The 70,217-nt window shown below is 47.2% G+C and overlaps 3 protein-coding genes and 2 long non-coding RNA genes across 7 annotated transcripts; 2 read left to right on the plus strand and 3 right to left on the minus strand.

Moving 5' to 3' along the window:
• Positions 1-7,898: 7,898 nt before the first annotated feature.
• Positions 7,899-9,498, plus strand: AICDA (activation induced cytidine deaminase; the record flags this gene model as incomplete). The annotated part of the gene is made up of 4 exons (XM_052789879.1): positions 7,899-8,063; positions 8,569-8,839; positions 9,033-9,148; positions 9,445-9,498. Coding segments are annotated over 4 exons (606 nt in total), but the record flags the coding sequence as incomplete, so codon positions are not given.
• Positions 9,499-17,929: 8,431 nt separating this feature from the next.
• On the minus strand, positions 17,930-35,071 carry APOBEC1 (apolipoprotein B mRNA editing enzyme catalytic subunit 1). Of its 3 annotated transcripts, none has more exons than XM_052790235.1 (5): positions 33,624-35,071; positions 24,315-24,423; positions 22,961-22,988; positions 22,145-22,533; positions 17,930-20,908 (listed from the first exon to the last, which is right to left on the minus strand). In XM_052790235.1, the coding sequence occupies exons 2-5, from the start codon at positions 24,334-24,336 to the stop codon at positions 20,736-20,738; spliced, it is 612 nt and encodes a 203-aa protein (XP_052646195.1). In that variant the 5' UTR covers positions 24,337-24,423; positions 33,624-35,071; the 3' UTR covers positions 17,930-20,735. The 3 variants fall into 3 exon arrangements, with proteins under 3 accessions (XP_052646195.1, XP_052646196.1, XP_052646194.1); XM_052790236.1 differs by lacking the exon at positions 33,624-35,071 and having other exon boundaries at positions 17,930-18,408; positions 20,790-20,908; positions 24,315-26,087; XM_052790234.1 differs by lacking the exon at positions 33,624-35,071 and having other exon boundaries at positions 24,315-26,087.
• Positions 35,072-35,707: 636 nt separating this feature from the next.
• Positions 35,708-37,806, minus strand: LOC128143228 (uncharacterized). Its single transcript, XR_008235684.1, has 2 exons — positions 37,403-37,806; positions 35,708-36,410 (listed from the first exon to the last, which is right to left on the minus strand). It is a non-coding gene; the product is annotated as an uncharacterized LOC128143228 (long non-coding RNA).
• A 12,338-nt stretch (positions 37,807-50,144) lies between these two features.
• LOC128143246 (uncharacterized) lies at positions 50,145-52,959 on the minus strand. Its single transcript, XR_008235689.1, has 3 exons — positions 52,874-52,959; positions 51,534-51,615; positions 50,145-50,302 (listed from the first exon to the last, which is right to left on the minus strand). It is a non-coding gene; the product is annotated as an uncharacterized LOC128143246 (long non-coding RNA).
• A 9,717-nt stretch (positions 52,960-62,676) lies between these two features.
• Positions 62,677-65,343, plus strand: LOC128143641 (homeobox protein NANOG-like). Its single transcript, XM_052791027.1, has 4 exons — positions 62,677-62,845; positions 63,311-63,579; positions 64,331-64,420; positions 64,927-65,343. Exons 1-4 carry the CDS (start codon positions 62,677-62,679, stop codon positions 65,341-65,343), a joined length of 945 nt encoding a protein of 314 aa, XP_052646987.1.
• Positions 65,344-70,217: the final 4,874 nt, after the last annotated feature.

A 70,217-nucleotide genomic window follows, 5' to 3' on the forward strand; every position in this document is an offset into this window, starting at 1 on the left:
CAAGGGATGGAACTGCTGCTGCCTGGAGACATAGTGGGGGGAATTAACACAGGCAGGGAGAGAAAAAATTGTGGGGTCACAGCGGCAGGATTAAGGGTCGTTAGTTTCTATGAGGAGCCCCGGGCTGGGCTAGCAGAGAGCTGCAGGGCAGGAATGAGAGGCACTCACAGGACTGCGGTTGAAACGTGTACTCAATTCAATAGTTTCACCCTCATTTGCCTCATCCTCCAGCACCAAAACAAGCTCAACAGTGGAATAAAATAAACCATGAGTCAAGTCTCCAGGTAAAGGTTTTGCATTGCAAGACTGGAAAGCCAAATTACTAGTAAAATGCATAATAACGTATAATCTTAGTGCACACCCAGCACCCAGATGCCCTCAGTTATGCGTCAGTGGCATCATCCACAATTCTGCAGCATGCAGCAGTCCAGGCAGCACAGCGCAGGCATCCAGGATTCATAAACCCACCCTCCCAGCGGCACTCCCACACATCCTGAACTCCTGCCTTCTCTCCTTCCCACTTCCCTCTCATGACCTGGGATCCCTGTTCTCGTCCATCGTTAGATGCAGCCTCAGTGACACCCACCCCACAGTGTTTTAGATTTGCGTTAGCAACCCCCCCCCGCCACACACCTCCCTCCTGGTGATGTCCACCCCAGGCAGACCTCATAGACCTCCTCACAGCCTTCGCACATCTCTGCGGTGCTCCGTATTCCGCACCACGGAAGGCAGTGCTTTGTCATGCAACTGCTGAAACCTTCTCCCCCGGCATGGCATCCACAGCTGCGTCACAAGATGAGTTGACAGCTCTAGGGACAAGGTCCTTTGCCCCATGTCCTAGACAGCAAGCTGCCTCTACATCTAGTGTGGATTTTTTTTACTCCCAGGACTGGAGTAATGAGAGTGGTCTGCCTGGCAGAGGTGCCTGAGCGAGTGCGTTACCTATGTGTTGGGTCTGTCATTCAAAATAGGGTGATGAATCTTTGCGGAATGAACACAGAATATAATGTAATGTGCTTATAATAAATAAATAAATGCTTTAATATATGCTTATGCTTAATATATGTTTATATTAAATAAGCATATCACATTATATGTGCTTATAATAAATAAGCGCATTGGCTTATTTATTTGTCTGTGTCTAACTGCAAGGAGCTCTACCGTTCCCCTGCTCGAGGTCTCTGTGCAAGTCAGTGTCCGTGGCACATCAGCACTTGTTGAGCAGAGAAAGTTTTTCTGCTTGAGGTTTTTGCTTGAGGCGAGGGGAAGCAGGTGTCGGCGTTTCTTGTGCTCAGCACAAGAACCAACCAACTGGTGATGTCGGCGCTTGTTTCAAAATGCGATTTCTGAGCAAAGGGTGAATGGAAAAAATAAATATGTATTTATATCAGTACACACCAACACATGACTTCCTGTTGACTAAACAAGCAACCTCTCCTCTGCTTTGGGGCTAGGTAATTACTTTTAATTATTCACCACATTTTTTCTCTCTGATTTCTTATCAGCTTGCTTTCTGAATCTTTAGTAACAGTAATGGTGATATTCCTCTTCCTCCCCTACGCAGCTCTTCAGCCTGCTGTTATTTGTTGTTCTCACTTCAAGACATGGAATAGAGCCCCGAGCACAAGAAACCTGAAGGGATGCTAGAACATCCTTCTGTGATCCTGATAAGCTGGAGCAGTGTCTCTTGCTAGGTAACACTCCAAAACCACCAGCACAGGGACCCTTCCTAGCCTTCCCCACTAGCCTGTAACTTTGACCTGGGCTTTGATCAGAAACAGATGGAGTCATCTTCAGTAAAATTGTTTTTCTCTCCCATCCCCAGTCCCTTCTCCAAGTAAGTTTGCATTGAGAAGAAAGGAAGGAAAGCCAGAGTGTTCAGCATCTCTCCTCAGGTGTATTAGCTCCCAGCCAAAAGGGTCCCCAACATACATTAAAGATTTGGCAATTTACAGCCAGGGAGGAAGCTGGACTAGCAGCTAGATCAGGCATCAACCACCTTTCCGTGGTTTTCCAAACTATTTTCTTTTTAACCAGAGCAGAGGTGACATCTGCTAATGAGCAAGATCTTGCCTTGGCAAGAGACTGCAGCTCCTGCTTTAGGCAGAACTGCATAGGAGCTGAGGGTCCCTCTCAAGATGTCACCCTAGACTTGCTATCAGACACTAAACGCACATCCACACCAATACGTTTCTGCTCTGGGGATTAGAGCTAGAGGCAGAGAATCACTGCCACTGACTTTGTGCAGTCGCACCTGCGGTGTGAGGGAAGTTACCGGTCTAAATGAAGGGTGTTAGAAAGCCTACATCAGTATTTAGACCTGAGAGCCTTGCCAAAGAGTCACATAAATATAGTTCATCTGTTCATTCATTCATTCTTTCTTTTTTATCTCTGTGGAGAGCAAAGAGGCTTTCAACATTTAAGGAAAAGAGCTGACGTTTTAAACATGGAGGAATGAATTCCACTTACAGGCAGGACCAGAGAAAGGATTTAGTTAAACATTTTATGAGACTTGACATGTTAAACTGTTGTGAAAATCATTACACACAAATTTCATTTATGGGGAAGAACAGGCTGGCCATGAAGATATTTCTTGACTCCTTTCAGAGCAGAAAATGTTATGTAAAATTTTCTGCAAGCTTTTGGCTATGGAAATTAGGAGCCAGAACAAGAATAAAGCTGAAACTACCTTAATTTATCTGATGAAACACAAACAGTTGTGATCTCTAAGAAGCAGATTTCCCGGGGCGTGTTGCTATTTTCTTCTTTTTTTTATGTCCTGTGTAACAAACATCCTCCTTGCATTATTAAAAGAAAAAACTAGTATGAAAGGGGGACAAAATGACTCTTGGTCTGACCTAGGAGATTTGTCACAAGGTGCTGCTAGGGCAAAGGCTGAAAGGGGACAGCTGTGTCATCAGCAGGAGTCTCCTCTTTGACTCTGTTAGGTAGGATGGGGATTGGCAAGGATTGCAGCCTCTTCTAGCTTTGGTCAAAAGCTAGGAGCCAGATCCTCAAAGAGGGTAATTGCCACAACCCTTGAGACCAATGCAGCTGCCCAAATGTGGATTGGTTGAGTGTGTGCCCTACCCAGACATTTCCCCAGGGAGCAGGACAGCCCAGCCCTGGACGTCCCAGGAGTGCTTCTCCTTTTCCTGAAGTGTGCCACGCCAGCCGCTCTCAAAGACAATCGCTCTCAAAACGCTGGGCTAGAGAGTCGTCTGCTCTGTTCTGGCAACTCATCTCTCCTTTTCATGTTTTTGCATATACTGGTTTCACACAGTCCTAGCGTGCTGAAAGCCAGTAAAATTAATAAGGAAAGTAAATCAAGCGGAGAAAAAACGAAGAACTACCCTAGCGTGAGGTAAACAAAAGCCCTTTTTCTCAGCCGTAGCACTGACCGTGCCCCGCTTGAGGAAGAAACGGAGCAGAATATCCCCCGGCTGCCTCCTCAGCACCCTGCCCGGCCGAAGCGGCTGCCCCGTGCCGTGCCCTTCAGCCCTGCAGAGGGGACGGGCGCCTGGGCAGGTGCTGTGGGGCCGTGGTGGAGCAGAGCCCGGGAGGCAGGGAGCCGTGCTGGCGGAGCGAAGACTGTGCATCCTGAGCGTGAACCCGGGCATGACGGCGTGCAACTGCACGCCTGCTGGGTGCAGCCGTCGGGCAGAGGCGTCCCGGCAGCCACCCTGCCGCCGGCGGATCGCAGCGCCGGTGCCACCTGGAACGGCAGGATCTGGCCCTGAGTCATTCCCCACCCGTGCTTTGTGTACAGCTTTGCAAATGCAGGTCTGCCACCGCTCCCGGCGTGTTGACGCGGCTCAGGCGCCCACGGCCGTGTTCAGGTGCCAAAGCGGGGCCAGGTGCTCCCCGTCAAACCCCGGGCTCTCTCCGGAGCTGGGTGCCTCTCACTCTCCTCTTCGGCCTCGGTGTTGCCCCGTGCTGCCAAGAAGGGGGACGCGGGGGAGCGGGGGGAAGCCTGCCAACAATTTGGTGTTTCCTGAGCTCCTTCCAGCCGCGTGGCTGCAGGGTACTGCGCAGAGCTCCCTCCGCGCCGGGGCAAGGCACGGTCACCATCTTCACGGCACAGCTGCGTGACCCGAGGCCCGGAGGGATAGTGTGGTTTTGCCCACATTCACGTTAGTGGTACACAAGCTCCCAGGCCCCCCTCTAACCACTAGACAATGCTTCCTGCCTCATTAGGTTATTGATATTAATTCAGAATAATTTTGCAGGCGGGGAGGGCCCAATGGGGAGTGCAGCGGGGGGAGGCGACCAATGGGTGCTGAGCATCTTTCAGAACTGATGCCCCTTCGCATCTCAACCCTTTGCTCTTCAGCTCCTGAGACCTTTCTAACTCCTCCCTCAACCACACCCCGATGAAAGCCAGCCGGGGTAGATAGGGGTGAATGGGGAGGGGACACACCGGGCAGTCCACCTTTCTGTACATCAAGTCAGAGGGCTGCGCAGACGGAGCCTGCAAGACAACCTCCCTGCAATCCCATCACCTGAGAGACACCCTGGCAGTCATGGACAGGTAAAATGAGTGCCTCCAGTTTCTTGCTCATCTAAGAAACAAGGGTCTTTCTCTTAGAATTAACCTGCTCTCTGTTTGGTGCTCACCGTCCCTTTCCCTTTCTCCATCTGACTCAGTCATCTAACTCCCCACCCCGTCCTGCTCTTGCACCTTGCATCTCTGTGTCTCCGTCATTCTTTCTCTTTGACTATCTGCCACCCTGTACTCTTTTCCTTTTCTGTCATTTCTCTTTCTCGTGACTATTCTCTGTTCCTTTTCATAGTTTTTCTTTTCTAGAAACAAAAAAACATAACAGAAAGATGAACATTCAGATGCTATCCGCCGCTTAAGCACCTCAATCCCTGCCCACTCTTCGCTCCTTATCCACTTACTCTTTCTGTTGCACCAGATTTCTGTCTTACTGTGTTTCTGCTGCTCACACCCTTGTGCTCATAAGCGCAGACTGTTCCAGCATTGGATTCCTCTACTTGCTCTGCAATTACTCCGTGAGCTAATTATCACTAATCACTCTCCACAACTGCATATCATTCACACACTCAGGGGCCTTCACTTTGACTTGAGGATTGGCTTCATGAATCTTTATTTGAGCAGAAGGTCTCTGTTCAATCTACTTCTTCAGTGCCCGAGTATAATCACAGCTCCTGTGTCCTTGCTGCTTTCCCTTGAGTTATGCTATAGCTATAGGAGTTGCACATGTATCCAGCAGTTTGTACCTAACTGCACATCTGCTCAGTTGCTCCCCGCAACATCTGTTTATTCATTATTCTTCTTCTTATACCAGCCATGTTCTGAAATCCTCCCTCGCAAAAAAACCCTGGGACGGTGAACTCCAGAGAGAAGGGAAAACAGGAACTGTGATTCAAAATTGTCTTCACTTTGTTCTGAAAAATAACCCCAGTGATCATAATTTTATTTTTCTGGGTTTTGGGGTCATTCCTTGTTCTTCACCCTTATTTGCATCCACATGCTGCTCCATGGGGGCAAAACCATTTAATAGAGAAAAATGGGAAGAAGTGAGAAAAGGGACATTTAGAAGAAGAATCAGAAACATTTTGAAAGCAAGTGGTTTTGCCCCAAAATTCACAAAAAAGAGAAAAGGGAAAGTCTGTTGTCCCTAAAGTTTCTGATGTGTTGAAAAGCATTTTTCCATGTGGGCTTTGATAAAACATCAAAATAATTGTCACTGTTTTTCACCTGGCTTATATGGTTCTTCAACAAGCGACCGCATTTTTCACAGTTCCTCTGCTCTGTTTTCTGCTGTTGTGGCACAGCCCAGGTAAGAGCTTTCCAAGCCTCTGGCCTATCATACCTGCTCATTTCCCGCGCGATCGTCTGGGCTATCCTCTCTGGACAATCTGAGGATCTGTCACACATAGAAGAGGTGTCCACTCTCCAGCACCTCTGTTAGGGGGGAGAGTCTTCCCTGCATCCCGGCAATAACACACATCTAACAGGGGGAAGCCTGAGGCGAACCCCTGGATGACAGTTTTGTGAAGGGACCAACATATGTGTGTGTGTGTGTTAGGGAATATACATGTTCGGAAGTGTTTGTACAAAGGCAGGGAAATAGGGTGAATCTAAGGTGGTAGGAAGTGGGGCGGCTCCAAGTGTGAGAAATAAATCAAAACTGATATTGAAGAACCTACAATGGGTATGGGAAACACGCACCCAGCAGGAACTGCCAGAGAAAGGGGTGATGAAATGCAGTGGGATCAGTTTGTGCTCTTCTGACACAACCTGCAAGCCCAGCAGAGTAGGACTGTGGCAGCGCTTCCAGGACAGGCCTCCAAGAACTGCCTGAGGCTGTTGCTGGGCTGAATAAAATGCTCAGTAGGAATGCTTTGCTCTCTGAGTGTGTGCAGGACTCTGCAGAGCCTTGTCTTCTCTATGGACTTTCTCCTAGCAGAAGACGTGCCATAAGTCCCATGGGATCTACTTCCCTAGGAGCATGTCTGTATAAAGCATGGCATAACTGAGTATGTGTGTGCTCACTCTTTCTGTGTGAGCGGGACAGGTATTTTTTTGCACCGCAGGCTGAGGGTGACACAGCAGGAAAGAGGATGTGTGCGGGTGGCTTTCCTATCTGTAGGACAATCAGAGTAGCATGGGTGCTTGAGGGAAGAGCGTGCCTCTCTGGCAATGATGCAGCGTGAGGTGCAATAGGGAGTGCTACAGGAGAGCAAAGCACGTGCACTAGGTGGCAAAAGGCAAGAGGATGTGCATGACTGTATGAATGAGTCCTGAGTACCTGTGGTGCAGCAGCCATGTGTGAGGGTGCACGATGGACAGAAGCTCCTGGAGGAGCAGAGAGGATGCCACTGTCAGCTGGAGATTAAGTGCTCTGCAGTGCTCAGGCTTTATGGTGACATTAGCAAACAGTTGAAGGGTGTTTGTATAAAAAAACTTTTCCTTGCTCAGACTCTCAGATTTAAAACGGATTTAAATTCCTAACAAACCCAATTCCCCTTTCCTACACCTCACTGGAGACCCCCCAAAAAACCCAGCTCAGTATCACTTAAAACTGTCCCCATCTCCCTGCTGAACATCAGCCTATCAGAGGGAAAAGATGACAAAGGATGTGATTATTTTTAACCCATTCGCTTCTGTTTTGCATTGCTGTGGGGGAGGTGAGTATCTCACCTCAATGAACACAGCTGTTCTCAGCTGCCTGTACCTCCACTTGGCAGTGAGGCTGTTAGATACGACTCATGACTACCTTACCCTCCCCATGCTCCTGCTGCCTCTCCCCAGCAGGATCTCTGGGCGTGGGAGCAGGCCTGTCTAATGTGGGAATGGTACTTGCAGAGCTGTCGGCATGTCTACCCCATTACGGATTAGGTCAGCTAGTGTATGGCACCTTACCCGAGCCCCTAGCCCTGCACACTTTCAACCGTGCTCTTCTTTTGGGCAATGCTGGGAAGAAACTCTGTCCAGTCTTCTCTAAAGAGGCTCTAATTTGATCCATCCCTTGCCCCAGTGGCTTTTCAGGGTTTCATACAGCAAAAATAATATTTCTTGATGACTGAACTCCAGACCCTCTCATCTTCCCAGTTCTTCTCAGATGCCTTCATCCTTCTCCCTCACTGGTGTCCATCTTTTGGATATCTGCAGATATTTTCGCACTCTACCCAGCCATAGTTGCTGTTTGACTAATCACTACTAATTCATTTACTGTTTCCACTCACAAGGTCACTTGCTTCATCCCCACAGTCAAGTCTGCACCCTTTCCCTAACACATTACATGCAAATTACCGATGCTTGTCTCGTACTGAGAGGCCTGGACACGAGGAGGATATTTTTGGTGCTAAGTCCTCAACAAAGACATGGCCAACTGCTGGCTCCAGGGTGGAGCTAATGTAAACTCTCTCTTGTCTTCTCCTGCAGCCTCCTGATGAAGAGGAAACTCTTCCTCTACAACTTCAAGAACCTGCGCTGGGCCAAGGGCCGGCGTGAAACCTACCTCTGCTATGTTGTAAAGCGCCGTGACAGCGCTACATCGTGCTCCCTGGACTTCGGATACCTGCGCAATAAGGTACGGGAACACCTTGGCATCCTGTTCTTACACCCATGCTGAGGTGCATGCAGCTCCCGATCGCCTTGGGCAGCAGGGAAAGGAGGGCCGCGACAGCAACACAGGCACTGGCACACGTGTCCACGAGCACGGACGCTGCACTGGTGCATACTGGTTGGGGGGTGCAGCCTCCAGGTAAACCTGTACTTTATGCTACCTGCAAGTGCGTTACCAGCAAGACGCCCATACTCTCTGCTGCTTTACCAGTCTACCTACTTTTCCGCTTAGCTCCCACCCGTTCCTCTTGTACGTCCCCACACATCGGTGTGCTCCTGTGCTTTCCTAGCCAGTCTTCTGCTTCCACACTGCTGTGCCTTCTCCCTCGGCGCGCTGACCCTGGGACCTACCCCCACCTTGTTTCTCCTCCCCTCACACCCCATCCAGCCCACACCTCCCTCCTCGCCCCTCTTACGCCCCGCTCCCCCCGCCCCACCTCACGCCTTGCCCCTCTCCCTCTTTCACGAAGATGGGCTGTCACGTGGAGGTGCTCTTCCTGCGCTACATCTCAGCCTGGGACCTGGACCCGGGCCGCTGCTACCGTATCACCTGGTTCACCTCCTGGAGCCCCTGCTACGACTGCGCCCGGCACGTGGCCGACTTTCTGCGCGCCTACCCCAACCTGACCCTCCGCATCTTCACCGCCCGCCTCTACTTCTGTGAGGACCGCAAGGCAGAGCCGGAGGGGCTGAGGCGCCTGCACAGGGCCGGGGCCCAAATTGCCATCATGACCTTCAAAGGTGAGATGTGCAGGTGGGAGAGAGGTGATGGAAAGCTGTGGGGGGTTAGGGAGACCCAGGAGGGCGGGAGGAGCTAGGACAAGGAGCCAGAGCAGACGGTGGTGGGATGCGATGACGTGGTGATCCTAGGAGAGGTCAGCGTCCTCTCTGGGGCAGTCCTGAGCACTCTGTAACTCCCCTGTGCCTCGCACAGATTACTTCTACTGCTGGAACACGTTTGTGGAGAACAGGGAAAAGACATTCAAAGCCTGGGAAGGGCTGCATGAAAACGCTGTCCATCTGTCCAGGAAACTTCGACGGATCCTCCTGGTGAGGACCAATTCTCCTTCACTTCCAGTGCCTCCTACCCTCAGCTTCTTCCTCACTATAGTTCCTTTCTGCTCTTGCTGCCCATCTCTGCCATCTGCCATTTCATTCATTCCTGTGTCTTCACCTTCCATGCCCCTCATGCCTCTGTCCCCCAACTTCCTTCATGTCTCCTCTCCTCATTCGCTTCCCCTTCTTCCACCTCTCATCCCATCTCCTGCCATTCCTTCCTCCTTCCCCACCTTCACAGGTTCCTGGTCACTTGACAACTGACCTACCATTTGTATTTTGTCCTGCAGCCGCTGTACGAAGTAGATGATTTACGAGATGCCTTTAAAACTCTGGGACTTTGAAGTGAAAGTCATCAGCAATCAGAAGACTTCACCAACACTTGTTGATTTCCAACTCTCTCCCTTACAACAGATCTCTCTCTTCTTCCCTCTTTACACCTCTCTTCCTTCCAGCCCTGTGTCTAGAGATAAGACTATCCTTACTTTTTCATTTCCAAGGAGAATCAGGCTGATCTTCTGAAGACACATTCCCCAGACTCACACCTCATCCATCGCTAGCTGGGAAGAGCCAGGACTGCAGTGACATTGCCGAAGAGCGATTTGCCCTCCCTCAGTCCCTGCAGAGCTAATTTAGGTGGTCCACTAAATGGAGACCTGCGTTTAGCCTTGCTCAGGTGGGAGCAGACAGCCTGCAAAGCTGTTCATGCAACTGTGTTCTCACTGGCACCGCAATGATCTGCACATTTCATAAGGGCTTCAGCGAGCAAGTCTCTTGGCTCTTAGAGCTGCACTACACTGAGCTGCTCTGTGTCCTCCCCTGTGAAATGGTTTATTTGTCCTTCCAGATGTGGGTAGGAACTTGAAAACCATCACCATTTAAGTGGTAAAGCCTGTGTCCTAACAGCAGAATTGGCCAGTTATTGGAAAGCTTGACTGAGAGTATTGAAGTGAGTTGTGGACAGCCCAGGTAGCTTAGCTTGAAAACCTCACTTGAAGCCAGCAGGTCTTCTAAGTAAGTGGATTGTGTGCAGGCCCAGGCCCTGTAGTGCCTCCTGCCCAGAAAGGAGGGAACTTCAGTAGCTGTAGGGCCAGGTTTTGTGCCCTAGGGGAGGCTGAAACTAGACAATAAAAGCCTAAAATGAAACCAGAAGACTCGCTGGCCAACCTTTTCAAGTGCGAGCTGCAATTCTGGGTGTGCAGCAAGACATCTCCCATGCAGAAATAGGAAGTCCACTCAACTCCTATTAACTATTTTGAGAGCCGTGGCAGCTCGGAGTCAGTACTGATCAGTGTGTGGACCTCCCACCAGCCAGGAAAGGAGCCACCAAGGCACTTCACCTCTGCAATGTTTTTCCATCACACTTCATTTCCACACCGTATTGTCCCTCAGACATAATTTCTCATTCATGTAGGTTGAGGCTGTGGCATTTTAGATGGCGTATTGGCACCCACATCGGTCACCATCTGTTTCTTCACACACCTCAGGGAGGAGCACCACAGCTCTCACTACTGGAATACTTTTTGTCCACCGAGCATTTCCCCCGGATCACACCCGCAATATGCTCCCTCCCTAGCCAGCCGCCCTCTGCTGGAGGCACCTTAACAGTCCCACAGTCTTCTGTTTTTTCAGGCCTTTTACTGCCCATAATATGGCCAGATATGGCTAGTTGGTGACCGGACTGAGAGCTGACCAGAAAAAAAACATCAAGCATGAGCAAAGTTATACAGCCCGTAGATAGATATCTTCTGTAGGGGCAAATTAGCACCTGATCTTGTGGACACAGTCTTTACCAAGTTGAAGACATGTGTTCATAGTACACACCTATTCACCACCACCTTCCCACTATCTAAATTACAAATGGATTGTCCTCTGCAGTCTAACCTCTTGAGGCTTTGCCAAGGCTAAGTGTGTCCCACATTCTGGGGGTGCTCTGTCATTTTCTTCATGATGGCCGGGAGTTCTCTGCTCCATCCCGTTCCTCTTTCCGGGTAAGGCTGGAGGCTCCTGCGTCGCTCCTCAAAACACCTCCTCTGGTGATAGGCCAAATGCAGGAGGACAGCAGAGAGCCCTGCTCCCACAGTGCCTCCTCCTGCTAGGAGCGGTCACAACTGGGTGCATCACAAGCTTCCTACAACGTCAGGCTTCTGAGATACTCTCAGCTTGAGGAATTTCGACCAGGAATAGCAATGAGAGCTCTTTGCAAAGCATTAATTTGCAAGCACGGTGTTGTATATTTGTTTGATATGGTGGATATTATTTATATAAATAAAGGTCTTTAAAATGAGCATCTGGTTTTGTCATTATTTTGGTACCACGTGGGTGAGGGAATTAAAAGTTGACAAAAAGGGTTGACGTGACATCTATCCTTTCTGATTTCTGGAGAGACAACCTGGCACTATCCTATTAAACTGTCTTTATCCTTTTCACTTTTAACTTTGAAGTTGTTGACAGTGTCACCCAGCAGATCAAGGCAGATAAAGTGTTCAGGCAACAGGTACTTTGGAAATACTACCAAATATCTGTGATGTAAATGCTGAAGTTGTTCAAGATGATTGATTGCAACATTCATTGACTGCAAGCCTATCATCGTCCCCATTCATGACTTGTAACTGACCAAAGTGGACACAGAAGTGCTGACTCAACATACTTCACAAAACAAGAAGAAAAGCAGAGGTGGAAAAAGGATCTCTGTCTTCCAACTTTTGGGATTGGCCTGTACAACACTGTTGTCCTTCTCAGTGAAATTGTTGGAGAGCTACTAGAAAAAGTAGCATTTTTTTAAAAAGCAGTTGAGATACTGGCATTTGCTTACATGCTGACAAACATTGAATTGAAGATACCTATTGAAACATGACAATTAGTCACATTATACGATATAGGAGAATAAATGCAATGAGTAAACGCAAAGAAACATGCACTGCATTCAGAAAACATCCCAGGTTGCTTCTTCTGAATCTAAAGCAGATTAAATTCAGTGGACTGTTCAGCTAATCCATGCAATTTAGCTATAGGAATTTAGCTCTTCTGCTATAGAGATTCTTTTCAACTGCACTTTTTCTGTTCTCAGATACCAATTCATATTATTTGTTACAAGGTATTCTTTGAATTGGCATTATTATTAATTCAACCTCAGATGCATTAGGTGTCTCTGTAAAGAATAACTCCCTGGAGGATGACTGTTATGTAGTAACATTACTTTTTCAGCCTACAATTTTTTTTACTTGCTTTGTAGACTGTGTATATAGGGAACATTTCACTGCTGCTTATATACTCTTGAGTACCACTTATGTTTACAGCCTATCCCTTATGGAGATAGTGACTGTGCTATTCTAGGTGTCGCCTTCCTTTATATGCACCTGGGAAAAACCTAACCCCTCAAGGAGACTGTGGCAAATATACCTCAGGCCCCATTGCCTGAGCTGTGGGAAATGGGGGCTTATGATAGCTGGGCGGGTGTTTCCTCCCGAGACTGTGGGGAACAGCCAGAGCAGGGGCCTATGGTGCTAGCTGAAAACCCCAGTCTCACTTGGTCCAACATCCCACGGTTTGCAGCGATGAGCAAGGCACAGGCGCATCCGAATAGCTGTACAGCTGCCGCCCCTGAGCCTTCCTTTCCACAAGTGTGCCCACCTCCCCGTTCTCGCACCTAAGGACTACAGCCGCAATTAATGACAGGATACAAAAGATTTCCCAGCAAATCTGGCACAAACATGAGCTTTTGCCAGGCCTGCCCCCATGACTGGGTGTGTAATGTTTTGGGTGCTTTTTGCACGCTAGAGCTGTATGCCCCGTTACTGTAAGCACACCTTCACCAGGCCCAGGGGGCTGCTGAGAACCATCCTGCCCACGGGCTGGGGGTAGTTCCTTCGTCATCCTGCGTGTATCTGCATGCAGCCACCTGCATGACCTTTTGGCAATCGGACCCTCGGGACGCATCCAGTCTTATGACAACAGACATGTGCTTTATCACCCCGGGGGCTGGGATACAGAGACAACCCGCGCTGTGGAAGCTCCAGCTCTGCAGCAGAGCGAGGTACAGGATCGGTCTTGGATAACGGAGGATGGGATGGTTATTGGTACAGTGTGGAAAACCAGGCATGGCTGTCATTTCCTGGCGCACAGGGGTGTCTGGCACCCTTTACGAGGGTGCTGGCTGGAGGGATGCTGTTCCTCGCTGCAAATGGCTCCCACGGTCCGGCTCTCAACAACCCCCAGAACATGCCCACTGAAGAGCAGGACACTGACATCATTCCCACAGCTGCACACAGCATTACTCCAGGTCAGTACACAGCGTCCTTGGACATCACATTGCAATAATAAGAAACAGATTACCATTAAACAATGCAAAGACACGCTCCAGGCCCTTGCAAATACAAGGGGGATTTTCAAGGCACGTCTCCCCCCTGCTGCTTGCTCTCCTGCCTGCTGGTACTTGGAAACCAAGACAGAAAGGGGCTTCAGGGTCATGGAGTCCAGTCCCCTGCTACTTGCCCCTTTAGGAGTTTTTAGCCTAGATGTATTTGTGCCCAACATTGTCCTCTAGCTCGAGTAGTTTTTTTTTTTCTCCCCTCCCTGGTGCTGACTCTTTGGTGTTTCTATGAGCAGAAATTTCATTATTTAATCACATATGTATTAAATACTCGCGGCGTTGGAAATCGGATTTGGTTCGCAGAAGAAACGTGGAGGGGTTTGGCACAGAAGAGACCATTTGTTCTGACAACACCAGCAGTGATGAGCAGAGCCTCTGCAGGGGAAGGAGAAAGTGGGTTGCTGCAAGAGCAGAGGTCAGAGCAGAAGAGTAGGCACCAAAGCATGGCAAGTATTCTGAAGGCTGCCTTTGGCTTTTAAATCTCTCATATGCTTTTGTGATAGGCATGTTTCCCTTCAGGCTTCCAAAGCCACATCAGATATAGCTAAAACACCATTGTTAATGCTGCTGTTGTCATTATTATTATTAAGCATGCCAGCTGAAGGACTGATGTGACTTTCGGAGGTGCGGGGCTAATATTGAGGGAGGTAATCTTCCTGCCTACAAGGGGCCTGTCTCCTCATGTGGGTGAGTGCACCCGAGTTCCAGGGCAGGGAGGATGTCGATGTGTCCGTGCTATAATCTTGTTATTAAATCACAGTTAAGAACTATCCTACTCTACAAGCTGGAAAAATGTTTTTACCAGTCCAGAGGGACAGATGAAGATGAGAGTAAACCAGCTCTCTTCTGTGGTTACCTCTATAGGCTACCTCTATAGACCCACCTCTAGGCCCTTACATGCCAGGAGGAGCACAGCAGGGATACAAGAGATTGCAAGTTCACTCTGGCAGCTAAAACTGGTGTAAAAAGCTTCACTAAGCTGACTTGGAACTGGCAAGCTTCCAAATGGACCAGAGAAAGTTTGTCCTCCTGCCTTCACAGGGAAAGGGCTGAGCCTTCCATGAAGAATCATGAACTCTGGCTAATTCATAAAAATGAGTGTGTGCACTTCAGTCAATCCAGGCACTTCTGTGCAGCTGAATGACTTGGTAATGCCAAGCACTATCCCCAGCGCTCACTTCACAGTCCAGGCTCTACTAGGAGTGTGGCACCATCCCTCATGCTGCCTTGTTCATCATTTCTGCTTTATCAGGTGTCCTCTTGCTCCCTTAGAGATAGTCCTACACATTACAGGATCATCACCACTGCAAAGTTCTTGCCTAACAGACTAGGATTGCTGCTGAGCAAATGGGCACATCTCTGGTTCCCCCCCCGACCCTTACTTGTACTGGGGCAGGGCCATGGGACCCTGATCACACTCCGGCTGGAGTTGTTACAGCCTCCATAAAATGCTGTCTCTGCTTTCAGCTGTCTCCAAGATCCTGCTTCATTTCCGCTCCCAGAACAGCATCATAGCTGCTTATGCTTCAGAAAGGGCTACTGAATACTCAGAAACCACATTTGGCCTAGGAAGAGCTGAAGAGAGCTGGACCCTGGGAGTATGTCAGGTGAGAAGTATTCTATCTTCTCACTTTGTTCTTCTCTTCCCTAGTATTTCACCTTCAGGAACCCATTGTTGCTGTGTTTCTCTTTTGGGACTTCTAGGAAGACTGATTACCCTTCTGAGAAGGAGGAACAAACAAACAAGGAGTTGGACAGAAAACCAGATAATTACAGGGGACAACAAATGAAAACACATGTTTTGGGAGTAAGAGTCAGAGAGTCAATACTGTACGATATTATAGAATACTATAGGGAGCTGAAAAGGGACATAAACCAGCACATCCCTGTGCAGGCACCCACTGCTCCCTGATGAGCCAGTGGACACTTGCCAATAGTGTTTTGAGATAGGATGATGGAACAGGAGTAAGCCCAACAGCTTCCAGGATGTGTGTCCAAAACTCATCAGGTTGCATTTCAGTACATGGTTTAGGGGGCATGGTTAATGGTTGGACTCAATGATCTTGAAGGTCTTTTCCAACCGAAATGATTCTATGATTCTATGATTCTATGATCTCATATGCTTGCTAGTGCTGACCTACTGTTATTAATCCCCAAGGCATTCCTCACAACCTGGAGAGAATCATACCTACCGCACTACCAGTCTGAGAGAAGCTGCACCGGGTAATGCTGCAGAGACCCATGTTAAATGAAACTGAGGAGCCTGGTGGGATCTCATTTTCTTCCTCCTTCATCAATCATTTTGTCTTCTGTTGTTCTGCTGTGTATTCTGACTTCTCCCTTGCTTTTCTCCCTTGGCCACCACCCCACCCTCATCCAGGGCTCTCTGGCCTGGGGCTAAACAGATGAGTATTAGCTGAAGTTCAAAGCAAGAATAGGGTACCTCTTGGTGTGCCAGGAATAACCCCTCTGTCCTACAGTAAAGGCACTGTCCTCTACCTTGCCTGGAGAAAAACTATTTCATGGTAATAGCTCACTGAGACGGGCCTTGGACTGCCAGGAACAAAGTTGGAGGTTGCACAGCAGGGTCTGTACTCACCCTCAGATGATAATGCAGGAAAAAGCAATTAATTTGGAGCAGGTCACCATATTGCTGTTATAGGATTAAGATCAACTTTGGCCTGGTACATTCCTTACTGGACTACTGGTCCTTTCTCATGTAGAACAATGTGGTTGACACAGCCCTAGCTTCTGGACCATGTAATCCCCTTCATCTAGTGCTACTTACAGAAGGCTCCTCTTCTCTTTCTTGGGTCTTCTCAGATGAATTCTCTCCCATCAACCCACCTTTCCCTCCTCATTCAAATTCACATCTTTTTTAATCTCCAGGCAATGTCATCATCCTACTCCAAAGACCTGGGCCATCCAACCTGCTGTCTTCCTCCAGAGAGCTGGAGTTTTAGGTACACTGAGCTGCAACCTTTCCAAGGTCAAAGTCTGACTGCGTGTTTACTCTAAGGTACAGAAACATAGTGACACCTGCCAGCATTTTTAGATTATATCATGTGAACTAGCAATGTGTCCGTAATTTCCACACTGCTATGGGTAAAGCCTTCTCTGTGCTATGCTAAACTGTGAGCAAGATTCTACGATGCTTAAGTATTTCTGACAAGAGACATGGATGGGCCTTCAGGTCTTGCAGACTTTCTTAAAACTTGGGGTTTCCATTTTGTGCTGGCCACAGACACTACACATTGTTGCAGAGCTTTGTGCTGTTGTCCTTTTATATTCTCAGATGGGACTTAGCTGACTTCTGTGGCATAATGAAGTTTCAAAGCAAGACACAAATGAAGGCGTTTGAAGATATATATGTTGATTAGGCTCAAATCAATTTGCCACATTCTACAGCAGACCAGTAACTTAGAAAGTATGTTGCTGAATGGTTATGGACCCTGGTGTACTCCACTACATGTTGATCAAGTGATTTGATTTCTCCCTAAGGAAACAAAGACCTAACACTAGAATGGCCAGAAAGCAAGCATGCGACATCCAGCCTGAGGTCCTGGACAGGGGAAAGAAAACTTTAGCCATGCTATACATTGCTTGGAGTAATTTTACTTGGTTAATGTAGGAGACACTCCCCAGCCAGCTGCGCTCAGCTTTAGATGCTCTCTCAGACAGCAGGGGCTGGAGCTGCTTCCTCAGCCTGCAACTTTTCTGGCTGTCTTGATTGTCTGCTGAACATCTGGAGGCTTTGGCATGGCCAAAGGATGCTATAAGCATTAATCAACTAGAAGAGATAGACATGGTTCCCACCAGCCCCTGCCTTATTCCTCAAAGAATCATTTGTGCCTGCATGTTGCAAATCCCAGCAGCAGCACATTCCCCAGTGGGATCACACAATGGGCCTCCTGCTTGGAGGGGTGGGGAATCCTGAAACATGGAGCTCCCAACATGATTCATTCAGATGTTTTGCGTTATTTGCAGTGCAAACTGAGAACTGCTCCAAGGCCCAACACACCTGTATCTTCTTTTCGCCTTCTGCCTGTAGAGATAGCACAGAGCTCTCACTATCTCCTACCTCACCACTCAGTGTTTCCAGCTGGAAAAGCAGAGACTTTTTACTGTGTTCCCCCAGTTTACAATGAACAGCTAGGACTCCAGAGTCTGGAATTACAAGAGAAGGATGTGCCCAGGAACTGAGCAAGAAAGCAAAGTTTCCACAGAGTGGACATTTTCCCTTTTATTCTGTTGTTTTCATAAAAGTAGGGAGAATAAAACCTTAAAATGAAGCAACATAATCCTTAGTAATATAATTGTATTATATTTTAATAAAAGCAGTAATATAATAATAATATTACAGAAATACTGCAATAGCATGAAGTATTTTCTGAAGCATAAAAGTGATCTTCATGAAATTCTCAAAACCAGAATGCATTGCTCTGATTATTTCTTTGGAACAGATCAGAGCACAAAAAATGTTACTCACGGGCCTCTCAAGAGGGTACTCACAGAATCTGATTGCAGAATCAGCAGACATGAAAGGCCTGATCCTGGGGCATGGTCACCATCCCCATTGGACTCTCAGGAAGCCTTGTAAAGACCAAGAGCACTGCGTCCTGGCTGCCTGGCTGCATCATCCGAACTTCTTGATGGTTTTTCATGTGCTGCTTCTGCTGTGTCCAATACTTAGCAATGCCCAACCAGTGATAAGAGCCTTCTCTGGTAGCAGTATGAAGCTGATAGTTCAAGGCTGCAGTAGAAAAGACTGCCAGGGACTGGCTTTTCCAGTCTTGTAAATAGTGCTATGATGCACAAAGTGAGCTTGAAACATGCTGCTGATGCTTGTTAGTATTCAGTTTGCCAGCAATGGAGGAAGTCCCTAGCAGGAAGAAAGAAACATGAATATTAAAAATTAGGTGCTAAAAACTTAAGTTGTCTCTTCAACATGATCCAGAGTTTCAAAATACAGCATCTAGTCCAAGAGATCGCTCTGATCCACCTTCAGCATGTTAGATAATCTCCCTCGGGACACAGCTTTCCAGACAACAGAATAGCACCTCGGAATTTACCGTGCCATGTAAACCCCTCCTAGAAAGCCAGACCACTCAGAAACAGAAGCATTTAAAAGGTGGCAGATTGCGTAGCTGAATTCAGGGGAAGTGGAGCTAGATCCTGTGGAAAGGCAGAATTTTGGGGGTTGGAAAGGCTGTCTAGAGGTCTCTAGTCCAACAACATGTTTGCAGCATGGCTAACTCCAAAGCTACATCTGGCAGCTCTAGAGGAAAGTTCTCAGCATCTCCAGGGATGGAGGTCTGACAGCATCTCTGGGCACCGGCTCCAGTACGGCACCGCTGTTGGGGAGACTTCTTCCTTCTTTCCAGTTGGAATTTCCCCTGTTGCAGCTTGTGCCTGTTGCCTCATTTTCCCTCTGTGCAGCTTTGAGGAGAGCCTGACTGTCTTTGTTGCCTTTATGTAGTGGGACGCTTCAGCTAGATCCCCCTTAGCCTTCTTTTCTTCAGGTCTAACAAAGCCAGTTCCCTCGGCCTCTCCTCGTTGGGCAAGTGCTCCAGCCCCCTGACCATCGCAGTGGTACTCCACCAAACCCTCTCCAGTTCCTCAGTGTCTTTCTTATGCCGGGGGGCACGACTTGACGCAACGGTCTGTATTTCTCTGGAGCATGTGCCTGGAACTCACTCTCCTCATTACACCCCTGTGTAATTAGTACAATGGGGCTGGGTGTTCACAAGGGCTGAGCACATAGACCTTCCCATTCCTTCTGGGCGGGGTTAGTGGTTAGTCAGAACGACTGATAACGGGCCCTATTCACCTTCATTTTAGGGGTGGCTTGAGCTTCGCCGAGACAGCAAAGCAGTTGAGCAAGTGCCTGACTCTCAGCGTGAGTGTCCCAGTGCAAGCTTCCTAGGAACCAGGACTCTGCAGTAAACAACAGGGTTGCCAGCGGCACAGGGAGGGACAGGTTTTTGTTAGCTGTCTCTAAAACCAAGACCTGAAGGGCATATTTGCCATGTCCTGCTGCCCAGGGAACTGTGCTGAGTCAGCTGCAGTTTGTCAGTACTCACAAGCATTTAGCAGACGGCTCTGTTCAGCTCCCTGGTAAGCATCACACTATGCATTTGATTGTGCGTAAGATGCTAAATTATTTAATCATCTCAGACATTAGGAGACTCCGGAAGGCTGAAAGCCAAGGGAAAAATATCTCCTAAACAGTTACATTGCATTAACTACTTTGTTAGATCAGCTGACTGGCGGGATAATGCCACTGACTGTGTATCCTGTCACCTGAATATCTTACTTAGACAGAATTAGAAAGGTCAGGTCCTTTCCTGAGGTATACCTAATACCTAACCTGAGGTATTAAAAGACCTGTGTAAAGTTTGGAGTGGATGGAACTGAAATGAACGCTAATGCATACCTTTTCCTCAGTCAGAAATGAAACAAGGCATTTATAGCATCCTACAAAGAGGTTAGTTTTTCTCCTTCTAGACTTTTAAGTTCCTGTCTGTATTATGTAGTTCTGTGCATCCCTTCCTCTATCTCCTGCTGTCCATTCTGCTAGCCCCTGTTCTACATATAGGGACCAGTTCAAGAACTGGCTTGCTCCACAAAGGGTGGCTGAGCCAGGAAGTTAACTCCAGTCCTGGTCTTCTCTCCTGTTCAGTAGACCACCTTCTCTTTCTTGTATAGTAGGATATCAGGCCATAGAAATAACTTTTTGCAGTTGTATGGATTGCAAGAAATAGGGAACGCAGATCTCAATCATATGATACTCTTATGTGTAAGCTCTGATTCTGAAAGTGAATCCACCCATCTGGGCTTTTGAACTTGCTCAGAACTTAACTAAAATCAGTGGCCTTGTCCTGAGAGGCAATACAAGTGTACTTGAATCATGTTTACACAGCTGAAGGAGCTTTTGGGATCAAATAGCTCCAGTAAGCTGCAAGCTAATGAACTTGTAGCTGATCCATGTAAAGGATTGAAATAGTTTACCATTTCCTTAGTAAAAAAAGTGAGAGTATTGCTAAATCTCTTCTCTACTCCTGGCCACAAAGGCACAATGTAGGATCATAGTCCTTGGCAATCTCTTTCCCGCTTGGCCCTCTGTTCATGCAGCATCAAGCCCGTGCTTATTTTTCCTACTATTGTTTCTGCTAACACTATTGCCAGGATCTTCCAAACCTCCTTTTCCTAGGATTTTGCATTACTTTTCTCTCTCAGTGTTTTCGTCAAGCGCCTACTAACCAAAAGGATATGAGAGAGCTCTGTCTGATTCAGAAAGATGTATGAAGCGAAGCTCCAGGGCCAATAATCCTCTTCTCCATGTTGGTATGCAACAAATCTTTTCCAGCAGTAACTGTAATCTGAAAAGAGAGATATCCAGTCACTCTTGATGAATGGCATGCCCAGTTCTTTCTTCATGAATATGTCAGTGACTCACTTCTTTCTCAGTAAGACAACAGTAAAGGGCAGGAGAAAGATATTCATCTGAGGGTATTCATGCAAGGGACTAACAATGACTTGCAACTACACAAATAAGTTAGTGGAAAGGGGAACCAAAACTCTACAAATAGCAATATGTCTAAAAAGGGGATTTGCCAAAGAGAGAAAGATCACTACGGTGGCTTGGGCAAGCCCTATCACAGATAGCAGATCAGGGCATAAATGCAGAGCATGTTGACCAAGGGAGAAGGAATTAGCAAGTGACAGGCTGGTTCTTTGGGAGCCACTGAAAAGGGAGGTAGCACATGCAATCAATCAGGGCTGTTCAGGCATACCTTTTGGCAGCCTTGTGCTTGATCACAGCAGCTTTGGCTAAGACAATAAACTTGTTGCTTCAGTCACAAATCTGTCTGACTTACTTACCTTGATGATCATGGAAAACCTGGAGTGAACACCCTAACGTTTAGCAGTTTCATATTGATCTTAGTGTTGATAGGATGGCCAGAGCTTCTGTCAGTGCTCTGGTGGTATAATCCCAGAGACAGGTTCCCCAAGATAAGCAATGTCCTTTAAGTTTACATTTGAGCTGGTAGGTTTTCTAGCTGCACACTCCAGTAGCAAGTATCCAGTCAGGTATGTGAGATTCATCTCTTCAAATGTACGTTCCTTTCTGTGAGCTACTTGTCTGGACTCTTTTTACAGCTAAACATCAACAGACAAGCAAGATATACATATTAAAAGACACACATGCAAGACGTCCTCTGTGATTCATCCTCTGAAAGTATCCTTTAGATATGTCTCCTCCAGCTATCAAGGGAAACCCATTGCTGCAGCTGGCAAGCTGATCTGCCCGTATATGCTAGAAGGGACAGGTTCTATCTTACACTCAGGATTTTTTACTGTATATAAAGGAGGCGTGGATGGCTAGAGAAAGACATAACTCTCCTTCAGATTTCGTAAAACGAAATGACGATGCTGGTCCTGCTGCTGTATGGGACTGTGGAAGAAATAAGGCAGAAGAGAGTGGCATTTTTGCACTCACTAGTCCTCCCCAATGCCAGTCATCACCACTATTACAAAGCACAACTGCTGAGAGTGCACATAATCCCAGAACTTTCAATCCACACCTAGACAAAGCCAAAGAGTAGTTGGGATACCTGAAAGATTCATGATACGTATAATGACTCCATTCATTGCCAGGTCGCTGAGACCTTGCCGGTTACGGATATCCAGGTGCTTGAACAGCTTGGCTGCGTATATTTCCAAGGTCACATTGGGATATACCCTCAGGAAGTCCAGAATTCTTCTGGAGCATTTCCCACAGGGGGTAGTAGATAGGACCCAGGTGATGGAACAAGAAACAGATGGCGTGGCCTTGAAACAATTTTCCAAGAAGTTGACTTCAGCGTGTTGGGTAGAATTGTTTGAGCACCAGTTCCTCCAGATGGTACCTCTGCTCCACCTGATTTCATACAGCATGTACACCACCTTTGGATGTTGGCCAGGCAAGTAATTTCTTTTGAAGTCATTTGGCTGTAGCTTCCACCTGCGACAAATGTACCAGCAGTACTATGATCCCACCACTTCAATGTTGTTTGGTCCCATTGTGCATTGCCTGCTCTCAACATCAGCCAAGCCTCCCACTCTCAGCCTTTCCCATCACAAATAAGCAGCTTGAAGAATGTTGCAATCTAATGATCTAAATCTGGAATTTGATGAAGGCTCCAGAATTATTCCCCTAGAGTGGCCCTGGTGAAACACCCACAGCACCTCCTTGAGAGGTGTTGGGAGAGTAAGCAACCCCATCACCACTCTGAGATCAGCACCGGTCAAAGCAGTGAGACAACTGGAAAGGAAGATCAGGGAAAGGGATGGTAAGAAGAAAACAAGGCACAAGGCTTCTTAGCTTTGCCTATGTCTGGAAATTGCCATGGGGCCCAGGCAGCACACAGTGATAGAACTGTACCTCTTACCCTTGGATGTTCTCTCTGGGTGCAGCATCTAGATGGAACAGAATTTTCAGTCACTAGGGATAGCAGATCAGAGAACAAAATTTCCTCTACACCTCCTGTCCTGGCCCCTTTCAGTCTATACACTTCCTGCCAAATCTCTTTTATCTAAAAGGGCTTAATAAGTAATCCCTGCACAGCAAGACAGCCACTCTGGGATGCAGGAGTGGTGGATTTCTACCTGGGAGCTGAACTTGATGGTTGTTTAAACTATGCTGTACATGAACCTTTACTTACTTTAACACATTAGGGCTGACTGCAATCTCACTCAAGTTTGACTTCACTGACTTCAGCAGTACTGCATCTGCTTTTCCCTGACTAATGAAAGAGCTGAATCAAATCTCTTCTCCCTTTGTATCTTCCAAACCACTTCTATTGGCAAAACTTCAGTTATTTTCCTGTTGGTACTCATAATGTCAATCTAGACAAAAACATTTCCACAGCCAATGGTTCTTTCTTTTCGTAGTATGAAACTGTTTCAAAAGCTGAAAAAATATCAGTGCCGAGGGAAAAATATCAGTGCAGACAGGAGGGTGATTTCTGACTACCAAATACCTATGGGGTGGCACCACAGACCTGCCTGATTATATACATTTTTGTCTCTTGTGATGGCAAAGAAGTTTGACCCTATGACTCATTCATCCCTTCCTAGCTGAGGGTCTAGATGAAAACAATTGCGGGTGATCAAGGACAGTTATTTCTTTTGTAAAAGTCCATCCAGAGCAAACTTAAGGATCTAGGAACCCTTGTTTTACTGAAGAAAAGCATTAATTTACTTAGAATTAAGATACTAAAGGTATTTTTCCACAGCTCTTAGCTCTTTAAGATGAGGAATTATGAAATATACACAGTGAAATTACATTTCAGCAGGAATAAAATAGTCTTCTACATCAACAGAGGAGACCTGATCAGCTCTTTGCACAGCCTTATTGCACCAGTTCTTTAAGAGGCATCTTCTAATTTTTTATTGCATTGAAAACAAAATAGGCGAAAAGATAAGCCAACTAGTTTTCTCCATTCTTAATTGCCTTTGACATCTCTTTCCACATTAAGAGGTCTTTTGGAATTTGAATTCTTCCTGCCTAATGCCACATGAGGGTTAACAAAATTATATTAATATTTTGAAGCTGGACCTAAGACTCAAGATATGGTAATGCATTCAAAGAGATAACACACAAAATCCACAAGTATCTCCTGTATATCTTCATGTGCCAATGCACACATTTGGCTGTACTCATCAGTTCCTTAGATACAACTACAATAAATATCTACACCGAATATGGAGAACTAGACCCGCTTTTCACATACAGGTACTTACCTCTATCAGCGACAGCAGCCATGGATATTTCTGGATTTGTCTGTTGCCTCTTGAGCGATGGATGTCTCTTTATTAGTCTTACATTTGTTTCAGTTTCTGTTCCCAAACACTGAAGTTTGGACAGTAGCAACGTTACTCAACTATTTCCTCCTGGTGACTTGCTCTTATGTGCATAAACCACCCCACTCGGAGAAACTGAAAGCAAGTTCCTGGCAGCAAAAAATTGCTAAAAAGGGTGACTCCCATTCAGAAGTAGATCTGGGAGTGTAAACAAGGTTGCCTGCCAGAAGCTGGAATTAACAGGTGAGCCCTTTTTTTGCAGTGCAGAACAGAAATTTTATCTCTTTATTACCCCTAGCCCCAGAATAGAAAAGCAAATCTTCTCTAGTCACCCCAGTGCACGAAGGGAGAAAAAGCATCTACACAAATGGCATCAAGTCACATAGCTGTGGCATGGCAGATAACTTTTCTGGCACCCAGCTATCATCAGAAAGTTGAGCAGAACCCGGTGGAGAGAGGGAAACAGAAGACATCATCTGCAAAAGCTTGTGATTTTATGGATCCCCAGCAGGTGGTGATGGTTACTGCCATTTCCCTTCATGGGACCATTCTGTGGAGTTCCAAGGACCACTCATCCACCCCTGAACCTGGGTCCTAACGTAAGCAAGGCAGACCCTCAATGTGTGTGAGGACACATCTACAGCTGTGGTCAGCAACTGGGCAGACACTCTCAGGCTAACTCTAAACAAGCTGCACAGCATCCAAGAGAGCTATGGCAGTGGACAGCTTGTTGTGGGGGAACGCCCAGGTATTTATGAAACTTCACAACTGAGAAAAGCTCTGTACTCATGTGAAGCATCCTGACAGCAAGACCTGAGCCAGCTGGTGAGTATCTGCAGAAGCTATTGGTCATGACAGATCAGTTCCCTGATGTAAAAACAATAGGCTTTTTCCAGTGCCCTGAGAAATCTGCTCAGCATTATGAACTGGGCATCACCTTCCTGTGATCTGTTCTGTAATTCACACAAGATGCAGCAAAAAATATTTCCCATTTAATCTGAAAAACGAGTGAAGCAATGCTAGTTGCTAGTGAGAAGCTTTCCTCTGACTGACACACCCAAAACTGGCTTGCAAAGCAAAAGGGATTACAAAAGAATTCCTCATATGGCTTAGCTAGAGAGGACTTTGCTGAGTCAGTCTCCATCACTTACAGTTTCCCCTGGTTTTGTGACACAATTATTTTGTGACCTGATGCAAGCTGCAGAAATGGATCCCTGGTGAGCCATCGTCCAGTAATGTGCACTCCCTGAGGACAAAGCCATTGCCATCCTCAATGCCAGGTCTGACTTGGGATTGTAAAGCTAAAGGAGTGATTTATTTGTACTGTCCGAGGCCAGCCCTCAATATTCTGTTGTCAAAAAATATTCAGTTTCCTGCAAGGGCAGAACAAACAGAAGTGAACATGAGTGGTGGAGTACAGAGGAAGAAGGGATTCAGGCACTGGCAGGACCTTCTGTGAAGAAGGCTGGTCGTGGCAGGTTATCGGGCAACACGGTGCCAACACAGCATCTGCCTTCAGGGCCTCTTCTGCTGCTGCTGCAAGGTCACCACCCACTTCACAGCACAGAATTGTTGCCTCGTGGTTGCATTAGTTCATAACTTAGGAAGAGTGAATGGGATCAACTCAGACACTTCTTGAAAAAAATTTGAAAGGTGTTTGACTAATGTGTTTTTGAGATCATGGACATGATACTCAGTAAGGCCAGAAATGCATTGATACTATGCTATTCTCTTAATTTCCTTCTCTCTGCAGCAGATATTTGCAAATATGCAGTTGTAAATTAGGTTTTGAGATGCTTAGTCTGATCTGCAAGAAATGGCTTGATTAACAGCAGTGCTCAGTAGCAGTAGTTCTTGGTATAAAACCAGCGATGTGTCACAGAAAGCAGAGAGAGAAAAAACGAGTCCAAGCAGAAGCAGGGAATTTGCAATGCAACATTTCCAGGTGTCTCCAGGAAGGTGAATGTGCTCTATGAGGTGGTGGAAAACCAAAAAGAGAAAAAAAAGGGAAATGTCGTTCTGTCATTTCTGCCAGCTTAATGTGAGGAGAGGAATCCCTGCCAAATCTGGCAGTTGGTTTAACCCTAACAAAATCAGAAAGACAAGGTTACTACACAAGTGAATTTTCATGCTTCTAGAAGAACTTACACATCCTGTCTATGGGGACCAAACTTCAGTGCATCGGGGATGATGATAACCTCCAAAAGGTTCATATACCTGAGCGGGAAAACCCTTTCTTGGCCTTCATGAGCAAATAGCAGTAATCCAGTATGCCTTTAAGTTGCTACATGTCTGTAACAAGGGTCATATATATGGGTGGGACTTCATATTACTCAAACAGCTGTGATCAAAATATTCTTTTCTATTTCTCATGCTGTCAATTATCTCCCCCTACAGAAGCTGCTTAAGATAATGTTAGAGATAAAAGTGAAGGTGGTTTGTAATGCTGAGCTATTGGTAACATCTGAATTTATCTCATCCACTCCAGCAAATGGATTTTTTTAAAAAATAACCACCACCCTCATACACATACCTCCTGAACATAAATGCATTTTGGAGGATCATACACAGCAAAGGGCACACAGAGTGGTGGACACACACTCGCACATGACTCCTTTAGCCACCAGGTTCCTTAAGACCTTCACGATAATATTCCCTTTTGTGGTAGCAGAGCCATACTGTATACATATGACTAGATTCACTGGGGGTAATCATCCAGAAACTTCACAGTTTCTTCAGAACACTTTGCAGAGGGTCTCCAGGATATACATTAGGTGATAGAGAGGTGGACAGAGCAACAGGGAGCTAACTCCTTACAGATGTCTCCCAGGAAACAGATTTCAGCATAACAGTCCTGCAGCATGATGGTATTACAGTAGTGGTGTCTACTGAATGTACCACTCCTCTAACTTATCTCATTGAGCCAGCTGTGTCTCGAGAGAACAGGCACAAAGTTTGCAATTTTTCTCAAATATCTTTTGGCTTACCTGACACTTGAAACCCAAGGTGTACATCTGGTAACACCAACTCCAACGTCACACCAAACAATTTTATTCAGCATAAAACACAAATGTGGACTGAGGTAGAAGTCATAGAAATGGAAACATGGGGAGGAAATTAGGAAAGACAGGCAGGTTAGAGAGAACAAAGAGGAGCACAGAAGAAGGAAAGTTAGATCAGACATCATAGAAGACAAAAAGAGACAAGGCTGGAATCAGCCAACAACCCAATTTGCAAATCTCTGAGAATTTTACAGGTGCTCAGCTTTCTATTCTCTGGCTCAATGATCTATTGGAAAGACGTGAGAATCACCAGGTAGAAGTCTGGAAGCAAGGGGGAAGGCAAAACTTAAATGTGACTAAAAGCTTGGGGCTCTCGCCACAGAGGCTTAGGTCTCAATCTCCGTTTACAAACCGCCTCCTGGACTTAATTTGTAATGGTAACTTTTGTGTTAGTTCAAGTGTTCTGCTGCTGGCACATTTGACAGTAAAAGGAAAATCTGCTGTATGTTTGTTTGGATTTAATGGCATTTTCTCAGCAGATATCTACATTTGTATGGAAAGAAAAAACACACAGATCCTTTTGAGATTTATTCTGTGAACTTCAAATTTAAAAAAGGGCTAAAATGTGTCTCTGTGCGTGTATGAATATGTATATATGAGTACACACACAGATATTTACATATATATGTATGCATAATAATGCAATAATGCATATAAAAACAAGCTTGTAGATAAACAAATACACGTCCTTAGCAGCATATGAATTTACAACTCTGACCAGTAAGCACACCCTCCCATGGCCTTTTTATCTCTCCCAGCACCTTTGCTTTCCTTTCCTTTGCGGGTTACACAGCAGCATTATACTTTACTGAGAATCTTGTTCGGTTTCCATAGGTGGAATGAAAATGTAAGAGATTAAGATAACTGTTGACGCCGTGCTACTTCTGGGTAAGTCTGACTCTGGACAGTGAAGTGGAATGGCAGCCAGCCACAAGGGTGTGTGGGCAGAGCCCTGACCCAGGCAAGGTGGAGGACGGGTGGTTAGTGGGCAGGACTTACCTGTGTGGTTACTTCAGTATTAATTTTTCTTAGCTAAACAAAACATCCCAATATCCTTGTAATAGAATTCTTTCACATTAACTGGTAAGGGTATAGAAATCTGGTGAGGCTATAGAAATCAGTGAAGTGGATCAATTATATTTCATGAGGAGTCAGTGTGAAAAAAGAAATGCTGCAAGTGAACATATCTGTATTTTGGACTATGATTTTCTAGTCTAAGCAGTCCTTCTACAGTCATCTCACACTACTTTGCACCACAGAAGGTCTGCATATTTATCCTTCTGATTTTGCCTCGTTTCTACCTCTTTGTTTCAATGCACCTACTGTGTCAAAGCACTTAGCAGAACAATAAGTACTGCAAACCCAGTGGACATCAGAGTGTCCATACTCCCTTTGAGAGGCTGAGTCTGGCATACAATCATCACACAACTAGCAGGGTTTTAAATAGCAAGGGGGACAACAAAACCAGGTGGACTTCACTAGAGAGAAAGCAATGATTCATCTGTTCCTTTCCTATCAGTCATACTGGAGAGTGTTCAGAGCAGCTCTAGGAATTTTCAGCACTGAGCTTCTCTTTCCAAGTGCTCAGGGATTGCTCAATGGCAACCACATGGTTAAACTCTCCCCAAAATTCACCTGTCAGCTGTAGCTCCCATGGGAGGTAAAACCTCCATGAGAAGCAGAAAATGTCTGCCAGAACCAGGCATTACAACCATCGGGCACCATCAAGGATGGAGTTAATTTCCTTCATAGCAGCTCGTATAGTGCTGTGGTTTAGCCTGGTTTACAAAAACAGTGTTGATAACACACCAACTTTTTAGCTATTGCTGAACAGCGCTTGCACCGCATTGAGGCCGTCTCTGTTTCTGACTTTGCCCCCAAGTCAGTAGGCTGGGGGTGGGCAAGATGCTGGCTGGGACAACTGACCACAGGGGTCTTTCATGTCAGCTAATGGTATGCTCAACAATAAAACTTGGGGAGATTTTTTTTTTTTTTTCTGAAGTTGCTGTTGCTTAAGCACTGGCTGGTCATCAGTCTGCTGGTGGTGAGTGACTGCCTCTGCATCATTTGGGGTGCCTTTTCTTTTTTTCCCCTTCACTTATTAAACTGTCTTTATCTTCAGGCATGAGTTTTCTCACTTTTGCCTTCCGATTCGCTCCCCCATCCCATGGGGCAGGGAGAAGGGAGAGCAAGCAGCTGTGTGGTGCTTAGCTGCCTGCCAGGGTTAACCCAACTCACCATCTCACATCCACAGGTAGGCTAGAAATCCACCCTACTTGGATATCCACAGGTAAGCTGCTAAAGAGGTCTTGTAAGAAGTCTTCAGAAGACTCCAGAGATACGGGGTTGCTCTGCCAGGATCTTCATGATTTGGGCCCTATGTTTCTATGTAAATAGTCTCTCCATCACAGCTAATGCTCCTTCTCCTGTCACTGGTATGGAGCAGGACTGTGAGATAGGAACTCAAACGTGTGTTTAAGCAGCAGTGTTTTATGGTATTCCTCACAGCAGAGGCAGGACAATCTTCAGGGGACCATCTATCAGTAGTCTTGATAGCTTTGAACTTGAACAGTCATGGCATGTGGTGCAGGTCCAGGGGACACCTGGTACAGCTGTGAGATAACCCTTCAAGGGAAGAGATTTAGGGATACAGCTGAAGTGGTGGGTCCCAGCTACCTTTTCCCAGGTTGAAGCTGTGTTGCTTAGTCCAGCCAGCAGTACAAGGAGGAGCCACACCTGCCACAGTGATGGTTATGGATTGTGTTCATTGCATCTAAGCAGGTCTTAAGAGAAGTGAGGCATTAAAAGGTGGATGTGGGGTTAACCAGTGTTTGTGAGCAGCAGATGGCAGAAGTGGAAAACAAATGAGATGGAAATCAAGATGAGCAGGGAACTGTGAGGGTAGAAGGGCAGACCTTATATCCAAAAATCCAGCTGAGCTGTCATGGTTCACTCAGACAAGTACACCCAATGGGGTCAACTGTAAATGTTCGTCAGATCCAGCTATGAAAGCGGCCTGAAAATCATTTCCAACTACCCAAATAGTCTTGGCCCTGGTGCTATGGATTAGGCATTTGCTGATCAGATGCTGCTATAGAAAGACCCCACTACAGGGTAGACCAATAATCCAGATGGTAGTTGGAAGCAGAGGGAATTATGATACCATGTCATTGCAATCTGCCCTGTCACAATTTTCCTGTCTTATCTCAGAGAAGTCATGCATGATGCTGACAGGGAAGTCCTGCCAGATCTCACTACTACAGTTAACACAGACTGCAGATTTGGAGGCTAACACAGTTACTGCTTGTCTTGTAAGACAGGCAGGGCTGCAGGATGGGGAACATATCCATCTGCACCTCCTTTGCCACAGCCTACTGCCCAGTCCACAATCCACCTTCACCAGACACACTTAAACTGAGACTCTCTGCCTCCCATCACCATGGATAAGGTTCAAGGATGAACAGAGACTTCATTTGGCAGGAAAACTGCTCTTGGTTTAATCAGACCCATGGTAGCAATGGATGCAGCACAAACCAGGCAATGCCAGTGCAAAGCACTGTGGCTCTGCATCTCATCTCTGGGGCTGCAGATCAGGAAGCAGAGCTGAGCCAGGCTCCCAAAGCCACTTTGGGGAGATAAAGCTCTGGCTGCTCCCTGGTTCTCTTCAGAGCTCTGGGATGCCACCAAGTGACCATCCAGATGCAGAGGTGGGGTGGCACATACAGAGCATGCTGGCATAGGAATTCTGATCTGCTGAAGGAAAAGTCCAGGCCAAACCAGCAATGGAGCTCCAACCCCTTCAGTGCCTGACAGATCTGGGCCTCAGCAGGGATGCTGCAGGGAAAGAGACAACAGCTACCAGTGCCTTTGTCTAGTCAGGAAACGGACTGTGAGGAGAGCAGTCATCACGCTGTGTGGCAGGACACGGGCTTGGGCTGGAGGTGGAGAGGATGCGAACAGACCAGGTAGCCAGAATGGAGTACTGGATGAGGCCTTACTCTACATATCATCCATAACCTCTAAATGACTGAGTTTAAGCACAAGTTTCAGTCCATGGGAGACTAAAATGTCGTATGCCTCAAGCAGGGAACAGAAAGGCTGCAGAGCATTAAGGGACTATCAGTGACCATAGAGGTGCTACTTGGGACTGGATTCAGGCCTTTCTGTTCCTCAATACATGAGAACTACAAGACATTTGAGTACAGAACATCACCCCTCAGCTCCCAGATCTTTTTCCTAGCCCCATATGCATGTGCCACATGGTTAAATGGCAGTACTCCAGCCAGCTATGGCAGCAGCAAGAGTATTCTCCTGTTTCATGACTTGGCTTTTGTCTCTGCCAGTTCAAGAGATATGGCTTCTGATTTCTAAGTTACTATTGAGAAATATTGCTCAGCTGCATCATTGCTATTTGGCCTATCAGGTCTCATTTGGTATGTTTATTTTCACTATTACATTAGATACAGCATTTTGTATTTCATTTCCTTATTCTCCCCCACACACACCCCGGGGAGAACTGAGCTGAAAGTGAGGTCTCTTCTTGCTTACTGTTTGACCGCAGACTAATTTGCTAGGCAAATATGACTTAAAAAGTATGGCTTGAAATAAAAATGTCATCATAGCATTATAGATAAGCAGAATCTAGACAACTGGCCAGGTGTCCAGAGCCACTGTTTTCTGTGCCCAAGTCACAGCAGCTCTTGCCAGACACTGCCAGGGTGCAGCAAGGGCCAGCTACTCCCTAAAGGATGAGGAGCCGAGTCAAGCAAGATAAAGCAGACAGCAAGGAAGGAGCCTTGCTAGCCAGGGTCCGTCCCAGTGTACCCAGAAAAGGAGAGCAGGGCAGGCCCAGGGCTAGCAGCCAGGGTCAACCAAGAGTCAGATTTTCAGGCAGGTTAATGCTGACGAGGCAGGTCCTAGGTCAAGCTGGGAAGTCAATCCTCAGGTCAGGATCAGGTCCTGTGATGGCAACCAAGGTCACATACAGACACAGTGATCACCAGCCTGGTCTACAGAGATGAGACAGGTCTGAGGTCAACCCTGAAAATCAGTTCACAGGTCAGGAAACAGATCAACAGGCTCCATGGCTGGCCACGGGCATGGACATAGGCATGGGTGGGAGAGATGGAGACAAGCACACCTACGCCGTAGCTCAGGCAGGGACTAATAGCGCAGACCTGAGCTTAAATGGAGCTCCTGGGCCATCTGTGGGAGGTGTGTCAGTGGAAGCCCCAAGTGAGGGTGGTCAAGACAACCAAGGGTTTTTTAATGCCCTCAGGGCCCCGAGACACACAGACCGTAATAATTGCCCTCAGTTTTTATTGTGAAAACAATTTGGGGTTCTTGCTTGCTTGTGACATAGGAATGTCACAGCCTTGCTTTGACCAAGAGCTGGTTACAGTACAGACAGGGGCTGAGTGTGGTAAGTCAAGGCCAACAGGACAATGTAAACAAAAATTAAGCATAATGAGCCTTGGCATGGACGGTACATCAACAAGCGACAGAACCATCCCCAAAGCTGCTGGGAAGGTATACTGTGATATCATTTGATTGGCAGCCTGTGCCAACAACTAGCTACAAGGACCTTCAACAGTAGAGATTGAGGCAAGACACTTGGTTCACTTCATAAATTGAGTTTAGCGGTTTCACACTGTCTGTGTTTCTCTTACCCCAATAACAACTTGTGTGATCAATTTTCTCTGCCTCTTTAAGACCAGCTTGAAAGCATCAGCTCCTAAACTTGTAAGATGTAAAGACCCATATATAAACAGGAGGACACATTACCAAAGTGGCCATTACTTAATTGAGGAGGAGTGCTGCCATTTTGTGAGTTACAGGTTGTCACCTCTTTTTTTCCATAAGCCAGATTCTCTTTAGGCTAGACTGGTTGAAAACTCTGAGTAATTCTATTAACTATGTTAAAAGATTAGCAATACAAATGAGAGAAGAATCAGGCCCAATCATAGCTTTAGAATTTAATGACTAAAATGGGTATAAGTCAATGAATATTTATCCTAGTCTTGTAAAAATAACCTAGCATCAGGAATAAGGGATGGAGAGAGGTTCTATTCCCAAGCACTTGGTACGGACAGCAGGGCTTGTACCTTTGCACAGCACAGAGGAGCAATCGGACAGAGGAGCAAACAACCCAGCCAGACAACTGCAAGGGGTACAACTGCGTTCCTACCGTTCTTTGTGCAGCCTAACATGGCTTGCTTTTCAAGGAGTTTCCAGTGGATACATCTAGTGGTCCAGTTCCAGGACGGGCTTGTGGATAAAAATACTTTGTTACTTCTTTTAGCCAGCTGAGTGGAGCTGCTGAAATGCAGTGACCACGGATACTGTAATTATCATTCCACAGTCACATTGTTTCGTGGATGGAGGATTTGCTTCTGTTGAATGGAGCATCTGGGGATGTTTTAAGTTGCTCTTTTAAGATCAAGTGCTGCTGTCAGTTACACGTTATAGCTCCCACTGAGCCAGTGGAAAATTCTCTAGGCTAGCACAGCCTTTCAAATGCAGACAAGTGTTTCAGTGATTAATGATGAGACATTTGTATAGCAAGAACTGGCACTTACTGTGATTAGCTGATCAGTTTAAAACAGAGACAAGTACTTATTTACATGGCAAGCTGTGAACTTCTGGAATCTGCTGCCCCAGTAAACTGTGGACACAGATGGCAGGACAGGGCCAAAAGAAATCCGAGAAATTCATGGTAACAAGCTCATAAACGGACACTAAAGGGAAGATGCAGGGTTCCCAACCACAGTCACTGCGGGTATTGAGGTAATGTGACTGGATCATAATGAACCACAAATAGTGGCCAGGCTTGTCTGCTTTCCCTAAAAAGCATGTCCTCCTGCCACTACTAGATACAGTGTCTGGACTATGCTTTCTGCCCCGATGGGGCATTTTCTGTGGTTTTACGTTCACTTTTGTTTCTCTTGCAGCATGAGGTAGGAGACAAGGATAGCTGAGAGGACAGTACGTCTCCACAAACGTACCTTTCAGCAGCCCGACCTTCTCTTGCCAGAGATTCATTTTTCCAAGAGTCAAGGAAATAGCCTGTTTTCATGAAAATGCCTCAGTTGAAGTAAGTTACAGTGAATTAATCAACTGTTTGGGTGCTAATTTAGCAGTCCTCTTTCAGTACCCTTTTCCCATCAGCCTGTGCACCATTGGGCCACATCAGAGGAATAACAATGTTAGCAGAGTACTGGGCCTGGGACACTTCCCCATTCTGGCTGGTACCTGCCTCCATTTCTACATCCAGAAATTTCTCATCCAGGATATGTAGCACTGTCCAGTATGCTCAAGACTCCCAGTGACAAGCTGTCTTTCCAGGATATTGGTGGCTTTTAGAAACTGGGGAATGTTAGCAACATTTTATGATTGTTATCTTCTACATACAAGCAGTAAGGCAGCTGGCCATCTTCTGTGGGTGAAGCCTTAGTAGAGGATCAGAGATAACATTGGTCCCTTACTTGATGAGGTTGGTCACCTCACAAATAGAGACATAGACAAAGCGGAGATGTTTAATACCTTCTTCACCTCTGTCTTTAACACTGATGATGGGCCGTGGGACCCCCGGAGCCCTGTAATGGAAGACAGTGACTGGGGGGGATGATAAACTCCCAGCCGACCCTGGATCCAGCTGGATGCGCATAAATCTATGGGGCCTGATGGGATTCGTCCCAGGGTACTGAAAGAGCTGGCTGGTGTCATTGCAGGACCTCGCTCCATTACTTTTCAATGGTCCTGGGAGTCTGGAGAGATCCCAGTCCACTGGAAGCTGGCAAATGTTGTCCCAATTTTCAAAAAGGGTAAGAAGGAAGACCCTGGTAATTACAGGCCTGTCAGTCTCACTTCATTGCCTGGTAAAATTATGGAGAAGGTTATTCTGGGAGTTACTGAAAAACACTTGAGAGACAACACAGGCATTGGTCATAGCCAGCACGGGTTCACGAGGGGAAAGTCCTGCTTAACCGGCTTAATTTCCTTTTATGACAAGGTCACCCATTTGGTTGACCAAGGGAAGCCAGTAGATGTGGTGGGTTTGGATTTTAGCAAAGCTTTCGATACTGTCTCTCACAGTATCCTTCTGGACAAACTGTCCAGCACACAGCTAGAAAAGTCCATCACACGTTGGGTGAGCAATTGGCTGACGGGTTGGGCTCAAAGGGTTATAGTAAATAGGGTTACATCAGGCTGGCGAACAGTCACCAGTTGCGTTCAACTCTAGGTTTCTGCTGAATTGATAAGCCGAAAGACAGATTCCTCTATAAAAGTACTTTTTATTAATAGCGCTACAGCTCGAGCTGGGTGCCTCTGAAAAGGGACCTTGAACAAAGAAATCCCTGGGCAATTATACCCTTACAATCTAAATTCCCCACCCCTCATGCAACAGTTTGGACCAGTGGTAATATCAGGGACTGGGGTCTTCCTGTTCTTCATTGGGTCCCTACGTTGTGTCTAGGCGGGCCGTTTATTTTCTTATCTCTAAGGTTCTAGCTTTTGTTAATGAATGTAGCTTCCTTATATTCTGCCTTGAACCAGCTCTGGAGCCTTCTTTTACTTGACTAGGTAAAAGTTCAACATATCTAGCTGAAAGTTCACAGCTTGCGGCCTAAGGCTTCAGCAAATTCAGCTATTAATGCTGAGCAAGTTATGCTAAACAAGTTCTATGTAAGTAGTACACCAAATCGTACAACAAGAGGAAATGAAATGAAGCTGCGTCAGGGGAAGTTCAGCTTGGACATTAGGAAAAGGTTCTTCACTGAGAGGGTGGTCGGTCACTGAACAGCCTCCCCAGGGAAGCGGTCACGGCACCAAGCCTGTCAGAGTTCAAGGAGCGTCTGGACGACACTTTTAGTCATATGGTTTAGTTTTAGGTAGTCCTGCGAGGAGCAGGGAGTTGGACTCAATGATCCTCATGGGTGCCTTCCAAGCTGAGATATTCTATTAATGGAAGATCCTGAAATGAAAATAAAAACATGATGTTTAGATTCTTTAACAATTGCACTTTGGACTTGCTGTGATTTGAAATGGACATAGCAGGAGAAGTCTATTACTTGTAATAGCCCAGAATATTTCTTTTCCACAGATGCCATATAAAATGGATTTCCCAGATGTTCAATGACCTACTTAGCCATAGATTTCTTTCATTCTGTTTCACTAAAAATAGCATTTGTCAGAAAACTCTAATACATTGAAATAAAAATGCTGCAGAACTTATATGAGTTTTGCTAGACTGTTTTTGTACACGGTCCTTCCAGGCCAAGGATGTGGACCTATTCATTCAAGCAGGGTCTCTTGTCTCCAGGGGCACAAACTTTGAGCACCATTGGTGAACACACTCTCTCTTCTCTCTCCTCCCTTTCAGGAGGTCTGGCACAAAACAAAAAGAAAGGTTGAATTTTCCCAGGGGACAGGCATTCTCTTTTGAACAGCTTTTCTCATCTCGCAGAAACAGTACCCTTTGGACCAGCCAGGGAATTTGCTGAATCAAATCTGGAAGGGACTTTAATGAAGAATGTAGGGGCCCAGTGACTGAGAGAGGGTGTAAGACCACTGCAGATATTGACAGAAAGCAGCTGAGTAGCATCATTTGGTGAACAGAAACCCATGCTCAGATCCAGATTCGAAAGGAATCTGATGGAGGGTTTCTGGGATGAGACTGCAGTTTCAGCCGGTAATCAAAGGATTTCCCACTCTGGAGCCTGAAGGAGAAAAGCTGCACTCAGCCTTTGCTTTGTAATATGATGGAAGAAAATCCACAGTGCTTCTCTCCCAATGGGACAGGATAGTTCCTATGATTTTACTATATTACTTTTTCCTAAAACATGCTGCAGCACTCTTTAAACTGCAACTAGGTATGAACAGCTTCTTTCCTGCTCTTTACAGCTCAGTGACCCCAGACTGCAAATCATTGCATGTGGTTCCCCCTATCCCTCAGAGTCTACTAACCTCAAAGATGTTCTTGAGCTTCAAATGATTCTTTTTTACTGCCGATTGAAAGTCCCCGGTCCAGAAATCACCATCAGCACCTCCTTGGATAAAGTTTTTCCAACAGTCAGTATAGTCTGGAGAAATGGAAGCAAAATTACTAACTTCAGTTTATTCAGATACCAGACAAACTCAGGCAACAAGACTTTTTAACCTCTTCCTTGTGCCCATGACACAGAGACAGCTTGGCCATGGACAGGCCATCTGATGCATGCTCTCCACTCCATATTAGGAACCAATGCCATTTTCTCTGGGCATTTTTTTTTCTCTCTCTTATCAGCAGAGGGCCCCATCACCCAGCCTTATCCCAGCAGCTGCATTTAGTCCCCTAGGACGAGGGAGAAGCACCCTGTCTCCCATTTCCTCAGGAGTGACAGAAAGATGGTGTCTCTAAACAAGGGAAAATTTTCATACAGGTCTGGTTGCTAAGAGTCCTGTCCCCCTTCTCCTGCGATATTTGAACATCTTTTTTTTGAATGTGACAGTCACTGAATGATGATGGATATGCCCCCAAAGAACCTGGGCAGCACGCTGGGCACAGAAGCAAGCCCATAACAGATTCACCCATGCACAAAGTCCACCAGTTCACCCCTTCCCAGTCCCACAAAGCACGGGAAACCTTGCCTTCCTTTTCCATGACAGTAATGGTTACTTCGGCCAAGCTCACAAGGTTCTTCAGACCTTGGCGGATTTTTTCATCTCCTGCGTAATAAACCCGTGCTACATATATGTCTATGTTCACGTTTGAATGCTTCTTTAAGAATTTCAGTATTTTATGGCAGCAGTCTGCACAGGGGCTCCAGGACAAGTACCAGGTGATGGAACAGTTGACATAATTATTGGATCTTTTCATCTTAAAGATCTTCTCCAGGAAGTAGACTTCAGCATGGTAATGATCATTTCTGACCCAGTGTATCCAAGGTTTGCCGGTCTCACCCCACTGCAGTTTGCATAGTAGGTATGTGTCCTGTGGAGCATTACGGGGGTCAAAATGATTCTTCAATGCCTTCTTAGATATATACATGCTGAAACAGAAGAGAAACTTCAAGGAATGACCGGTTACAACTTTGTTTTCAGTAGCTCTCCTGTACAAAAGAAGGCGAAGGGTGGAGGAAATGAGAGAACCGAGAAGGGCAAAACATGAGAGCAATGCAAGGAAAATGGAGAGGTAGACACCACGCAGTAGTTAAAGGAACCAAACCCTGAACCACCTAATCCTCCCTTTGTCTGCAGCTGCATGCAGAACTTCCATCTCCTCACCCCTTCCTATGGCTGTCCTCTTCCTCATCAGGTAAGTATTTCTAAAAGCTTTCTATATGTTTTTATGTGACAGACATTTTTCCAAGGCTCCTATGCAGCCCTTTTCAATGTAGGGAACCGTTGCAAGTTTTGTAAAAACTTTGAAAATTAAAAGAAAGAAAATAAAACCACTGATAAATTATAAAGCTAAGTATTTCTCCTTATTGGATTCTCTTGTTTGTATTTTCATAAGGATTAGCACAGTCAGCACAATCCTACATGAGAGAAGGAAAAAGAAGTGCTCTACACAAAAAGATGCATCTCCCAAGAATGACATTTTCTGACAGATAGTCCATCTCTTAGATCCAGATCTATTCAGCTCAGAGCAGAGCTCTAAATATTGTCAATTAAGTAACTGTACAAAGACTGCTAGTGTTGGTCGTGAATGTATCCTTTATATCAGTAATTATCCATGATACATAAATAATATATGAAGTCACTGTTAGCACTTTGTAGCCTTTGTACAATTGCTTTATATAGAGATTTATATGAGAATGCACTTCAGATAGACACATATTTTTCCACATCAGAGTAATTCAGAATAAATCTAGTAGACAACTGGACAGGCTCTTAACAGAGAAGCAATAAGCCTGTAGATTGTTTTCTAGATTAGCACCCACCAATAACCAAAAAAACCACTATCTGAACTAAGGACAAATGAAATCTTGCAGATCAAGCAGCTGTCACATATTATCATCACTTATGTAAAGAAGCATCTCATTTATCTGAGTCAGTCAGAAGGCTTTGTCTTCTTACCCTGTCTCTTTCCTTATCCCAGCCTCCTATGCATTAAAATACATATGTACACAAACCAGTTTGTAAACTACAGTGTGTATCTCTGTTTACCACGTAAACTCTGTGCATATAAACCACAGAAACTATGCATGCAGATTTCTTTATCAGACTTTCTATTGAATTTATGTAAATGTAGTAAATGTAAATGTCACCACATGTTTAAATCTCGTACAGGAATAACTTTTTTTATTATAGTTAAGTCCTTTACTATGTTATTAAAAAAAACAACCAAGAGAGACAAAAGTGAAGCACAGGCTTAATGTTCATTTTTTCTCATTTGAGGTGCTAAAAGAGATGGGTTTTTTCTATTTCTATTATGTTATTTGGAAGTTAGTGCCTATTAGCTTAAATTTCTTTAAAACTTGATGATTAGGGAACATATATATCTAAAAAATAAGTATATGTACATAATAGATGTACATAATGTATGTACATATGTACATAAAATATGTACATAATATATATATAATGTGCATGTATGTATATATACAGGGAATATAGTGACAGTGGTTGAAGTTCACCAAGGAAAATACATTGAACTCCCAATACTCAAGCCCAATCAGTTAATCTAATTCTTACAGGAGGTATCTTTAAGGTTTTGGAAAGCAGTGTTACAACAGATTTGTTCAAAGGTGTCTGTAGTGGTCGCCATCTGATTATAACATAAAGACAAGTTAAAATTTCCAGGTCTTACCTAAACCGGTCTTAAGCACCCTCTTGCCTGTGTCTTGACCACAAAATACTGTACTTTGGATAAGCTATTGCAGTGGCTGTCCTGTGCATATTTTCAGGGACATAAAGCCATTTCTTTAGAACAATATTGCAATACACTAATTTTCAAGATATAGCCACTTACTTAAAGAAGTATTAAGCCAAGCAAAATTTATTGTGTAATCAGCTTAATGCAATATAAACAAAAGTCTGCATTCTTATAAATATCTGCTACAGATATAACTTGCCATTTTTTAAATAATGGATTAATCTAAATTTAAACACCTCTAACAGAAGGACTGACAAGAAATTTAAAAAACGTCATAAAACATTGCCACACTATAGAATATATACAGAATCCCAGCACCTACTCCCTTTTCTCCCCAAACCAGGTAAGAAAATACTTAAAATAAGTTGTGAGTTTACAGATAAATTGCCCAAAGCCATGCAATCACTTTAATTCTTTTATTTGTACAGCTATCACAAACAGTCCTTGCTGTTCAGCATAGTTATGTGCGGTACACATATACACATGGAGCCTAACTCAGAAAAATCAAGCACTTAATAGCTGGTTCCTTGAGACAAATACAAGACAAAATTAGGAGTTAGCAAATAAAACAAACAAACAAAAAGTCCTAATACTTTTTTAGTTTTCTTTCTAAATTTGGTTCATCAGTCTCACGAAGGTGAACCTGTAACCCTTTCAGAATTTAAGAGCTAGAGAGAAATACACCACCTGTGAAGACTGAGTATTTGAAAGGTGATTTCCACCCAAAAAAGTTTAGAGGAGTTAGTTAGGGGAGAAAATGGCAGAGGGATGACAGCCAACATAACTGTCTCCTAGGCTTTATCTTCTTTGCCATTAATATGCAGCTGCTATGTAAATGTGAATTAAACCCTGAAAACTTATTGACTGATTACAAATATCTTTTAAAATGTGTTATTTATATCTTTTCTATTGTCCCATCATCCACAACTTGAACAGGAACGCAATGGGTTTATTTTAAAATGGACTAATTTTACAAAAACAGCTCCTAAAACTAGTATCTTATTAAAACTTTGTGTAATAAATTGCACCATTATAGATATTTAATAATTTTCCTTCCTTCCTCTAACACTTTTTAGTAGGAACTATTTAAAATTGTGCTCATTGCAAGATAATAGTAATAATGATAATATCTGAAAATGTACAAGCATAGCTATGTCAAGACTTCTTTAATCTGCGTTTTTCTTCCATTGCTAATGCTTTGCACAGCCAATGCACTTCTTTACTAAACTCTGCATTGAAACTTTTGGTTTTTTCCCCTCTATTGGACAGAAAATGTCTGGCCCGACACTTCCTGTTTATTTTATGGCACAATAGCTGTTTCAAGACCTGCAAGTCGAGCAGGGAAGGGGCACTTTTGGATTCTCTTGCTGCCCAGTGTTGGGGTGAGGCAGCTCCTGCCTTAGCCCAATTCAGCCCCATCTTTCACTCATTTCTACCAGCGCCTTTTACTCCCTGCTGGTTTATGGCTCCCGTGACAGTTTTATACCAGCAGGAACTTCCCCGATGAGCTCAGACTTTGGTGCGGTCCCTCGCCCGCTGCAGTCACACCAGGGACCAGGGCTCCCACTCGGGTACGCTGGCACCAGTGTCACCCTTGCCCTTCCCCACGCAAGGCAGAGACTTTGCACAGACAGAAAGCACACCCCTGGGGTGACAAAGGGAGGGGTCCCCTTGGGTTGGAGCAATGACAACACAGAGCTGAAGCTGGGGTGGGGGGTTTTGGTCAGCAATTTTGCTTTTTCTTACCCTCTCAGCTTTTTCTTGTACATGGCTTCTCCTCTTCTCCTCTCTCTGTGAACCCTCCTTTGGTGCTGTCCTGCTTTCTGTTTCTGTTCCTGCAGCAGGGCCGATGATGACGAGCACACCCCCAGGCTTCACTGGCTCGGGGTGATGTAAGAGGAAAGGGAAAAAACTGGTTTGACCACAGTTGCTACCACATAATGACACTTCTTTATAAGCCTGCCCTTAGCAGTGCTTTTTCCTCACCCTTTAGCTGGGGAGTGAGGGCTGATACGTGTTTCCAGTTAAAAATGTAATAATTGGACAATCTCTTTGAAGCCTGCTTGAAGTTTGAAAGGTATGATAATGCTTTGTCAGCAGAAAAATGAGATTTATTATTCTGTGCAGGAAACTCCCGCTGGTGGTGCAGCTGTTCTGTGTGGCATGCAGGCCTTTCCTCCAAAGCACCCAAAGCTCGCCTCTGTGGAAGGCATGGTGGTTCAGCCTCATGCATCGCAAGATCTTTCCGTGCTGTCAGAGCTGTGTCAAGGACGAAGTGCTCACAAATACCTCTGATAAGAGAGTTCACTCACAAGGTATCGGCAAAGCTTACTTATCTTCCCTGCCAAACCCAGAAGGTGGAGAGTTCCCCCTATGGAGGAAGAGAGGGGACCATGTATTGGGAGCCTTGCAGAAGACATGGCACTTGAGGAGCTGGTGATCTCGAACAGCCCATGTCTGCTCTCTTGGGCGTTGTGCTTAGGGACTGAGAAGCCCATATGTTACTAATGTAATCTGATTTATATACACAGGTCTGTGCTGTGCTGCATGTGCAGCATGGCCATCAGGCTGTGTCCCAACACATGTCCCTTGGCCACAGGATAAACTTAGCTGGTGGATTGCAACAGAGGAGCCTCCAGGCAGATCCTGCTTGGCACCGGCGATTGCACCACTGGCCTGGCCCTGTCGTTATCTACATGTGCAGCAGGAAGTTGGAATGTCCTTTAGGAACAGAATTGCGTTCCTGTAAGAAAATATATAATAGCTGAGATGACCAAAAAGGGGGAGCTTCCCTTCACAGACAGGATCTGCACAATGTGCCATGGGAAAATCCATCCGGAGTCTGTCCAATGCTGCACGAACGCTGGGTGCCCAGCATCTGAAGGGATGTTAGATTTACTCACTGTCTATATTCCTCTTCTTATTCTGTCTTATTAAAACAAATGTTTTATTAAGCCATTTGTTGTCAGGCCTTTCTTATTGAGATCTAGTAAGTACCCTGCACCATCTCTCTTGCACATAAGCGGTCCTGGCCAGGCCACCGAGATGCACACATCTTGGTGCTGGTGAGTATATGGATAAGAGTGCAAGGGGGCAAAATCCATTTATTTTGAGATTTGTAAAATAAAATCACATTCCCCTTCCTCAAGGTCTTTTTGAGTTTTGTTATACTAATTTCCTGGGGAGACATTCAGGAAAGATAGTAGCTCCCAAGTCCCACAGAGTTACTAGTGTTCACCTGCTATGCTAGAACACAGTGCAGCTCAGCAACTTTGCCAGCCCCCTTCTGAAAACACGGCCAAGGCAAAACTAGCAAGACTCACAATCCTAGGGTGACACTGAGGAGCAGCTACAACTACCAGTCACTTGGGAGCTCATATTCTGCTTGCAGATTAACTGCACTGTGGATGCAGAGAGGTTAGCTGGCTCCATGCAAAGTCTGGCTGCGTTCATTAGCTGAGGCACAGGACTGCCTGCTCAGGTCTGGAAACATTACAAATACTTTCACAGGACACCAAGCCTAACCTAACAAAGACCTCCAGATGTGTCTCGAGAGAGTGCTGCAGAGACTCTGCAGACTTGTTCCTGAGACGAGGAGCCCGGGGGAGCAGGGGGCAATGACACCCGAGTGACTCCTCATAGACCCATGAAGGGACCAGCTCTGCCTCAAGGTGAGCTATGCCACACTCTGTGTGTCGGCAGCACTCTGTGGTCCAGGAGGGTAGGTTACCTCTGCAGCGACTAAATTAAGCGCTCAAGCTATCTGTACAAGATTCCCTTTATTTCACAAACGGATCAAACTTACATATGTTTCAACAAGGATCTGGAAAGAACTATCGGCATACAGCCAATATTACTAACACAGGCACATATCTGGCTCAGCTGGGATGTTTGCCAGTCCTCAGAACAGTTAAAGGTAAAAACATTCCATACACATACTTGTGACTGTCTTGAGCCACATCTCCTCACGCATACACCAGGCCATCCTCTGACCTGACCTTGTAAAACTAGTTCTTCAAAGGCTTGGCAAACATGCAGCACAGCAAATTCTAACGTTCACTCTTGAAAACAAATGCCAGGTGTTCCAAGCTGCTCCCACAACCTCAGGCTCAACACCGCTTGGATGCACAGAGCCAGCTTTGGCCTAGTACAGTGACAGAGCTATTTGGCCCTCCAGGAACCGGCCTTGGGGTTTTTTCCATTACCTGGGGTATCCCAAAACTGCATGAGGATTTTGGTTTCCATTACTCTTTTTATGGAGTACCTGAAGAAAAATTGCTGAGCCCTGTCACTTCTGAGGGACAAGGATCTTGAGGGATTTCAGGGCTAGTGCTGGAGCTAGTGCCAGGTGTTGACACCAGCTTGTCAGACTCTCTTGGCTTGAGTGCTGGCTGCCTCAGAAACCACTTCTCTCCATGAGGGACAAAGCAAGCACCGCGGGCACTGGCGAACCAATGTACGCCGCCCTCACCTGATGGGCAAACTTTGTGTCTGGCTTGGAAGAGGCTGTAAAGACATGCATGATCAGTGTGTTCATTCTGACATGGTTGGTTGTGCATGCGTTGTAATTATCTGTGGCAACAGTGCAACTTTCTGAAAGGTGAAAAGGATCAAAGATACTACCAGAAAAGGTCTGCTAGGAATGCAGACATCTGAGGTATTAAATGTGCCACTTCTATCATAAAAAAAACCACAAATGGAAGTTTGTGGTGGAAGTTCATGAAGCTCAAGGTTGTGATAAACTCACCTACCTTTGACTGAAAAAACTGACATTACTAAGGAATGGGCCTCTTTGGAGATTGGAGACTGAGACACAGAACACTTTTAAGATAAGATGCTGACACTCAGCCTGCAATGGACTGAGCGGAGATTTGATGGGAAAGTTTCCTGCAGGATAACATGCAGTATGCATTTGTTTACATCATCCATTCCAGTGACCCTGGTCTGACAGCAATAAACATCACCTGAGATGAAGTCAAGATATGGGATAGTACTTTCCTAAACTGCAGCATCTCTGTTCACCAGAATGTGCCTGTCAACAACTTCCTCCAAAGGTGTAAGCAGTATGGGATGGGCTGACACTAAGCAACGCCTGTATCTCTTCTCCAGACGCCATTTCTCATTCTACATATTACTTCACCTCTAGCTCCACAAACCATATTGCTTGTATTTGTGACCCCTGAAAGCCCTTAGTGGACAGACACATGCTCATTGCAACAGCTATAATTTCCTCCAAACATCCAGGGCTTGCACTGCCTCCTCCTGCTGCTGCAGTGTCCCAGGACTGGATGAAAAGGACATGCTGCGCTGCTGAGATAACATGCTAGCCCTCCCACCACAGAGTGGGATGTCTTTACTTAAGGTCATGTCATGGGATGGTGGTTGCCCTCAGAAACAGCCAGTCCCTTCCTGGGAAGTTGCCCAAACATCTGCTCTGTGCAACAGGAGCGCATCCTTGCAATGCACAGCACGAGCTGTGCTCGGTACCACCTGGAGCATCAGCTTCACATATGCAGGGCACATGCTGGCACAAAATCACGGCTGGGGGGACTCGGCAGAGCCCTGACAGAATGTGGCTGTGGGTCCACACCTGAGCTAGAACAAATCTGCGGCACCTACCGATGACCAACAGGACCGCCTGGGTCTGGCATTAATGGTCAGGGGTCTGCTGGGTAATTAATAAGTATTATTAATTACAGGGGTCTGAGAGGGTTATAGAGAAAGCAGGTTAGGTAACTAGATTGGTAAACACCCAATGAAGCAAAGAAGAATACGGATGACTTTGATCGATGTGTCCACAGTCATTTTGCCTTTTGAGCACTCTGGCCATATTTGTTATTTCAGTGAAAGATTGGATACCACATGATGTGAAAAACATGATGTGAGATAATCAGCAGGTATGTAACTCAACCAGGAATACAAAACATCTTGTTCTGACAGCTCAGTCATGGGACACGTGAGTCATAATTTTTTAGTTCAATTTATCTCATTCAGTATGCTGCTCTTTATTATTCAGCGAAATAGAAACCATAACATAACTGCATTTTTGTGATTCATTTTCCTCTCTTGAATCTTGTGGAGTATCAGGAAATATTTCCTGTGCACATATTGGATGTTGGTCCCCCAAACAGCTGGGCCTTTCTGTCCCCCATGTCTATTTGGGATCTTGTTAAGGAGCCTTTATCACCTCCCAGAGTTGAATAGGACAGGAGAATCTGTACAAGCCAGGAGCTTTATAGGAAACAATTGTCACCAAAACCAGTGTATCACAAAACTACAGCACTCCCTAGCACATCTCTCTGTAGCCTCTTGGGCGATGTTGACCTTTGTTGTCAGGTTCTGAAGTCTTTCCTTACATCTCAGCCCCTCTAGCCTCAGACCTGCGTCACAGCCACTCATCTGACATTATATATTTGTCCAGGCCCCTGGGAAAAAGAACAGGAGGGACAGTTCAGAGCTCAAAAAACAAGAGGCAAATAAATACCCCAGAAAAATTACTGATCCCTGTTATTAAGCTTGCTTCCTTTTTTTATAAGGCACATGCTGCCCTAATGATTTTCAAAGAGTTTGAACTGGATGATAAGGGGGGGCAGACAGTGAAATAACTTCTGTTTTGAAAGCTGGTGTTTGAAGAAAGAAAAAAGGGGAATGCGAAAAGTCTGCCTAAGCATAAAGGATTTTCCTCACTCTCTTTTCTGCATCATCCAGGTACCATCCGGACGCTTCTCTCCTCACTGCCAAGAGACTGCCCTGGATGATGCCACTGCCCTTTGGTTACTCCACCTCATTTAGCTGATCAAGGAAACTCTTCCCATAAAGAGGGAATAGGAGCCAGGCAGAGGCAAAGCAAGCCAGGCTGGGATAGAACGCATCTCTGTGCAGCTCTAGCTGTCCATTTGCAAGGCCCTTCCATTACCAGAGGAATTTCTTGGAGACATTTGTGGTAGTACTCAGCACTACCCAGCTTCTTCCATGCCACCCCAGAGGCAGCAGGCAGCTGCCTACACATCTGTGGCACAGCAGTATGAGGGATGAGCCAGCAGAGCTGAGGAGACTCGGGCAGGATTGGCCCCTGCTATTGCCTGTGGGGCAGCCTGCACTAGGCACAGCCGGCGAGGAATCTGCCTCTGCGTGCTGGGGCCATCACTGCTCCTATCCCCAGCTTGAAAATGCCCCATCTCGTTCCAGCCCATGGACAGCCCTTTGCTGCACCAGCACCAATAGCTCTGAGGAAACCCTGCCTGCCCTGTATTTCAACCCTGATGTCTGCAGGCTTCTTTTCAGGCACAAATACACAAGCATCGCAGAGGCAATGTAGCTAGGCAGTGGAATTTGTCTCTGATCTCTATCCCAAAGTCAGCCCTGTGTCCATCTCTTCTCTTGAATCTGCATATCTTCAGAAGGAAAATTCAAGCTGCAGCAGTGGGTAGTAGATGAGTGCAAGGAGAGATGGGGATAAAGAGGTTCTCTAAGGGCATGGTGGCTGTGCAGGGGGTGGTGGGGCCAAGGGTTTTGGCAAAAGCCCATGGCAAGGGAAAAAATCCCAATTCAGGTGAAATCTACTCTGAGACAGGGAATGAGGAAAACTTCATTTTCTTCTCTCTGGCCCCAGTTTGTCCTGGGTCTTTAGCCTTAGAAACTTGAACCAGGACAGCTTTATCTTGACTTCAAGCGACAAACCACGTCTATACTGGGATTTTGTAGTCACGCCTAAAGGAGAAGGAACAGGGTGAGCTGTGAAATGGGCTTAAGTCCAAATCCCAAAACAACAGCCAAAGTTGCTTTATTGGGCTTGCATCGTATCTTTGCAGATGGTTTGAAGCAGGATAGCTCCACTTACTACAGCACAAATTGTTCATAGGGCTGCAGCAGGACTATCCCTGTTCTGCTGCCAGTTACCACCCTTGCAGTTCTGTTGTTGGAAAGGACAGGATGAACGGTCTCCTCTGTAGATTTTTTAATGTTTAATTCTGATTTAATGTTTAAATCTGTTTGAAGCAGGATAGCTCCACTTACTACAGCACAAATTGTTCATAGGGCTGCAGCAAGACTATCCCTGTTCTGCTGCCAGTTACCACCCTTGCAGTTCTGTTGTTGGAAAGGACAGGATGAACGGTCTCCTCTGTAGATTTTTTAACGTTTAATTCTGATCCAGTCAGTTCTGCAAGAGGTAGTAAAAGAGGTTAGATTGCAGGTCTGCAACGGAACAGGTGGGTTTTGGCCAAAAACAACCAGGCACACAAACAAACCAAAATGGAATGCTGCAGTGGGATATGAAACAAAGTATCAGAAACTTGGGAAATTCCATTTTCCCAGAAATACCTTTCCTGGCTGACTTCAGCCAAGCTTGAAGACAGCTTGCCAGAAATCAGCAGTTCTGTTTCCTGAAAAGCATCGCCCTGATATGTTTTTATTCTGACTCACAACACAAACACAGGGTCCCTCCTTCCCTCCCAGTCTCACCCACATTCTGTGTCATCCTCTGAAACAGATGATAGCCTGTGGCATGCTGCTGGGATGCCACAGCCAGGTTTAAAAAGGGGTATGAGCCTGAGTACCACCCCGGAGTGGCTACCCAACTAATCTCCTTTTCAGCCTGGAGAACCCTTCCCAAAGAAAAAAAAAAAAAAAAAAAAGAAAAAAATTGAAAACCAAAACTTTCCACAGAAACTTTTTTGTTCTGTCCAAGCAACCTTTCCCTATGAAAGCCAAACAATCTTGGCCAGCTCAGCTCTCATTCCTGCACGCACTGCTGTGTCTCCAAGACAGAAACCTACTCAAAGGGCTGCAGAAACAGATTGGTGTTAATTGAGGAGAACAAAAGCTAGGACTAAGCACACATGTGTGGGATTTACATTTTGACAGCTTCATCTTCAGAAGGCTGAGGCTTTTCTTAAACATAGCATTGGACTCTGCTGCTGTAGCAAGTACAGCTCCTACCTTTTCTTCTCCTGCTGTCCCCCACCCCTGTTGCTGCTACTGGGGCAGGAGGGCACAGTTACCTGAGGTGAGTCCGAGTTTTAAATAAGGGGTGGGCACTGTCAAAGCCAAAGGGACTGCTGAGCTGGTTAGTGTCCGTGGCACACTGAAAACAGTATGCATATTCAACATGATAGTGTGGGAAAGTACTCCTGCCCTCAACAGTGAATGGCCATGAACTGCTAAACCTCACTGTGCTACAGCCACAGAACCTTTGCTTTGTTGGTGCTAATGGACACTCTTACCTCCTCCAGTCTGCGATGCTGCCATCCTTACTGTCAGGCAGGAAAGGAGTACCTGTGAGGGTGTGCAGCACCACGCTAGATATGTGGATGGAGCTTTCTTCTAAGACACAACATATTTTGACACACAAAAAAGAACATCTGCACACATGCAGACATTGAAACATCTGGAAGTTGGAGATTAAGAAACTATTGTTACTTGGGTTCCTCTCAGCATGCAAAGAAGCCTGATGCAATCTGACGGTGATTTAGGAGGCAGAGTTGGAAAGCAGATGAAGCTGCCAGGTTGATACCATCCCCTGGTTTGCTTGGAGAGATTGCCACCATGCCAGAGAGCCTGTCACAGCAGCATGGTTGGCGGAAATTTCTCAGCGCTGATGTCCTTGACAGCACCCTCAGTGGTGCCAATACCATGCATGCTGAGAGCACCTAACTATCCCCGCAACATAGATGGACACTTGTTAAAGAATTCTCAGTCATGGGTTTCTCTAGGTTTGCTTTATTAACAGCTCAGAGTTGGGCCACCACCACAGTGAATGGCAACCCTCCAAAAGTTTCTCAGTCTTATATATCTTTTACCACCCATTATCTCAGTCCAAAATCTTTGTAAGTTTTCAGTGGAATCTCGGTTCCCAGGTCTTATCGTTCATCAAAGTCCTTTAATTAGTTCTCGTCTCAGTTGTCTCGTCTTGTCTGGTCCCACTTCTCATCTTTGAGATTTCAAGGTCTGCCTCGGGTCAGTCATCTCCTGTTCAGTTTACCTTGAAGTCCCATACCTGCACAATTCTGAGAAAACCCTCAAGTTGTCCCATTAACTATTACACATCTATCTCTATAAGCTCTGCATGTTTTAATCTTTTGCCAGCAAAGCACCTGCTTCTTGCTGATTTTTCATCTTTTGTTCAACCTGTCTCTACTGATTAGCTTGACTGGGTTTTAAACCAATCCTGGGTTGGGGCTATACAGGGCGGCAGGCTGAAAACACTGTTCATGGCCTGTTGAGCAGCTCTGTTGCATCTCATATTTTCCAGGTAACTCATTCTATTATTAAATCTATTGACTTGCTCTACACAATAATGAAGGAGGATCATAAAACAACAAGAGAATTCTCCCTCTCCATGAAAAAAAATTTTAAAAAATTTAAAAATGCATTAATAAAAAGAAAACAGAAAGGTGCAAAGCAGAGGTCTGGTCTACGCTGGTATGGTACCTGCATCCTTGTAGCCGATGGCAGCTACAGTTGCAGTCATATTGGTGCAAGCAACAGGTGCATCAAAATCAACTCTATCAGCAGCTGTGTTTGTCTTCAGATGAAGTTTGCTTTGGTTACTGGCCAGAGACTGCTGCACGTCACACAGAAGCAAGGAAACAAAGCAGGAGATACAGAGTCATGAAGGAAAAAAATACAGGGAGATGAGAAACTTAAATGGCAGGCCATCTGGAGAACAAAATGAACAGGAAAAAATACAGGAGAGAAATAAAAGCAAATAAGAGGGAGAACAAGAATAAGCAGAAAAACCTGAGGGGAGATCAGAGACAGGCCAGGCACAGGAGGCTCCCCTGGAATGCCACGCTTCCATCCAGTCTGTGTGAGGGGAAGAAAATGCTGAATACTCCATGCTACGAGGCTCACTCATCCCATGCGCAGAGAAGACAGACCAGAAGAGCATGACAGGTGGTGGGGGGAAAGGAAATCCTTCTCCTAGCTCAACTGAAGCCTTTAATCTTTGCCAGCTTAACTTCTGGCATATGCCCCAGCACTGCTGGGAACTGTTAGCAACAACTTCATCCTAAAGCAGGGGAGTTCAGCCTCATTTCATGTAGCCTGCTTGATTTCCAGGCTAATGAGCCCTCCAGGAGTTCAGGCCACGTACCCTTGCAGTTTACACCCTACAGATTAAGATCTTCAGAACCCATTTTAGCTGAAGGGCTTATTTGCACAGGACATTTCCCCCAGTTGTGGCCTTTATCATACAGGTATCTGACTAGTGGAAACTCTAGTGTGTGAGCCCCATACCTGCAGCACAGGTAGCAAAAACAGCACCCATGGAGAATTTGAATGGCCTGCAGCAAAGCCAGGAGCTGCTAACTGTGTCATGCTGAAAGAAATGTAAGAGTAAGAAAAGAGTAGTGAGTCTCAGCTGCCACTGAGAACAGAGCAGCTGAGTCAACACCTCTGCAAGATTTCTAGTGGCACGTTCAGTCTTTCCTTTGCAGAAAAGACAGTTACAGTCTGGCACGTCACCCTAGAAAGGATGCTAGTCCCTCCCTCTGTGCAAACAAGCAAAGATGTGCATTTTGCACCAATTAAGCTAGGCCCAGCTTGCAGCCAGTTAAGTTCATGCCAATGCAAATACCATTTTATAGAGGTTGTGTCTGGGACTTGCTGCCAACAACAGAAATCATGTCCAAAACACAGGTGCAGGTGAGTGCTATGAGCCTGAAGAACAGCAATCAAGCAGGGAAGAGCAGAAAGGCACAAGAACCATTGTACAGGGGGGGGAGGTATGTTTTCAAGCTTTTATTTTTGGATGCAAAATGAGTAAATAGAATTTCCTGGATTTCTGTGCTGTCACGGTTGATATCACTGCATATCTTGTTCAGTTTCACAACACTCTGGATGTCTTGCGAAGGTACCTGAAATTGCCCTCTCAGAAATAGCTTTCAGGAGCCAATCCCGTTACGAATGAATTGGCAAAACAGAAGGAGAATAAAGGAAGAAAGCTCACGCCACTAAATTCCCCAAGATTTTACTCGTGTGATAGCAGTGGACAATGCTATGAAAGAAAACGTGCAGCGTTCCCCCTTCCGAGGAGAGGGACTTCTTCATCTGGATGACTTTTGCCCATTCGTCCTGTCCCTCAGCCGCAGCTCAGCTCTTGTTTTGAGGTGGGGAAAGGGTTGTTGGTGCGTGGGAAGAGAGGCCCGAGTTCGTAAAAGACCTCTGCAGTTCAAGCCTGTCTCACGCCACGTATGGAGCAGCCATTACGGAGATCTGTGTCCGTGTTCGTAGCAAGCCGGTGACCAAGAGGAACCTCTCAGCCGCTGAGGCAGGGAGTAGCATTCCCCTCACGAAGCTGGAGATCTCCCGGAGACTGCCACGGCGAGGCGGGAAGAAGGGAGGCAGGACAAACGCCCGCCACGTCCCTCAGCCCTGGGTCCCACAAGGCGCTGGGGCACCCCGGGCGAGCCCGCCATCACAGCGGGCTCTCCGCACCCGCTGCCACCCGGTACCACCTCGCCCTGCTCGGGAGGGGCGGTGGTTATGGAGGTAACCTCCCCCGTCTCCCCGCACTGCCTCTGCCTTCTCCAGTCCTTCTCCTCCCGGTCCCCTCACCGGCTTTCCTTCCAACCCACCTCGCTTGCCATGTACTCAACCACGACGAAGGTGGAGGCGCAGCCTACCACCGCCCTCGCCACCCCGGAGGCCCCGAGGCAGCCCGGCGGGCGGGCACCCCCCGCGGCCCGCCGGCGGGAAGGGCAGGAGAAGGGGGAGCGAAGGGGACAGGGCGGGAGCCTCTCCCGCCGCTCCCGCTCCCGCCGCGGCTGTCTGCTGCCCCTCGGTGGCCGCCTGAGGGTGAAGCAGGGGAGAGCCGGGGGGGAACCCCCCCCGCCCGGGGACCGAGTTCAGCCTCCCCGCCGTCCGTCCCAGAAACCTGCCGTCCCGGGCCGGAGGACGCTCTGGCTTCCTTCCCAGCAGGGACTTGCCTGCAACCCGCTGGCCTCGGGGACCTTCTCCACCCGTTCCCCATCCCTGCGTCCCGGGACCGGCTCTCCCTCACGTCGGGGCCACCGAGATGGAGATGATCGCCTAAAGCTGCTGCTGCCGGCGGTGCCCGCTCCGGCGATCATCTCCATCTCGCACGTGAGAAGAAGGTGTAACTCTGCCCCAGACCAGCCCTGCGTGACGGTGGCCCCTGAGGAGCTGCTTACTCGGGTCAATGCAGTTATTGGGGCTCACGAGAAGGGACACTCTCCGCCTGAAATGGCGTTCCCTGGGAGGTTTGAAGGGATTCGGGCGCCGCGGTGCCCCAGCCCAGGCAAGGAAGGCCAGGACACCCCTCTCCCTGGGCAGCAGCACAAGACAGGAGCACGCCAGGGAAGTGCTGCAGCCCCCCGCGGCTGTGTTTCGGGGTAGGGAGTAGCCAGCTTCCATGCTGCCCTCCTGGCGGGGGCCGTCCACCCCAGCAAAGGTCTGTGGGCAAAGCTGTCTTCCAAACAGCCTCCTGCCCCGCTCTGTGCGGCGCCTAGGGCTGGGGCACAGAAAGCAGCAGCGTCACAGCCTGTATGCTCTTTGCCTAAAGACGAACAGCAGTCTCGGCAGGAGGTATTGCCAGCGTGTGATCCTTAGGCCAGATCTTCACCTCTTCTCAGCCTAGGAAGGCTGAGGTGCGAGGTGTCAAAGACACGTGAATCGCCTGATGGTTGCTCCAGGCCTGGCAGGATGGCTGGGCCACCACAAAGCCTTGTGCCTCAGTTTCCTGGCATGTGGCGAAAACAACAACAACAAAAAGCAATAGCAGTTACCCGGGGCTGTGTGCGCTGCTGAGGGTGGGGAGGTGGGCAGTGACCTGTTTGTGGGACATGATTAATTAGTGCTGTATTTTTCTTTTGTCAGCTATACCGAGGAGTTGATGTTGTGTTATTTTCAATCTTTCCCCTAGCCTAGTAATTTAGGTCACACCAAGTCAGGCCATGGGTAGATCATTTTGCCACAGAACTACCCAATGTAATTGCATTGCATTTGCTTGCAGTTTGAACAGCAGTCCTTCAGGTCACTGCCAGAGTATCTAACCAGCATCACAACTGGATTCTGCAGCTTCTTAGCTTCCAACTGTCCAAACTCCATCATTATCCATAACCAAGCCTCAGAGTTAAGTGCTGGCTTGGAGACGTACCCTAGAACAGTGGTCCCTCTGGTAAGGTAAGGTCTTTCCCTGATATGGAGCTGAGTCTGCTGATGAACATGGGTTTGTGATGGACCCAGCACAGTGGGATGGTGGAGATCCCTCAGTTAGCCTGGACATTTACTGTATTCCAAGTACACCACTTCCTAAAATATTGGATCAGACCAGCTGGCCAGTTATCCTTCTTCTGGCAATTCACACAAAGAGAAACTCTCCTCCCCTCCCAACATCAGTTAGCAAACAGTGTTGGCAGCCTCCAAAGTCAATTTACTACAGCACAAGGGCAGGACTGGGCAGTGTTTCTCCCACCCCTGTTGACCCGCTTTTCTTTGTATCTGACCCGTGTTTTCTAACTGAGGCTGCCCCTTACTTACCAAACTGCCCAGTTCACGGTCTCCTCGATGTACCCAGCAGCCTCAGACCAGCATATAGACATTCCTTTAAGGCTCTGAAGTCAACATCTGGCATCAACTGGTGTCAGCAGTTCCACTTTACTGGTACAGGGGAGCTCTCTAACCCTGTGAAAATCTAGTCTAAGCAGGAGGCAGAGTTGTCTCAGGGGTCACAGTAAGGCTGTGCTACAACATACCCTGATCTCACTGCTTCGCTTTCCAAGTAGAAGGTGCACTTCTCCAACATACACCTCAAATACAAACAGCTGTGACCATGTTATGAACAAGCCCCAAACTAAGCCTGCTAACCCAAAGTGAAATCCTCCACAACAGGTGCAGTTCTCTCCCTGCGGAGAGGATGAGAAAGAGACAAAGAACCACAGGCAGCAGATCTGAGTCAGGGTGCTGAATACTCCACCGGAAAATGCTCAGACACCATAACGATGAAGGCAATCTAGGAACCTGGACGGAATAGACTGGTTTTCTGTTCTCTTTTTCTCTTTCCTCCCCTTTACTTAATGTGGCCCACCTTTTCTCACTGTGTCTAACTTTATTGCTTTGTCCAGGAATGCGTGTATTGCCACATTTAAATAAAGGGTTAGATTATGCACTCGGGTAAGCTGTCACAAGCACAGAAAAATTTCAAGCCTCAGTGCCGCCCAAGCTGATGTGAAACTGTCTTTGACTGTCATGGGATCAGAATCCCTCCCTGCTGACCAGTCCTCCCGGTTACACAGAGGGAACAGAAATCAGCACCTGGCCCACTGGGCTAATTCCCTCTCTTTTGGCCTTAACTTCACGAGGTTGAAACTAGATGTTCATGTGTTTCACCAGAGGGGAGGTTTTAAAGCTAGGAACAGGACATTACGTGTAACAGCCTGATTCTGAGCATTTTCTTTTCCTCTTGTTTCCTGGTGCTATAGCAGATTGCTGTTAAGCAGGTTGCCAGCACCCCTTGGCATTTCCACCACTGCATCAGTCAGCGCTGCGAGGGACAGCTTCACATGCTCCAAGCGGCTCTCTCAAGTCACTGGAATGTCAGTACATGAAGGACACATGCAAGGGACAGGCGTTGAATCCAATGACCTCTCCTATGAAGACAGGCTGAGAGAGTTGGGGTCGTTCAGCCTGGAGAAGAGAAGGCTCTGGGGGGACCTTATAGCAGCCTGCCAGTACCTAAAGGGGGCCTACAAGAAAGCTGGAGAGGGGCTTTTTACAAGGGCATGTAGTGATAGGACAAGGAGTAATGGCTTTAAAATGAAAGAGGGTAGATTTAGATTAGATGTAAGGAAGAAGTTCTTCACTGGGAGGGTGGTGAGGCACTGGCACAGGTTGCCCAGAGAAGCTGTGGATGCCCCATCCCTGGCAGTGTTGAAGGCCAGGTTGGATGGGGCTTTGAGCAACCTGGTCTAGTGGAAGGTGTCCCTGCGCATGGCAGGGGGGGTTGGAACTAGATGATCCTTAAGGTCCCTTTCAACCCAAACCATTCTGTGATTCTCTGGGGATCAAATCACAGGAGAGGAATGCAACAGGGGCTGGCTTTCATCACTGAGCTGTGCTGGGGAACATGCTGTTCAATAGCCTTCTCTGGCTGCAGGGGAACGCTGCTGCCTTGTCCCCATACTGGGTGCTGCTGGGGGACAGATCAGAAGTCAGACTTCCAGCTGGGGCCAGCAGATGGGTTCACAGAGCAGGTGGGTAGTGATAGAAACTGAAATCTTCAGCGGTTTGCGTCAACGTGCTGTCTGTGAACTGCAGTGGCTGAGGGGAGATGAACTGCATCTGGCTTGACCATTTCTGCTGCAGAGGTGGGGAAGTCTGGTGAGTGCAGTAAGTGAAGAGGCAGCTGAGGTGTTACCATGTCAGAGGGCCCTGCTGGATCACACATCAACACCTGCATCTTCGCACCAAAGCCATGCAACACTCTGCAAGGTTACTTTGCATCTGCAGGCACTTTGACACTATTATTAGGCTGTTTACAACTATAGCAAAGCAACTTAGTCGTGAGTGGAGTTAAGGGAAGGTGTTCTCAGGTCTGTCTTAGCCCCAGATTTTGCATGGAGGGCACAACTGGGGTTAGAGCAGGGATTTTAAGCAAGATGTTGTTCCCAACACAGACAGCCATGGCTGCTCCTCCTCCTTCATGACTAAGCTGTGCTGGGGAAGCATTTTTATTTTGTCACAGCAGAGTCTGGGGGTCTGGAGTTCTTTCACTGCGTGATTCTGTGGCTTTTCCTGACCTTGCAGCCTGGGAAGAGACACAGTCAGTAATACAGTCTCTTTGATTTTTCCTCTGCTGCCCCACAAGATGTGTGTTCACAGCCTAATGTGAGCTGGTTCTCCATGGACAACGTAAAGGAGTTGAAGTATAGATAATTTTTACCTTTACGCCACTAGCTGATGTCAATGCTATATTCCCCTCCCCAGCCTTCACTGGATTCAATTCCTAGACAAATGACACCCAGTTAAAAAAGCTACAGCCTCTCACCATTCGTCTCTTCTTTGTGTCTTTTTCTTTCCATCTCAGTCAAGTCGGCCATCTAAATGTTGTTAGACAAAAGCCGGTAAATCCTTTTCTTCCGTCAGTCCCAGACAACATCCACTTGCAGATCCCATTCCACAGCCCTGGGCTTCACCGGCTCTACCATTCAGATGTAGAGCAGGTGCCAGCCAGGGAGCCTCACGCTCTAACACCTGCTAATCGCTCATGAATGCATGTGCAAGAGGCAGTCTTGGAGAAAAGGAGAGGGTGTACAGGTGGGGGTAAGGGCCAGGCAATGCGGGGATCCCTGTCTCAACCCCTGACAGATTTGAAAGATGAGCACCCTTTTCCCTAATCCCAGTCTTCCCTGTAATTAGACACTTGGCTCACAGGTGATCTGCTCTTATGGGGACTTGCTGGGGCTTAAAAAAATCCAGATGGTACAGATTGGGCACAGTGACCTGCCTGAAAAGTATGTGCTAACTTGGAAGAGCTCGGTTAGCGGGATGTGTTAGCAGCACTTGCAGACTGTGTGCCCATTTATGACCTGCACAAGTGTAATTACAGTCACCCACTTGGCACATAATCCTCATTAGTTCTGTTCTGATATTCATCAACAATGGTGAAACATGTGGGATCAGCCTCAGAGGAAAGATGTGGAAGCAAGCAGGTGCCACAGTACGCAGTGAACTTGAGAGAGCCTTCAACACGCAGGAAATCTAGCTACCACTTCAGTGCCCCACTCGAACGGAAGGCTCTGGCAGCGATGGATTTTGCGGAGACTTTTCCTCCGAGTGAGCTGTAGGAAACCGTCCCCCTCAGAAGTCAAAATGGGGAAGACCAGCAAAGAAGCCTCAGGTAAAAGAGCTTCTGTTTCATTTCAAAGTTTACAAGCAGTGTGTGTTTGGGGAACAAAAGACAAACTGCCTGATAGGGAGCATCCTTTTGGAGGTGAGTGGGGTGGACGTGGCTCTTGTTTGGAGGCTACATGGGGCCTTTGTACACTGGACACAGAGGACTTGCTATTCCCCTCCGGTGGTGGAAACGGCAGAAAGCGCCTGAACGCAGCTACACATATGCCATTCGCTTTAATAAGAGGACACCTAACTGAGCCTGTAGGAACAACCACGTTGTGGCTAAAGGGAAGAGGGGAGAATTCGAGCAGAGAGGATGCTTGGAAGGTTTTTGCCCAACACGCACAATCTCTCCGTGTTCCCCAGGACTTTGCACGACCCTGGCTCCAAGCTGTGCTGCTTGCAAGCCTTCCCTTGGGGACACTATTCTGTATTCCAGCTGATGGGCACTGGTAGGGAAATGCTTCTTGAGATGAGTGCTTACAGCTATAGCACTCCAGCATCATGTGCGTGGCAGGCAGGGATGAAGGGTTGGTAAAGAACGAACAGACCCATCAAACCCTAGAAATTTGTGTTGGCTCACTAGCCTGCTTCCCACCTGTTTTTTGACACTCAGCTTTCCTGCCTTTTCAGGAAGTCCCTTGGTTTTGTGCCATGGCTCCTCTGTCCCAGCCTGCCTCCCCACTGCTAACAAAGGGCCACATCATCCAGTAATTCTCAGGTGATTGAGAGACTAGGTTGTTAATGGGGGGGAGAAGCTTTGTCCTTTTCTCGACCTGCTCCCCTAAAGAGAGAAGAGAAAGGAAAACTGTCTTTTAATATGAATGAGGGTCTAATTTTTGTTATTCTTTCTTGACCCCCTTCCTTCCACAAACATAGCATCTTGGGTCCAGACTGTGAGCTGTGACCACGCTACAGGAGGCAGGCTGTCCGGAGCCAAGTGCTGGGCAAGTACTGAGGGCTGCAGGGCAGGACTGTTTCCATACACCTAATTTGTGGAGTGTTCAGTTTTAGAAAAAAAATCAAAATCAAAGGTGCCTGCTTGGAAGAAAAGCCGGACAAGCTCAGCAGAACACAAGGGAGGGATTTCTACCTGCCTTCCCCAACCACGCACATCCCTGACAGAGGATGATGGCTCCCAGGGAAGCCTCTGAGGGGCGATGGGGCTCAGGCCATGGTTCCCTGTTCACTAATACCAATCCTGCACCCTGCCACCTCGCTGAGCCCCATGAATGTAAGCAGAATGACACAGCGACACTCAGTGACACTTCACAGTATTCACCAAGACACAGATGACCCGGGTTTGAGCTAGCTACAGGAGGACGGAAGAGCACTTAATCCACATAAAATTTGAGGCAACCTCTACCAGTATAACATTAACCTGCTAATTAAAACGAGTTTAGCAATGCTCTGTGGTAGGAGCCCATAGCATTTCTGACCCAGTGGTATGAGCTCCAGAGCCGGATTTACACTATCAGCCAGCTGCTGCTTCCCCAGCTCCAGTCTACATAGACTGGTGTGTTTGCATCACTTCAGCGCAAGGCTGAGCTCCAGCCCTCCGAAGGTAGTGACCCTACTGACACTGACGGGGGATCCCTTGTAGGGGGAACTTGGTGAATGAAAACATCTTCCAGGCATGGTCCTGTCTTACCTATGCTTAGGCGAAGAGGCCAAGACTGCTTTTAGACCTGAGCTTTTATCTCTGCTGTTGAAGGACGATAGAAAACACTTGTTAGGACATGCTTCAGCCCAGCGAGTGCTTACATTCACTTCCATAGGCTTGATGAGCCAACTTACGCTTACTGACCTGACTAATCTGCCACAGTATTAGGCACCTAATGAACTGAGAACTGCAAAAGCGGGGGTGGCCACAGCATGAAGGGAGAGTGGGACACAGCCTTGGGCCAAAAAAACCAAATCGTTGCTGCTATTTGGCCCTGATGAGAAGAACAGGACTAGACTAGATCTGAACTGTGTTGCCGCTCCAGCCGAAAACAGCTCCAAAAGAAACGGGAGTGGATACTTGCATCTGCTCTATGAGTCATTCCCAACAGGTATTTTTTAAAAGCACATCAGCTCTAGACATTCATGGGCAGTACACCCAGTTCGCAGGCTGATGGTGCCACAGGGCACATATCCCAGACCTAGCACCCTGGGGAGCCTCTCAAACATCTACATCTTGCTTCCCATAGCATCCTCTGTGCCTATACAACTTCTGGATTTACCTTCTCAAGATATTTTTATGTGTATCGTTTATTTGGGGGGGGGAATAACTGGATTTGTTTTCCTAAATAAAATCTGACTTTAGATGGTATGGTTTTATACACTCACACAAGTCTTGTTTCTCTCACAAAGACATTAAAAAATATATGTTTGGTCACCTGATTAGAGATATGGTTGGGGAGAGGGAGCAAATTATCCTCACTGGAAGGGGATATATGGAACAGAAAAGAGATACAGTGGTTAAAGCATAAAAACAAAGAGAATGGAAGAAAGTGGGATGAGAAAATCAAAAGATGAACAAAGACAAAAAAAAAAAGGAAAAGGAGAGGGGAAATGAAATCAGTTCCATGCACACTGTACAAAGCAGGTCTGCCTCTGGGAGGGAATCTGATCTATACGTGAAAACCGATCCGTACAGGAAAATTACAAACTATGAGCAGCTCTGCTGCGTTTCCAAACACACACACAGAGGATGGTATCAGTACAGAAAATTATTTTGCCTGCTGCGTGCTGTAGAGGCAGGCACGGGGCACCCCTTAAGCTGTCATCGCCGAGAGACAACCAAAGGCAAGGGCTTTGGTTTGTAGACACAACCCCCTCCACCTCCGACCCCCTCAACCCTGTGTTTTCCTCTGTCTTTCCAACAGACTGGTTTGGGGGAACACGGAAAGTCCCCATGGGGAACACGCATGTCCCAGGGCAGTCCTGCCCGCAGGGGACCGTGGGGACCGGTGGCCTTCGCCCCCACAGCAACAGCTTCATGTCCGAGGGGGAATCCCTTTCTGTGGGTGCATCAGCAACCTGCCCGAAACCCACAGCCCAGGGTGGTGGGCACTGGCTCTAATTCTGTATTTCATCCCTCTCACCCGGTTATAATCACTTTCCCCTGCGGTCCTAATTGTCTCTCCATCTGGATCCTGTCTGGATTCTAACTGAGAAACGAAATCACCATTAATTAGGAGGTGATCAAAGGTGGGCCTGAGGAGGAGCCCTCCACCCCTGCATTACCTTGGGGCGGTGGGCTCAGGGCACCAGCTGGGCCTCATCATGACCCAAAAGGGGAGGAGGAGATATATGGAAGTCAAGGGAGGCCCCTCTCTATCCTCTCCAAAAGATTTTTAACAGTACAACAGGTTAGTAGCTACTCCCCTGCCTTTGTATGCAGGTAGGTGCCTGTGTTGTTTCCTTGCACTGGGTGGAGGTGGGAAATTTTCTTGACATGTCACATGCCTTCATTTGTACTTCTTCCAGGTTTTGTAACTCCTGGGCTGTGATAAGTTTTTAATTTCCTTACAGGAAGGAGTAATAGCTGGGGGGGGGGGGTATCTTCCCCAAGCAGACTGTAGGCCCTGGCTTCAAATCCTTAAGATCTATAAGGCTTTTTTTTTTACTTTTTTTTCATAGCTGCACCACTCTCGTTTCGTTTGGAATCTGACTGGATGATTCCCACCCCTCCCTGGTGGGCCAAAAATAAACTTGAGGGTGGTTTTTTTTTTTTTAAGCTACCACTTCTTTCAAAACCAAAAAGTGTCAAATGGCTGAGGAAAGAGGCTTGAAAAAGGTGAAGTGCCATTTCTCCGGGCCCCTGCAAAACAGGCCTGCCTGCCTCAGCCTTGGGCTAGCCGCTGGGGCAGCAGCTCGGCTCTCTGCGAGCCCTCTTCCCCGCAGTACAGACACCTCTCTGTAGGGCCGTGTGTGTCCCGTGTCCGTCCCCCCCCCCCCCCCGCCCCCAGTCTGTACGGACTTGCGGGGAGGTGGAGGGCTTATCTCTTTGCGATGATGGTTGCGATCTGCAATGCAGACACGCATAGTCTCCGCATGCCCCGGGGCAGGCTCTGGGTTCCCCCCCCCCCTCCATTCTTTGCATTCGGGTGGGGACCGGGGAGGAGGTGGGGAGAAAGAGTGTTAAATGGGGGGGTGGGGGGTGTCTGCCCAGCCCTGTCCAGCTCACCGGGCGGCTCTGCTCGGGCCTTTGGGCCCCGGGGGGGACACAAGGCTCTTCCTCCCACCCCCACCCCCCAGCAGGGAGGGGGGTGCTGGCAGCACCGGCCCGACCTAGGAGCCAAGGTGGGAAGCAGGCCCTGGTGCCGCAGCCCTCCCCCACTCCCTGAATACCCCCCCAAAGCCCCTCCCCTCCAATCAACCCACTTTTAACATGACAATGGCCATGACAATCCCTTCTAGCCGAGGCCAGGCTGGGGAGGACATAAAGCATCCCCCCACCCCCGCCTAATGGGGTACCTGCCTGCAGCCTGCGCCGCCAGCTCGCTGCCCGCTGGGGGCTGGGGGTCCCGGGCCGGCCATGAGTGCCCACCTGGCCATGCCCGCCTACCTGCCCTACCCCGGCTCGGTCATGTATGGGGACTACTACTGGCTCTCCCCAGGGAGCATGGACAGCGTGCCCGTCGAGGAGGCTCCGCCGGCGGACACCCCCCCCTTCCCCGCGGCGGTGAAGACGCCCAGCCACCCAGGTAAGGCGGCCCGGCCCCGGGGGAGCCATCGGGCTGCCCCGGGCTTGGGGAAGTGGGGGGGGTGGTGGTGGTGTCCCTCGTGTGCCTCCTGCCCCGGGGGTGGGGGGCCATGCCGGTGCTGCCCCCCCCCCCCGAGAGCCGCCCCAACGAGGGTGCGACGGGCGCTGCTCCGCCGCCTGCCCCGCTGCAAGCGGCGGGGGGAGCCGGGGGGCGGCTGCCAGCGGTCTCTGGGACCAGGTGGGACGGGGCAGAGGTGGGAGCGGAGAAGGGGGGTCCCGGCTCCGCTGCCCCCAGGGTGCCCGTGCCGGCACACGGCGCTTCTCCGCGCTGCCTGCGGCTGCGGAGCCCCTGCAAGTCCCCGGGGCACCCGCAGTCTTAAATTCTCCCGAGAAGCTGGACTTCGAAGGCTTTGACTCTTCTCCGCCCGGCCCTGCTCAGCCCGGTTCCCTCTCTTTTTCTCCTCAGATGTCTCTCCGGCTTCCTCCAGCTCTGGGACGCTCATCCAGTACACCCCCGACTCTGCCACTAGCCCCACGGCTGAGCGCCCGTCTCCCCACCCCTCTTTCCAGAAGGTCAAGGAGGAAGGCGAGGGTGTGGTGAAGAAGGCCAAGAGCCGCACGGCCTTCTCCCAGGAGCAGCTGCAAATCCTGCACCAGCGGTTCCAGAGCCAGAAGTACCTCAGCCCCCAGCAGATCCGGGAGCTGGCTGCTGCCCTGGGGCTCACCTACAAGCAGGTGAACGTCTTGCTCTGAGCAGCTGAGTCGCATCTCTGGTGTGACGTGACCTTGCGAGCAGTTTTTTGGGGTGTTTTTTTCTTTTTTCTTAAAACCCAGAGATGAGTTTCTTTCGTGGTCTTGTTTATGCCATTGCTTACGTGAGAGAGCAGAGGGTGTGAAAACTTATGACTCAGTCTTCCTGCTATGTTTGGTTCAGCACTATCCACCCACTCCGTGCAGGTGGTTGAAAGTGCATGCAGAGCAGGGCTATGCAGAGTCAGGTTACTGTTCTGTGTGGACATGCGTTGTCTCTGAACGTGAAAAGTCAGGTACTTGCACTGCTGTGCAAGTTGCCTTTCTTAGTCAGAGTGGCACCTGGGTCTCTCCCTAGAGAGGGTCCTTGCCCCACCAGCTACTCGCGTCTGACTGAAGAAATGACTCCTGAGTCAGCACTGATCTTGGCACAGCAGAGTGATGCCGCCGCTGTTACAAGCTGCGGTTTCGGCAGTTGTCTTGGCCTGTCTTTCAGGTAGGGTTTTTGATGTCATGAAAGATCCCGTGGTGATCGGAGGAATAAGAGTGTTAGTTTTTCAAGTCTCAGCTCTGTGGTTCCATGGCTACCTGCATATTTTTAGCTGCTGCAATTACGTGCAGTATCAGGAGCCAAGAAGAAACTGGATTGTAGTAGAAGGCAAAACATCTTTAGGATGTGTAGTAAGCTCTGAGAATGAATTCCTAATGTCCTACGTCCTTTCCCCATCACTTCTAGGTGAAAACGTGGTTTCAGAACCAACGGATGAAATTTAAACGTTGCCAGAAGGAGAGCCAGTGGGTGGAAAAAGGGGTCTATCTACCACAGGTGAGAGAATTCCCCCTTCCCCCATCACCATCAGTCACAGTTCCTCCAGTCTCTGGGGGAAGAAGTGTGTCATGTCCAACCTGCTAACTCAAACAATGCATGGGACATGTTATTACCAAGCCAGTTGTATTTCTTGTAATCGGGCTTACAGTGGCATCTATTTTAAGCCTGCCCTGGCAACTGAAAGAGCTTTGTTTCCAGTCCACTTATCTCCCAGTTGAGACTAGAAAGAAAACAAAATAGCCAAAGAGGGCCAGCAAGGCTACTCCTGCGGTTTTTCTCCCCAGCATGGTGTTCCCAGACATGTTGAGCTGGAGATTACTAACTTAAGAGCTTGTCATCTCCGCTATTATTAGTCTATAGTGAGGACAATGAGTACAAAAAAGAAGACACTATTGTTTGGCTTGGGGAGATGGGGCAGGGGAGAAAGGAGGACCCATCCAAAAGAATGGGCACAGCTGGTGTGGTGCTCTGCTTTACTGAACAGCCTTCTCTGTCTCTCCTAGAACGGCTTTCATCAGGCTGCATACCTGGATATAACCCCCACGTTTCACCAGGGCTTCCCCATGGGTGCCAGCAGAAACCTTCAGGCTGTGACCAGCGTGCACCAGGCTTACAGCAGTGGCCAGACTTATGGGAACGGGCAGAGCCTGTACTCATTCGTGGCTGTGGAGGATGAGGGGCTCTTTGGAAAAGGTGGGACAAGCTGCAATAGCCAGCAAACCATGGGTTTATTAAGCCAGCAGATGAACTTCTATCACAGCTACCCTGCTGATTCGGATTATGTCAGCCTGGAGTCAGAAGACACCTACAGCTTCCAGAGCACCTCTGACAGCATCATATCGTTCTCGAGCTCTCCTGCACGGCATCAGTACCAGGCCCCTTGGCATCCCCTGGGGACCCAGAGTGGTTATGAGTCTTAGGTTTAAGTATTTTTTCCTCCCTTCTCCTGTTTTTTCTCATGGGATTTCTAGGGTCTTGACTCGGGGATCCAGGTTCCACTCCTTTCTCTTGCCCCTCCTCCCCTCCTCCTGTTTTAACCATTGGGGGGGCGCAGCACCCTGCTGCCTTGGGCTAGCTTTCTGTTTAAAGGCACCTGTCTGTACATAGCTAACCCTTGGCAAGGGTGCTTTGTGCGTGGATAGATGAGACTTCATTCACGGAGGGGAATGTGCAAGGCCACAGACAGGAGCAGCAGAGGTGGTAAAGGTCCGTGTTTGCTCTCCACATCTCACCTCCCTCTGCTGCCTCTTTAGCAGGTGATCTCTGATCCTCACCCTGTGTGTCTTGCAGCAGAGCTTTGCTGGAGAAGAAAACCCTGTACTTCAGCATATGTCTGCTAGAAATACCCTGTTGTAGCCCAGAATCTTTCCTGCTGTCTTGCCTATTTCTGATGCTACCTCAGCCAGCTAACTGCTAATAGGTTCTTCATCTACATCCTCTCGTCCCTCACCAAAAAGCTACATGAGATCATCTGATTTCAGATGATTTGATCCAGTTACTCTCAGCAACCCCTCCTGGAGGGGTCAGTGCCTGCCTACCCCTTGCCTGCTGCCCTCCTGTGTACCATGGGCAGTTCAGAGGAGGAGAGGAGCAGAGGAGAGAAAGTGGGGTAGAGTATTGCCCATATATCACATGGAAACTTTGGTTTCCAAAGCTGCTAACTTCCTTGTGCCTGTCAGCTCATTCAGGATGGTGTCTCTGGGACTGTCCCCACCCAGTTTAGATCTTGCCTTTCTACATCTCTCTGCTGAGAGACTGTTGGCTTGCCCCAACCTGCAAATTGCAGCAGAGGGTAGCCCAAAGTGCTGCTGTTGGAAGTGTGCGGAGTGGCTGTGTGTAGTCATCTTTGGAGTGGTGAGAACAGTCTGCTTATCTGTACATGATGGTCCCCTAGCACTTCGCAAACACAGCACCACTACAGTGCAGCTTTCTCTGGGCTAGAGGCGGGCAGCTAGGTAAAGGACTCAGTTATTTTAAAGGTGATGTTTAATGTCGCTTATCCTGGAACCTGGATGTTGGAGGGCAGGGAATCCTGTTGGGTCCCAGTGGAGTTGGCATCCAAGGGGCTAGAGCAGGATGGTTCCCCACCCTCTTGTCTAATCCCAGTTTTAAGAGTGTAAGCTAGTAGGATATTTGTCCCTTCCCCAAGGCTTAGTTGGATCTCTTCTGTATTCTGCTGAAAAGGGCACTGGCTGCCTTATCTGACATAAGTACCCAAGCTCTGGGGGAGGTGAGAAGTTTAGAGAAACCTAGTTAGACAAAATGAGGAAAATGCCAATTAAAATCTTCAGGGTTTGTGTTTTGTGGTTTTTTTGTTGTGGTTTGTTTGTTTGTTTGTTTAAATAACTGGATCATTCTTTCCAGTATGGAGAAACTGGAAGTCAGCTCCAACCTAATGTGAAACTGACTTTTTTTACAAGATGCGGAACTGCAGAGTCCAGTCTGCCACTGCCCAAGCATACAAAATGGCATGAGCTGGCAAGAGTAAACAAGATGGTAAAAGCATAAATATTTCTGTGGTAGAGGTTTCTCTTTTTTGTGGTTAGTGCACAATTTTTACTGCAACCCTGTCTTCAAATGTCTGCACAAGGGTTGTACGTTGTAGTTAAACTTCCACTGCAAAGGAGGTGAACGTTTGTTGTTTTTCCAGAATAATTTTTCTTAAAGAGTATTTTCTTGCAGTGATCTCAAGCATGTTTTATATTATGTGCATGTTGTCTTTTATTACTGTTTTTGCCTAATGTTCTTACAAACTTGTTTGAATTGAAAATAAATTAGTTTATTTTAATGTTGAAACAGTGTCATCAGCTTGCAATGGAACAGCCTGCTGCAGGAATGGTTATTCTGCACAGGTTAGACCAGCAGTACTAAGGAAAAGAGGAAAAAAAGTAACCCTACTGTGTTTCTCCCAGAAGTAGGATCAAGAGCAACTGTTTAAAAGTAGTAAGTCACAGAAGTCCATCAGCCTTGTTTTTAACAGGCAGGTGTGTTGCCTAGTGCAAGGGGAGGGGGCTCCAGGGGTAGGCAACTGGACTGCTAGCTGCTGGCTCGCCCTTAGCATACTAGCACTAGCCCTTAAACTGCGATGCTTCAAAGTAACTATTTAAGTATGAGGGCAGGAGCAAAAGAAAGTGTCTTTTGAGGTTGTGTGGCTACTTGCTGCTGCTCCAGAAGGTCAGAGTTAGAGGTCTGGAAGTCCTGCCTCGTTGAGGCTGCAGCTCTCTTGGGGTTCTTGTGCTAACCTCAAATGGCAGCAGAAATTTGTGTGTAACTGAATCCTGCCTCCAGCATTGAAACAAAAAACTTACTTCTTTTCCTGCTTTGCCCCAAGACTGCATTTATCTCCTCTTAGCATCTGGGAGCACCACTTAAAAGGTACTGAAAAATGTGAGACGGACACATTGGGACTGAAGCAGTGCATCAGCAGCCACCTATTTAGAGACTCAATGAACCTCTTTCTGCTCAATGAGCCTCGGTTCATCAGAGCTTTGCTTTCCTTGCATACCTCTTAGTTTGAACACCTGTGCAACCTGCATGCAGCCAAGGGCTGCAAGGGTCCATGGACAGCAGCACTGATGAAACAAGGCAGCTCTCTGTGTTCAGTGGCTGATGCTGTACCAGCAGAACCAAGCTCCTGTTAATAGCCAGAGTTTAAACTAGCAAAAATGATCTGTTTGGGTTTAATCCCAGGTTCCTTAAACCACAGTACACCACCAAGGCTTTTTACCTGCCTGAAAGGGGCTGTTCAATCGGTAGTCCCACTGTGCACCATTAGCTAAACTGGCAGCTGACAGCTCAGGCTCAAACTGCCACAGGTCCTTTGCTGACCAGAACCTGCTTGTGTGCGTGCCAAAGCATGTCCACTTTCCTTTTGCAATACTGTAATGCTCTGCTTCCAAGGGTGAGGTGGAATATGTGCAGGAAGGAGAGGGAAGGGAGGTTTGAGCCTGTAGAGGAGGAAAAAAGCCTGTTTTCCATTCACAGGCTGCCAATCTTCAACCATAGAAAAAAGGTAAATCTGGCCTGGAAGAGGAAGGAAATGCCAGATTCACACAATTTCCTGTATTACAGAACAGAGATCCTTTCTCATCCCAACCCAAGACCCATGTCTCAACACCAGTTTGAATGAATTCTGGGTAATGCTCTAGTAGTACTGTTAATTTCAACAATTCCCTTGAAAAAACAAAGCTGAACCACATACTTCTAAAAGTCATAGATAACTAAAGCCTTGCCTTTCCTCTGTAAAATTAGTGGCGTCCTTTTTATTTTTTTTATTTTTTTTTAAGATGCAAACTTAAGCTCTAAAGAAATACACAAGGTACTCAGGTCTTTGCAGAATGATTGCAGAGGATGCTTGCTACAGATTACCTGTGTTGCTAGGGCATGTTTCTCTTCCATGTTTCTGCCACAAGGTAGCCAGAGCTCTGCTGGCAGATGTCCTCCTGCAGAAACAGATATTGTTGCTAAAACAGCCCTGGGGCTGAGATGGCTTGCTCTGCATGCTGTGGTTTGTGTTCCTGCATTTACCATGGGAGCCTTCTGCGGAAATGGAGCATTCCTTCACAGGTGCGTTATTCCCCTGCTTGCTCAGCCTGGGTTGCACACAGGTTTGGCAAGCACATGCAGTTGTAGGGCTGGAGGGAACATGCAGGGTAGCTGTTGTTGGAATTTTGGCAGGTAGGCTGGAAAGGACTGCTGGTAACTCAGGCAGAGTTTCTGGACGCTGTGGTATTAAGTAGGACTCTGCCTTTCCACGGTGCTGGAGATCTCCTCTGTTACCTTGACATGCCTGAGTCACATCACTATGTGAAAGAGCTGCACAGGTAATTGCAGCACTACTACCAAAAGTGGTGGAGATGCAATTAGTCCCTCCAGACTCATACTTCCAAAAGGGTTTATATCATTTCCTCAGAGGAAGTAAGTGCATGTCAGCAAAAGCCCTTTCTGCTGGGATCCATTACATCTCTGTTAGGACTGCTGCTTCTTGTGACTGAGCTATGTAACGGTGATTTCTGCATGCTGCAAACACAATTTGCCTCACCAGTAAATCTTTTTGGGATCAAGCTGTAAGCTCATATGGAGCTCTTTATATGTATTATAGCTTGTGGGAATACACTGCGCTTTCACAGTATTTCTGCAGTGTCAAGGCTCCAGTTTGTCAACGCTGCAGATGTAGCTGCAGTGGTGCAGACAATCCCACCCAAACAGGAGAAATTAGACCTAGTACAGACTATGTAGGCCAGGGTTTATTCTCTAGTTTAGTGGGCTCCAGCCTTTGCTGTCACTTAGGCAAAATACCAAGCAAGTAGAGTGGTGCAAGCAACCTCATTCCTTGCTCTCCTGTCAACGTGGCGTGCAGTGATGTTTTACAAGCTACACGTTTCTTCTGAGTGGCCCATGAGCAAGGGCTCGCAGCCCCCGTTGTCTCTCCAGTGCAGATAAAAGGCATGATCTTTGCTTTAATAGGCCCTTCCCTATGGGCATGTGTAAACATTATATTTAGTTATCTAACTCACTGTGTGACTCAAATGCTGAGCTAACAGGGTTTCGGAAATTTTCAGTAAAGTATTGCCACACATCTCTTGCTTGACCTGTCATCTGAGGCCAACAGCATCTTGGCTGATACTGAGCAGTCAGGAGTAATGAAAGGCCCAAAATCATGGCTCTGGTCTTAGACAAAAAAAATGTTTTTCCTTTCCTGGGAGGGCCATGTTATCTTCATGCTGTCCAAAGTTTTGAAGAGCACCTATCTGTGAATCTCTTTCATAACCAGGCTAGAATTAATTTCTCAGGT

This window comes from Harpia harpyja, chromosome 6, assembly GCF_026419915.1.
Source record: "Harpia harpyja isolate bHarHar1 chromosome 6, bHarHar1 primary haplotype, whole genome shotgun sequence".
Classification (NCBI taxonomy): Eukaryota; Metazoa; Chordata; class Aves; order Accipitriformes; family Accipitridae; genus Harpia; species Harpia harpyja.

Excerpts from the sequence above, each read along its gene's own strand:
- APOBEC1 (XM_052790235.1), bottom strand. The coding sequence starts at position 24,336 with ATGGCTGCTGTCGCTGATAGAG. Across the intron at positions 22,534-22,960 it reads CCCAGAGAGAACATCCAAGG|GTGGAAGCTACAGCCAAATG; the intron begins GTAAGAGGTACA and ends CATTTGTCGCAG. Across the intron at positions 20,909-22,144 it reads ACGTATCATGAATCTTTCAG|ATTACAGTTACTGCTGGAAA; the intron begins GTATCCCAACTA and ends CTCTCTTTTCAG.
- LOC128143641 (XM_052791027.1), top strand. The coding sequence starts at position 62,677 with ATGAGTGCCCACCTGGCCATGCCCGCCTACCTGCCCTACCCCGGCTCG. Across the intron at positions 62,846-63,310 it reads GAAGACGCCCAGCCACCCAG|ATGTCTCTCCGGCTTCCTCC; the intron begins GTAAGGCGGCCC and ends TTTTCTCCTCAG. Across the intron at positions 64,421-64,926 it reads AAGGGGTCTATCTACCACAG|AACGGCTTTCATCAGGCTGC; the intron begins GTGAGAGAATTC and ends TGTCTCTCCTAG.